This window comes from Fundulus heteroclitus, chromosome 9, assembly GCF_011125445.2.
Source record: "Fundulus heteroclitus isolate FHET01 chromosome 9, MU-UCD_Fhet_4.1, whole genome shotgun sequence".
NCBI lineage: Eukaryota > Metazoa > Chordata > Actinopteri > Cyprinodontiformes > Fundulidae > Fundulus > Fundulus heteroclitus.
This window is the reverse complement of record NC_046369.1, coordinates 19,393,925-19,464,641: the sequence shown is the minus strand read 5'-3', so window position 1 is coordinate 19,464,641 and position 70,717 is coordinate 19,393,925. Positions and strand designations below refer to the sequence as shown.

General features: G+C 40.8%; 3 protein-coding genes across 7 annotated transcripts; 1 reads left to right on the top strand and 2 right to left on the bottom strand.

The window, feature by feature from the left end:
* Nucleotides 1-33,644: 33,644 nt before the first annotated feature.
* timm44 (translocase of inner mitochondrial membrane 44 homolog (yeast)) lies at nt 33,645-42,033 on the bottom strand. Of its 2 annotated transcripts, none has more exons than XM_012877928.3 (13): nt 41,955-42,033; nt 41,481-41,585; nt 40,548-40,742; nt 40,371-40,451; nt 40,115-40,264; nt 39,782-39,918; nt 39,363-39,448; nt 38,877-38,969; nt 38,500-38,624; nt 38,109-38,159; nt 37,869-37,958; nt 36,457-36,567; nt 33,645-34,465 (listed from the first exon to the last, which is right to left on the bottom strand). In XM_012877928.3, exons 1-13 carry the CDS (start codon nt 41,994-41,996, stop codon nt 34,346-34,348), a joined length of 1,386 nt encoding a protein of 461 aa, XP_012733382.2. In that variant the 5' UTR covers nt 41,997-42,033; the 3' UTR covers nt 33,645-34,345. The 2 variants fall into 2 exon arrangements, with proteins under 2 accessions (XP_012733382.2, XP_012733383.2); XM_012877929.3 differs by having other exon boundaries at nt 40,548-40,727.
* Nucleotides 42,034-42,460: 427 nt separating this feature from the next.
* Nucleotides 42,461-49,228, bottom strand: hnrnpm (heterogeneous nuclear ribonucleoprotein M). Of its 4 annotated transcripts, none has more exons than XM_012877871.3 (16): nt 48,984-49,227; nt 48,121-48,302; nt 46,542-46,594; nt 45,861-45,868; nt 45,670-45,763; nt 45,323-45,559; nt 44,967-45,120; nt 44,832-44,881; nt 44,682-44,739; nt 44,324-44,428; nt 44,199-44,246; nt 44,027-44,092; nt 43,823-43,924; nt 43,144-43,733; nt 43,011-43,062; nt 42,461-42,885 (listed from the first exon to the last, which is right to left on the bottom strand). In XM_012877871.3, the coding sequence occupies exons 1-16, from the start codon at nt 49,067-49,069 to the stop codon at nt 42,722-42,724; spliced, it is 2,049 nt and encodes a 682-aa protein (XP_012733325.2). In that variant the 5' UTR covers nt 49,070-49,227; the 3' UTR covers nt 42,461-42,721. The 4 variants fall into 4 exon arrangements, with proteins under 4 accessions (XP_012733325.2, XP_035997081.1, XP_035997082.1 ...); XM_036141188.1 differs by having other exon boundaries at nt 48,990-49,227; XM_036141189.1 differs by lacking the exon at nt 43,823-43,924 and having other exon boundaries at nt 48,984-49,228.
* Nucleotides 49,229-51,145: 1,917 nt separating this feature from the next.
* Nucleotides 51,146-61,330, top strand: dmap1 (DNA methyltransferase 1 associated protein 1). The gene is made up of 10 exons (XM_012877918.3): nt 51,146-51,596; nt 52,656-52,747; nt 53,790-53,985; nt 54,112-54,270; nt 54,378-54,545; nt 56,006-56,191; nt 56,476-56,547; nt 57,151-57,223; nt 58,319-58,677; nt 60,490-61,330. The coding sequence occupies exons 1-10, from the start codon at nt 51,501-51,503 to the stop codon at nt 60,547-60,549; spliced, it is 1,461 nt and encodes a 486-aa protein (XP_012733372.1). The 5' UTR covers nt 51,146-51,500; the 3' UTR covers nt 60,550-61,330.
* Nucleotides 61,331-70,717: the final 9,387 nt, after the last annotated feature.

Genomic DNA, 70,717 nt, shown 5'->3' with positions numbered 1-70,717 from the left:
CCAAGATATTCAATTTGATCTGAAAGAACAATTCCCAACCTTCACACTTCAAATTTCTGTCTCTAAAGGCAGATCCCAAAATTAAAACTTCTATTTTCATTACTGGGTGTTTGATTCATTTGTCTTAAGATTTAGAAATAAAATTCAGCCCTTTGTTTATCATTTTAAAATGTTTTTCCATTTTGTTTAGGGATACAGACGACTTGACAGCAACTATACAAATTCCTGTCCTAACAATCGGCAATATTCTACACATCTCTGTTTGAAAGAGTTATTGCTTTGCCATTTGAGTGGCACCTGTGTAAATTATGGGAGAGTCATGCACAAGTGGATATATGTGGCTTATCTAATGCACTACAATATTTGACATGTCCAAAACAATAGGTTGCCATCACATACTTTTCCTGTTTTGGTCTTTTCATATTCAACTATTTTGTCTCCATCAAATTATATTCACAAAAAGAATGCCATTTAGGGGAATGTTTGGTTTAATCAGGGGTCCCATAAAGTTCACTGGTTCAGTCACTACCAAAGTAGACGAGAGTAGATCACAATACAAAGATTTCAAACTCTATAAAATTTAATATGATAATTTAGCTCTTTTTTGACAATTCATCATCACAACATATAAAAATACGTCACTACAATAACAAATAAACTAATGCATCATGTTTTAAGTGGATCGAAATCAAAGAGCTAAAGATCAAAGTTTATACGGTAACGGTAGCATAGAATACTGGATACGTTTTTTTTTCATAAGCCATCAAACGCAAAGTAGATAGGGTTATTAAAAAAAGTTAATTTTCCCCCGTGAATTTAGAGAAGAAAAAAAATTATACAATCTAAAGCCAATATCTGGTTTTGTTTTTGCAGTTTGAACAAGTTTTATTTAAAGCCTGTATCAAAATAGTGTGTTTTCTCTGTTGTGCACAAACACAAGCTCTGCAGTAAATTTTATTAAATTCAGTCATAAAAAAAAACCAACTGTGAAACCCACAAAACAAACAGTAATAAAAACATCCATGTGCCTTAGCCTTTATTTTTCTCAGCGGAAAAACGATGCAACCCGAGTATTTTGCTAAAAATAAAATAAAGTAATCACAACTTCCATTAAGCTTTAGGAGCCCAGATCTCCATCAGTTACCGGATACTAAAACTTAATCCCACATAACACACAAATCAATTAGCACTTCCTGCTAAAAATGGGACACCAAAAAAAAAAAAAAAAAAAAAAAAAGTGCAAAACAAGGAACACTGTGATCTAGGCTACACGGCGTCTGGGACAGACTTCAGAATGGTGGGTACATGACGCACCATAATAGCCAAGAAGTACCTTAAACTGCTCAGTAATAATAAGAAGCTGGTGCATTTTTTTATTAAGCACATTTCAGCACCCAAAGTTCTGAAACTGTCTGTTTAACATGAAATATAATTCAAAGAAATTTTTATATTTTTGTGCAGCTGGGGTGGCAGATTTACATTAAACCGACTTTCCTTCTTATGGCTGGAAATCTGTGGTCTATATGGGGAAGTGATGAATGATAATATTCAGCTGATATCTCAGCAGGACAAACTGATCCATGTTTCCTGAAGGTGACTTGATCAGGACTGAGACTGGAAATAAATCTAACCACACAGCCCAAGTAAGTCCTGTTTACACAGAAACAATTGCTTTCTGTAGCCTAATGGCCTGGTTTAACTTTTTTTTTTTTTTTTTTTTTTTTTTGTAGTTTTAAGTAAATCTCGGTAAATATGAATAGTTAAAAAGATAACTGTGGCAGACTTTATCTGATATTTCCGAACGTAGTATGGAGAAAAGTTTCATTTAAACAGTGCTCAGGAGAAATTACTCTTTTTTTCTTTACAAGCAGAGTGATTCTGAGTTTCCATTTGCAGCTCTTGATTTCTATTTTGATCCCCAAAGTAACTACTTTATCCGCTTTGACAGATTGACGGATCAGCTCACAGGACGGCGTGAGCTTTAAATTTGCAAAGTTTGACGCAAATAATGAGATCAACATCCGAACTTTAGAGCTCCGCAGACCCGCATTTTAAATGAACCCGAAGAGGCAGGTTTACGCCTTCAGTGCAGATTTTTTTTCATCCATTTATTTTTGCCTTAATTGTGCAATTCGTTGATTTACTTCAAACGCCGCTTTAAAAGTTGCAGGGTTTTAGTCAGTCGCGTTTCACCGACCTGGTTCTGGAGTCTTGGAAAGAAGGTCCGCTCTGTCCGGACCGCTGCAGCCTCAAACTTTCACATCTGCTCCTGCTTTCTGCTGATGCTGCTGCTGCTGCTGCTCTGCGCCGCCTTTTTACTCCGACAGACAACGCTGAAGGCGGACACGCGCAGAGACTTTAAAGCTCCCCGCCCATCCCTGCTGAGCGCACAGCCAATCACAAAGCTAGACCCTCCTCAATATACGTCCTCATGAGAGTCAGAGTGACGCTCCTATGATTCTGGAGAGACTTTTAAAACGCCAAGGCATCATCTTTGCATCAGAGTAGTTGGGGCCTGAAATCCGCGTGTTCAGCAAAAAATATTCACATTTTGAAGTTTTTTTTTGTGAAGACAAGCTCGTTTACCAGATTTTCTGTCTTTGGAAGCAACTTGTTCCTGCAATTTTTCAATTTTTTATACAGTGTGTCCCACACCTCCTAAACTGTGACAAAATTCAGCTTAGCGGTTCTTAAATATTTAAGATGAGGTGAGGGCCCTACTTTGGGCCAACAAACACCAAATATGGTGAGCATTATCAAATTGCCAGAAGTTAATTTAGAATAAAAAAATTTGTTCCTAATGACATATGTTTGACAGTTTTTACAAGACAGTTTGGAAAATCTTCACAAAAATAAGGGCCTCGGTTTGGACCCCGCCCAGGGCATATTTGTGTTGATTTTGCATACTACACCTGTTGGTGTGTGGGCATTTTCCCCAAGGTAGGGTGTCTGACAAATTCCAAAAAAGTAAAAAACAAAACAACTGAACTTTTTTCCGAAGTTTGAAGACGTTTCGCTTCCAATCCCGGAAGCTTTCTCAATTGAAAAAGTCTGGAGTAGTGTGGTGTTGCAAGCTTTATACTACTGCCCAACAAAGGCCTTGTAATGGTTTAGATAACACGCAAATTCAACAGAAATTTGCTAGTAATGGGAAGTCGTTAAAGTCATTGTACGCTTGCAGATTGAACCGAAACTGCTCCACTCCTCTGCAACAGGGAGTCGTTAGGGTCGTTATTGGCCTGGTTTACAGAAACAATGTTTTGTTTACCCGTGAGGGTGAGGGTTGAGGTGATGATTGGCCGGAATTAACCCTATAGCTATAGAGTTGGTACCTAAGTACTGATGAGGAAGCATACAGGCTTGTTTTCCTACCTCCTTTTCTACTAGCAGCACTATGTGGACAGTGCTTATCATGGCCACTGCTCTTCCACTGAGGTTGAAGAGTCCTTACCCCCCCCCAACAAAAATTCAGTTGCAGCCGGACTTTTAGGATCTGGCACATCACACTCTGCACCAAATACTGCGGCGCTGATATTACCTGTGCGACCATTGTTATAGATTTGGTCATGCGGTGGAGGAAAAGTGAATGCCATCAGAGAGGTGCTGATTTCTGTGCTGGTGTTGTGATTGACTGTTTACAATATGTGTCCTATCAATGTTAAACTGGACAAATTCACTGCTAATATGGCGTCTCTGGTCGTTTATTTCCAAATGACATTACCTTGGCACCCACACAGCATTTCCTGTCTTCATTTTCTGCTCGCACACGTGGAAGGTTATAAACATTACAATTGGATCAGATGTTTGCTGCTTGTTCGGTTTTACAAGCCCAGCTGCTCCAGTATGTCAAAATGCAAAGGAGAACGAGCGCTTGGAGGTCAGCTGTTTTATACCAACTCTCCCTTCCAAAACGGAGGCACAATGCTTTTAAGGAGTCTGACTGGCTGGCATAAGGTTTTAGCTTAGCGGTACACTGCCAACATGCCTCAGGCATGTTTAAAATAACACTGAGTGGTCTATTTGTTTGGGTTTATGTGGATGAAAACCTTTCTAAAACGATCCTGTGCATAGAATAATATGCTTAAATATTATGTGGGGGAGTTGTTCGTTTTTATAAAGACCCGTGTAACCAACTGCCTCCAGAAGTTACCTCATTAATAGAGTCCACCTGTGTGTGATTTCCTTATTATGTAGCCAACGTGGTAGCAGACATTGGAGAAAAGACAGCCCACGAAGAACAAGTAATAAATAAGAGAGATCAGGGTTAAAGTCATGGAGAAATTTAATGCTGGCTTTGTCATGTTTTGAGACTGTAAAGGTGAAAAACCCAACTACAGAAAGAAGGTGGACGCATGGTGAAAAGCTGAATTAGCAAATGGGAGTTTGTAAACGTCCAAAAACGGCAAAAACACAAAGAGAACAAGGCATAAAGCAAAGCAGCAGATTTGGAAGGAATGACAGACGGGAATGATTGGAAAATGATCAAATCTGCCGAGGAGAGACAGACACTGCTTAACTTATAAATGCCGGAAAGGATAACGACTGGTAAGGACTCTTTAGCCAAAGCGAAAGTATGTCAGCATTCGCCATGATGAATGCTGTCTGAATAGTGCAATCAGTAAAGAAGGAGGTAGGAAAAGGAGTCTGTATGCTTCCTATATAGCTCCTTTAACACAGGGAGCTTATGGTGTCCCTTACCGGCGCTAAGGACCTATAAGGAATCCCACAATCCTTTGTGTGACATGAAGTATAAGCACATCCCACCTCACGGAAATTAACAAAAATGTCCAGAGAGAAGACAGTTCACACTTAGTAGTTCTTTTGTGTAAGGCGGTAGGCCCGGATTTGACTCGCATCACCCGTGCGTGTTTCAGTCGCGTGCTGACGTCAGAGTTCAAACCTTTCCCAAATCGGCACCGTAGTCCAGAGCTCCTTTCCTCCCCCACGATAGAGTCCTTACTGTTGACTTCACAACAGGTCAAGGAACAGGAGCTAGTAGTAATAATTAGAACGATTCGGATGCAGCAATGTAAACCAACTGTATGCAGTGCAGCAGGGAGGGAACATAAGCCGGCTGTCCACCTAAACTAGTCCAGGCAGGGAGAGCATTAGTTAGAAAAGCAGCTAAAAAGGCTCATGGTAAGATAGGTAGATGAGCTGCAGATCCACAGCTCAGATGTCTGTAGAGAGACAGCTATTAGCCTTTCAGTTCACAACTATGGTCGATATGGAAGAGTGGGAAGAAGAAAGCTATTGTTGAAAGAAATCAAAAGTAAATCCTTTGCCACAAGCCATGGAGACGGACAACAAAGATGTGAAAAGTCCCAATGCAGATTGTCATAAACAGGCCATTCCCACACACAAAAAAAATGGGTAATGGCACCCTAAGGCAGTGGACATGATTTTATTTGACAGGGACAGAAAAGCTGGTCAGTGTAAAGTGGGATGTGTCTTTTCAACAATTATCTTTCCTGCACTAGACTGACTGTGTTGATTAACTCTCATGCATACATCCCATACCCATGACCTGCGGGTATAGCTTGTTGATGGGGAAAGGTGGTGAGCGTGAGCTAAAAATGGCATAAACAGGATGAAACTCTAACTGTGTGCAGGTGTAAAGCTTTGAAAGTCATTTGAATCAGGACACCCGGTCAGTGTTTGACCACCTCAGATCGACAGTGATAGCTGGCTGATTTTAAGGATGATTTTCTGTTGGAAATACATTTTTTTTTTCAACATATACTGCAAGTCTGTTTGGTGAAAGCCAAGAGAAACGATTAACATCTCAAGCTCAGCTGATCTCCCTCTGTTCCCGGTTTGTGCCTGAAACCTTTCCCCCTCTCTTTCACAGCGGGCTCAAACCAACCAGCCAGCTCCGGTGTCCTCCTACCGTTTCAGTTTCACTTTTCCCACACATGAAAGAATGCCTGGCATCTGTGCAGTCTGCGCCATCTGTGCCATCCCCCCTCTTCGATACTTCCACCCTGTTGTCAATCACCTCCTGCCATTCTCCTTAGCTGGAGTGGGTCGGGGGTTTATGCGCCACTCCGGCTGGAAAACCTACACGTATGGATGTCTAATTTAAGAAACGTCCCTCTGCCACCATATGGGAGAATATCGGATGTTTTTCATAAACATAACATTGTCACTGAATTAAAATCTGAATTTTGGAAAGGAACTGAGATCCTTCCAAAAACCTTGACAACTCCCCTAGTAAGAAAGATGTCCTTTATATACCCACCGCTCTTGCGTGGCGCTGCCAGCGAAATGCAGGAAGGACACGCCAGTGAAGAGTGTCAGGTAAGCTATTCCCAGCTGGTTCAGCTCACCACGGTGGAAACGTCCGGGCCAACATGGAGGAGCGATCAAACCTTCAACAACTCAGCTGAACTATTATCTCCCCTTTTAAGTAAAAAATACATTCCTCTTGGAACAAAATGGCAGCTTTACGTCAGGGGCTAAAGGAATGTCAGCGAGTTTGTGAAAGCGTTCCGCCTGTTCGTGCCCAGTGGAGTGGCTGTGTGGGCGAAAGCGAGTGCATTACGGATGCTGAGGGGGCCATTTTCCCAGGTGAGCTTGTCCAAATGTGTCATGTGTGAGTAGGAGGCTCGGACTGACAGGTCGAATACATGCTGACAGGCGGTCTCCTGGCCGAGAACTGGGAAGGCATTAATGTGTTTGTCGTTATCATTCTCCTGTATGCAGATTTTAATGTGTTTTTGTCCTCCTGTCTGCATATATGAGAGTGTGTGTGTGTGTGTGTGTGTGTGTGTGTGTGTGTGTGTGTGTAGAGGGGTAGGTGGCCACGACCAATCAATAAACCAGGTAATTTGATCTGAGGGTTGCCGTTACTTCGGGCCCTTGGGCGAGCGACACCTCTACTTCCGCAAAGAGCATCGTTGTCCTCCTTCCTTTGAGCTGCACATCATTAATGTTTGGAGCAAATCCAACTCCAACAGGATGCCGATAATCTGTCTGAAGATTTCCTCTGGTTACGAAAGACACTCTTTTATGTTAGTCCAAAATCTTTATCATTACAGTAAACATCAATCACTACGTTGATGAATGAAATTTACTGTTGGGTGACCATTAGGAGGAATAAAATCATTCCAAGTTGTGTGAAAAGTCAAGCGTTTATATTTATGTTTTACTCTACGTAAATCCAAAATCAAAAGGTTGCACCACTCCTAAACATAAATGTAGTTCTCCTTATAAAAATTTTAGTCAAATTACACGCCCTCTTATATTTTTCTTTTCCAAACTCTAAAAGAAGACTTAGCAAGGATTTAAGTTTCAGAATATAAGTTTTTAAGAAATATTTTTAATGTTTTTAATACAAAATATCAGCATTTTTTTTTAGATGCAGGACTGATGAATAATTGATTAGGTAACAAATGTTATAATTGCTCTTTTACGAAGTTTAATTACCTAGATTTGTTTTAGAAGCCTTTTCCCAACAGAGTAGGACATGGAAGGTATTATAAGGGAACAATAAAACAGATACAAACAAGTCTTATTCAACATGTCCCTTGTTTTATAAAGAATAGCGATGGATTTTTGTCCTTTTTTGACTCATCAATTTCATGTGTGGCTTCAAACAGAGTTTGGGATCTCTAATAATGTTAAGGAGTTTTATTTTATTGTCTGCAATTTGAACTCTATTTAAAAACTATTTAGTTTCACAATTCACCTATAGACAACTAAATTGCAAACATTTAGCTTTACTTTGATTTATTGATAACTGGTTTATGTTTATGCATTTGCCAGAAACCTTTACCCAAAGCGACTTAAAAATTCACCAATTTGTCTTAAACCATATTTTTTTCAGTATTGTCAGTGCCTGTTTTTTTGTTTTCATGTCTACTCTTAAACACAATATATTGGTGTTTGCAGCAAAGAATGCAATACTTATCTAATGTTCAACTGAGTATTATAAATTTTTACACAATGAAACTGTGTTTCATCACTTAAACCAGTTTTTTAAGCAGCAAAGAACAATTAAGCAGTGTTCAATGGTTTACATCAGGGATGACCAAACTTTTTGTCAATGGGGCAAAAATGATGCTGTTAAAAGTACCCCTCGCGACCCCAATAGGGATAAGCGTGTTGGAAAATAGTTGGATGGATGGATGTGTAAATCATTCTAGATAAAAACTTAAAATGTTTTTCATAGCTGCTTCATTGAAATATGGCCATTCAGTTTGCAAAATCTGTTGTGCTTGATTGAAAAAATGGAAATGCATTTGGTATATTCTCTGCAATAAGAACAGTCTTTTTTTTTTAAGTTTGCTGAAATTTTGCCAATTTTAATAAATTACTTACTGCACAGCAGCACATGGATCATCACAATAATTTAGTGGGGGAAAAAAGAAAAGTGAACATGGTCTCTCAAAGTCATTAAAAACTGCTGGGAATCAAAGCTCCTTTGTAGCAGTTTGACCTCCAGAGCCTCTTGGGGACCCTGTGTGCTGTCTGTGCCATGCTTGACATGCGTGTGCAGCTGTTCTCCACGGATTTGGCTATATGAGTGCTGTAAATGAAAGCCACTGCTCTGGGCTAAAATTCGCTTAAACCGGAATTTAACCACATATTGCTTTGAAATAAATGTATGAAAATAAATCAATTCATCAAGAATGCTTTATTGGCTAAAACTAACTGCCTTATCAGCACATTTTGCAACGATGCATGGATATGAATTACAATCATGGAAGAGACTGGGCATCTGATTGCCTGCGATGATCAACATGGAATGTCAACGAGTTCTGCAAAGCGCATCCTACATCCTGGGTGGCATGAGGAGGGATGTTTATCTGATTTTGCTAGTATTCACAAAAATGGCCACAACAGTGAGGGTGTGTGAGAAAATACTCAGCATGTGTGCGTCTGTGCGTGTCCTCTGCTGTCAGAGATGCTGAGAGCCGGGCCAGTGTTTCCCTGGTTGTTTCCTTCAGGCTCCACAGGAGGTGATTGGTGGACATGGTTTAATCGTTCCCCTTCAGCTCTTGTTATGGAGCGACATTCATCATACAGCTTCACAACTTCACCCTGGATTGTCCCAGTGCCAGCAACGTGGAGCCAGACACACACACACACACACACACACACACACACACACACACACACGCATAAACACCCTCACCACAAGTCCCTCCTTGCTGATCCACTGTTCATGGACCATTTGATATTCTGTTCTTGTTTAATTACTCTAAAGCATCCGACAAGGTAGTGTCAAGGTTTCTCCCTCTCTCTTACTGCTTGTGTGTGTCAACAGTGCATTGTGCATTTAACTACCAGGAAGGATCCAGTGTGACAGCCTTGAGTAAAAATACCACAGAGTATCACCGTATCAAAAGAAAAATGTATAACATGATTTAATTGCTTTTATTTAAAACAGAAAATCAACCAGTAGTCCTACAGCTGCTAAATTAGAGCATATTAAAATTGTAATAATGTTATCTATAATATTATTTTAGTTTTAATATGATTTTGACATGCAAACTGGCAAACATAAAGAACAAGACCTGCTAAAATATTGTTAGAATATATTAAAGCCCATAAATGACCAAACGATAGGTTCAGAAAGCATCCAGATGTGATGCTTTGGTGATTCCTTCAGGCTTCCTTCAGGATTCCAAGGGGGTGGGGGTGCATTAAAGTTTACAAGTAAGATAAGATGCATTTATTTGTCATTATACATACAAGGCACATACAACGAAATTTCGTAGATCAGATGGAGGGTTAACCTGAGCTGCTGCGACTGAGCACACCACCACTAGCGGCCAACATGACCAGCATGTTTTTAGTGGTAGGGGAAACCGGAGCGCTGGGAGGAAACACGGGGAGAACATGCAAACTCCACACAGAAAGGCCCCCTGCCGAGCCCAGGACTCAAACCCGGCACCTCCTTGCTGTGAGGCAAGAGTGCTAACCACTGTATCACCGTGCCGCGAAAGTGCATATTCTGCAAAATATTATGCCTTTTTGCTGCCTTTACACAGATATACAAAGCTGATTATAGTTGGTTAGTTGGTTCAACTAATAGTGGTTTTAAAACAGGGTAAATTAGTAAGAGTTTTTCATGGGATTCCTTCAGTTTCCACGCTATGATTTCCCATTTCTTTTTCAGCAGTTAAATATTTTCAAACAGCTGAATGTTTTTGTTTTAATTGAGGAACACATGTAGGTTGGGACTTTCTTTCAGCCAGCTTGCAAGGCAATACCCAGCAACAGGTTGGGGAGGAGAAGCGTGTTTCGAAAAGGTGGGGGGAAGTCCCGGCACTTTCTCTCATTAAAAGGGCTTTAACTTGTTAGAACATAAAACAGAAAATGTAACTGGTTCATTCCATCATCCCTTGGGGCTATTTTCCTGATATATTCTTGGAGCTTGGCTGTTTCATCTTCAATAGTGGCTCTGATGCTCACTAGGCCTCTGCCTCCTTCTTTGCGCTTAGTGTACAGACTGTGGATACCACCATGCATGGTGAGTAGCTTTCGCATCTTAATTCCGTGGTCTGAATTTCGTCCTTTGACCAACTTATTACCCCAGCAGGGTATTTGAATACTGGCAAGGCATAGCTGTTGATTGCCCGGACCTTGTTCTTGCCATAGAGCTGACCTCTCTGATTTCTCAGCCTTGTGGCCTTGTCGTGGTTGCCATTTGTTTTTAGTACTCCAAAGTACTTATAGCTCTCTTCAACATCTGCTATTCTCCCTTCTGGGACTACAATCTCCTTTGTGTGGATAACCTTCTCTCTCTTTGTCACCATCCAGCCACATTTCGTCAGCCGGAATGACATTCCGACGTCCCTGCTGTAGATCCTGGCGGTGTGGATCAGTGAGTCAATCTTTCACTCGCTCTTAGCCAACAGCTTTATGTCCTCCATGTACAGGAGGGGGCTGATAGTGGCCCCATTTTTAAGTCAGTATCCAAAGCCAGACTTGCTGATTATTTGGCTGAGGAGGTTCAGGCCTTTGCAGAACAGCAGAGAGGACAGATCATCTCTTTGGTATATTCTACATTGGATCGAGATTTGTGCAATTGGCTTGAAGTTGGCCTCAACAGTGGTTTTCCACAGCCTCATGGAGTTTGCAATGAAGGCTCTCAGAGTGCTGTTGAGCTTGTACAGCTTCAGGCATTCCAGGACCATGTGTGTGGCATTGAATCATAGGCTTTCTTGTATTTAACCCAGGCAGTACACAGGTTTGTTTGTCTGCTTTTGTAGTCAAGGGTGACTGTTCTGCAGCTAGTGTTTGGTTCCTCTGGTGTTTTTTCCTATGCCTTTCTTGGCCTCTGTAATGTGTTCATCCATGTGCGTACTTATCTCAGCCGCTATGATGCCTGACAGGAGCTTCCATGTTGTGGAGAGACAGGTTATTGGCCGGTAGTTAGTAGGGGCCGTCCCCTTCTGGGGGTCTTTCATTATCCGGACTGTTCTGCCCTCTGTCAGCCATTCAGGGCGGGTCCCATTCGTCAGCAGTTGGTTCATTTGTGCCACTAAGCGTTCATGGAGATATTTTATATATATATATATATTATATAATATAATATATATATATAATATATATATATATATAATATATAATATATATATATAATATATATATATATATATATAATAAATATATAATATAATAGTATATCTATATTATTATATATATATATTATATATATATATCTATATATATATATATATATATATATATATATATATATATATATGATATATATCTATATATATATATATATTCTGTTGTTGAAGTTTGAAGCTGTTCTGAAAATTCAAAACAAGACTTTGTGCAGCTTGACTCCTAAAGAGTTGTAAACAAAAAATAATCAGACAGAGTTCCCCTTGAGGCCGCCCATTGCTTTCAATTCATCCCTGAAAGCACACTGGGAAAATTGACTTTTAATGGCCCCATTTCCCTCAAATACTGACCTTGGTTTAAAAAATAAAAAACATTTGGAAGATTACATTCTGTATTTATAAGAGTTTTAATTATGTATAAAGTAACAAACAATCCCTGCATAAAGTAAGAGCGTACACATCTGGTAAAGCTCGTATCCGAGTCCTCAGGCCTGTGTTCCTCCTAAACATGAAGCAAAAATGATTAACGACAGTTTGATGTTAGCACTGAAAATGGAAGCTTTAAACACGCAGATGATTTAGATTGCCAAAATAATCGTGTCCTGTTATGCATGGTGTAATTTTATTTCTCTGGTAACACAAGCACTAGGAGAGTGGGAGTGAAGGACTGAATTAAATTGACGCGAGAGGACACTTAACATAGTCTGATGGGACCAGCTGACTGATGATGCACCCTTTTGAATTTTTCACACATGATTAACTTCAACAGGGGGGATTGATCTGGGCATCACTTCAAGGGACTGGTCATTCCTGTGAATGAATAAAATGAAAAATAAATCTGTTAGCAATACGTGAAGGATAAAGTTTGGCAAGAAGGGCAGCCAGCCAAGTTGCTGCAGCACATCCCCTTCATGTTTCTTATTAGCTTTTTCACATCGCCGTTGATCCCTGGTTTACCAAGCATACACAGACACACTCATAGTTGAGAGTAAATACTGTTTTTAGCAAGGCATTATCGTTGCTTGTGGACCTAACTGCATTTATGTGACAGGACACTTTTCAACATTTATTACATCTATTTTAAAAGCACAAGGAAAGTTTATTGTTTAGCCCCAATAATTAAAACAAACTTTTTCAAAATGACTCATGAGAAAAAAATGACAAAGCTAAAGAGAATTGCATTAAAGACAATATATAAATTGAATGAATAGCAATAAAAATGTAAGCATTACATGAATAAAAACCATAGACAAAAAGGAAACTAACTTTACTGTAATTAACAATAGGATAATCCATGATGGCTCCATTCAACTGGGCAAAGCACGCTGAAAGAAATTCACACATTCATTTGGTTTGGTTTAATTTCTGGTATTGGGCAAATAGACATAATTTTGTTGATCCTAAATGACATTAAACTGGGGAAAGAATTGCCTGATTTATGTCACGTCATGAGAAAAAAAGTAAAACGAGAAAAACGGCAACAACAAAAAAAGAGTATGAAAACACCTTGTTCTCCCCTTCAGTGGAAGCAGCATCCTCTGATATGTGGTATTAAAGGAGAAAATAACACATAGCAGTGGCTTCATCCTGAACTGTGTCATATAAATGAACTTCTGCAGACAAAGAGCTTGAGTATATGATTCCTTTGCAGCAACAAGAACATCTGAACAAACTACATGAACTGGCTCACTGCGCCTCCTTTAAGGGGTTGGAGCTTTAATGCAGCGTTGAAACAGCAAAACAAAATAGATTAATGGACTGAGCTGGACAGGTAGTTAGGGGGGTTTGATACATGATTCTATGTAAAATAAATGAAGTAGTGTAGCTGAGGGCTTTAAGAATTAACAAAATCTAACTGCAATTTTCCTGAGGTTATTTTTAAAGCCCATAATTCATACATGGGTTCTTTATTTCATAAATATACCAGCATGCATCATATCCATGTTCCGCACATTTTCAGAGGTTTTACTTAAGATTTGTAGCCATCTTTCCCAAATAGTCTGTCAAAATTTATCTTTGTGAGTTTTGTTTGTGCTCGAGTCATTTTGGGAGGAAGTCTTGAAGGTTGAACATGACTGTGACCAGGATGAGGAAAGAAATGTGCGTACATGTGGAAGAAAATACTGATCCTGCAAGTTATCACAGCAAAACAACGACTCATTGTTTTATAATGTCATTTTTTTCCGAACCAGGCATCATTCAATAAAAATTTTAACGTACTGATTTTTTCACATAATGATGAAATACATTGGAAGTTGAGGATTGAGCAATCAATGTTTTAATATTGGGTGTGAACCTCAGCTGCCCTGTTAGATTCATTGTTGTTTGATGGACTTCAGATTACAGTTAAAGATTAAATAAATCAATTTTTTTCCCCTTGCATGCACAATATCAAATGCTGGACCCTTTCAATCTCCATTTTGACCTTGTTTCTTCTGTTTATGCTTTGTTTTTTAGCAAACACGGATGGATTGCAAACTTTTTAGAAGATTTCTGCATGACTTTTTTCTAAACCTAAAACATATGTTAGGGATGATACATTGTGTAGATCTGAGATTTCACCTAAATTTTAAGAGATCATGCTTTCATGGGCAAAACAAGTTCACACTGAGAACGGAGGCTGAGAAATTGTGTTTAGCCCAAATTACCACTATGCACAGAAATGACCTGCAAACGCAAAGAAATGCAAATACAAACAAAAATAGATTGTAGATCATACGCAACTATGATGTACATATTTTTAGCACGATTTAAACTTGGTCTTGAGATATAATTTTGCAGGGTACTGGAGGCTTGGCCCCCTGCAGCAAACTGAGATTGCTCAGTTTATCTAGCAGATGTAGAGATTGGCTGTTCAATAATCTCCGCACCTGAATGTGCTTGGTGGAGAACTTCACCGCTGATTTAATTTCCTATCTCCATGGCCACCCAGACCCAATACCTCACAGCCACACAAGCTGCATTTCATCCTGATGATTCTCTGCATTGGTAATATTAATCATTAAGAAAGAAGAGAGGAAGAAAGTGAGCTAACTTGTTCTATTTTGCAAACTAAACTAAACTAAACTAAAGAAAACAGGTAGGTAACCACCGGGTAGTAACTTTTTACTAAATAAACTTATTGTTATGTAGAAATGGTACACTATGCACATCTGTGTGTTAATCATAGAATAAAGCTGAGCCAGGCAACTGCTTAGGGAAAGAAAACTAGATTAAGGTTTAACATTATTTAGCCTAAATTGAATGGTAATATACCAGACTAACGCATAGAAATGAAAAAGAATTGAAACAGTGTGAAATATTTTATATAGTAACGTCAATAAATGAAAATAATTAAAAAATCTAAATCTACCAGGAGTAGAAATAAATTTGCCCTTAACTTTTAATGCTTTGTGTATTTTTTTCTTGTGAAGCCTAAAGGCCTTCTACTCCATATGATTGTTGGTTTTGAAGTGCATCTACGCTGAAAAGCCGGAGATCTCAAAAAGCAATTCCAAAAGAAGCTGTGCTATGAAAAAAAACAATGACAGTTTTAAGTTGTTTTATGAAGTCATAGAGGGAGACGAAAATAGTTTTTAATTCTTGGGTTTGATATAATCTGTATATTTATCAATTTTTCAGTTTTTTTGGCTCCATCATAATTGAGTCTGTGGAAGTAGTCTATTACTGTGGCGGATATAGATTATAGAGATAAATCATTTTCTGATTTAATAAAGAGCAAATGATTTATGTATTAAAACGCAAGAACTGAAAGAGGATGTACTTACTTTTTTATCACGACTGCACTGCGAACATACCTCCGACTTTGGCCCCAGTGCATTGCAGTAAATAAATTAGATTAGTTCTCCCTGACTCTCCACACAAAGGATATTAGACATCGACACAATTTTGATGATAGTTCAAACGTACTTAGGGTGTCCAGGAGAGTGCGTTCACCACAGGGCGAACAGAGCACGTGTTCTGACTGACAGTCATTCAGAGACGGACGGGTCATCGCAGAATCTGAAGGCTGCCTTTGGGAGAACACCTGAGCGGTGTGAAGTGAAGCAAATGCACAGGAACCTCTCTGCTCAGACTACAGGCCACACAAAGACCAGACGTTAAATTGAAGCCCAAAGGGGCTTCATTAAAAATTCAGAACTGCCTCTGCTCTTTTCATCAGTCACTAGAAAAAAAATGGGGATGTAGAGGAGCAAGGAGGTGAGCAGCTTTGGGTTTCTTGTTTTTTTTTCTTGGATTTAATTTCCTCTCTTTTCCATATTTTATCAAAAGCTCTCTCTCCAACTTCCTGAATCTCTACCCTGCTGCCTCCATCTCCTCCTTACCTCCAGTCCTTCGCCTGTTATTTATCATGTGATCTGACTTTAATATGGTTTATGCTGGAATATAAGCCGTTCATCAAACTGGTGGCTGAGCCCCAGACATCGCCATACTGCACTGTTCATGGACCGGTAAGCCTCAGCAGCAGCACAGGTCGGTCGTAGAGCTGCTAATGCCTCTATTTATTCTGCTAAGAAGGGCGGGACATCCGTCACTCTGGACTGAAGCCTGACTATGTGGCACGGCGTTTGGGGAGCCAGAGACTGCTCCTTAGTAAGAATCCTGCGGGCCACCTGATTGGCTTTCTGTGAAAACAGGTTGATGTATGATTGGAATAGACGGAACAAAATTATATCTTGAGGAGAAATTGCAAAAAGGAGAAAAAATATAAAAAATCAGCAGTTTAAGTACACAAACATTACTTTGTCCTTAAATAAATTTTAAAAGCCCAGATGAAGACGATGACAATCAATTCAATTAAATCAGGGCACATCTGTGGCCGTATTTTGAGGCAACACCTCAAACATGTGTTTTCACTTTGTGACATCATGGAAAAATCCAAGAACTCAGGCAAGACACCTGGAAAAGTACGGTGGAGCTCCACAAGTGTGGTTCAACCATGGGTACCATCTCCAGGTGCCATATCTATCCGCTCAAACAATTAAATGCATGTTCTGTCCAAGAGATTAATTTGTTTTGGTTGTATCGACACCAGACCAAAATTAGAATACCTTGTGAAGAAGCTGACTGAAGGGACTAAGAGAGCGCCATTAGCTACAGTGAACTGATTGCTGTGGCTACACGGGCTGAAAGGGAGGAAGAAGCAATTTCTGCAAAAGCCACAAAAATAAACAAACTTCTGAACGTTGAGATAAAATACGATGGTGGCATTTACGGGATTTATTGGAAGAGCATAATGGGGTTTTATTTCCATAAAAATTATTCAAACTTGCTTTGAAAGCTTTGACTGAAGGTGGGAGTTTAGGTTTGTGCAGCTTCTGCTGTCCAACAATAACTTAATGGAAATGTGGGGGGAGAGAGTACACAAGCAAAATAAAATCACTAAAAATATATATTTTTGAATAATTTTAGAAGTGCTCTGTTAGGAGCATATGGTACAATCAGATCTCTGGTGTATGATGGAGCTTGATTATTAAGGGCTTTATATGTGAGAAGGAGAATTTGAAATTATATTCTTGATTTAAAAGGAAAACAGTAAAGGGAAGCTAAAATAGGAGAAGTATAAGCTCTCTTTTTAATTTTGATGAAAGCCAAATGGAAGCCATGATATTTTCCCAAATCTTTAAGGAAGATTTAAATGCCTAAAAATGCTCCACTGCAACACTTCTTCCTAAATCTCAACGCAGCTCTGTCATTACCTCCTGAGATGGATCACAGGCGTAACACGGACAGGTTGACTTCACCTCCCCCTTTGGTTTCAAAAGGAACATTTGTATATTAAGTATTGAAAGTGTGATCAGAAAAGGGCTTTGACAACAAAATAAAATGCTCTGCATATGCAGTATATTTTAGATGTCTATCACATTTACATCCATCACATATATAAACCAACAGTATTGTTGTTTTACTGTTCTCCCTACTATTTCCTTTGTCCAGTGGGCACTTTTACGACCTATTGTAACATCTCTGCAAATCATAGCTTGAACTAAGGGGCGCAAATGGATGTCGGGAAAATCTTAAGCGCACAGCTAAAGTTTGTTTTAGGTCAGTCGGATTCTGTGTAACTGGGGCCAGATGTGGACTAAATGTTGAAACTGAGTCATCCAAACAACATTCATGGTTGTGAGCATTTATTTAACCAGGTTATTGCAGGTTTTTGATTGAAATATATATTTTTTCCTCTAATGAAGATGTTTGGTTTTCACTTGAACTGTACAGAACATGTAATACTGCAGGCTGAGCAAAGGGGTTCGAGCACTTCTGGGATCAACTGTACAGCTGAATAAAGCCTGACAACATTCGTGATATTCTCAGTGTAAACATACAGTGTAAACACACAGCTCAACCTGACATAATCTTTGGCTGCTGAATAACGCCCAAGAAAACATGGGTTTCCTTGTAAGCGAGACGCGCGAGGAAATGGTTCTCATCCCAAAGTGGTGTGACTGTTGATGAGCAATAAGCAGACTGTACGTAGTTCATGCCTCCAGACTGCAGCGACAATGATCATCAAACACCATTCACGCGTTGCTTTTAAATGGCTGCAATTATTCTTTGATGCATGATTAGCCTGTGGCAGATTCTCACGAGAATAGTGCGGTGGATTAAATATGTCAGCCTGACATTGGTGTTATTTGTCAGGGGAGGCCGGGGGGGAGGAGAAAGCTTCAAACTTGGGAACATACAAGTATATTAGTGTGACTTATGTTGTGAAGTCGAGTAGGACGATCATAAAAGTTCAATCAATGGGCTGTGTAATTAAAGTTAATTTCAAAATCCCATTTAAAAAAAAAAAAAGAACGGGCGTGGACTAATTAGCGGCGTTGAACCTCGTCTTATCGCAGGTCATCCATTTCCCAAATCCACACATAAGCGAGCCATAATCCTTAATGAGCAGACTTTTGCTGTTTGGTGATTGCTGTTAATTTATGCAAGTCGGACACGCTGAACAGACCTGACCCACAAACTTAGAATTATCCAAACTTTTGATCGCTTTCTCTCTGTATTAACCTCTGAGCGGGTCAGCTAGGTGCAACTGTAAGATTTCTATCATAGAGACAAAGCAAGACTCAGCATGAGTATGTAACCAGGTAGTAAAGTGATGGTTGGCTAATCCTTTAATCTAAACACCAAAAGAAAAACTGAGCAAAAGCCTGAACCAATTATACTAATGGAAATTATAACTTCAGGAATGCATAAGTACGTACAAAGCACAACCAGGGGTGTAGGAAAACAGGGCTTTGAATTATTAACTGAGAAATCTAATAATTAAATCAGAAATGCAGTGAATTGCAAAGTCTGTATATCCATTCAGCTTTTTCCTATTTTTGACAAGGAACAAGAAAAACCTTTGGTGCATTTTGTTTGTATTTTATGTGATAGACCAACCCGAAGCAGAGCAAGTTGGGAAGTGGTAGGAAAATGTATTTCTAGTATTCAAGATTTCTTACAATTTCAAATTCAAAACGCGTGATGCATACATTTTCATATTCATATTCTGACCGCCATTATTCTGCCTGCAAAAGCAGTTATGAAATGGTTAATGGACTGAATCTCTATAGCGCTTTTCTAGTCATACTGACCACCCAACGCACTTAACACTACAGCCACACTCACGCTCACATTCATACACCGACATGCAGATCAGAAAGCAACTTGGGGTGAAGTGTCTTGCCAAGGGGCACATTGACAGGGGGAAGCTGGAATCAAACCCCCAACCTTGCGATTGCAAGACAACTACTCTACCCAGTGAGTGACAATCGCATCGGGAGACAAAAGGAATGGTACTATAGACCAGATCTTAATCGTTTGAATTTGTGACTTAATATTGGTGCTCACCACCGCTCAACTGCTTGGGAAAAAAATAGGTAAAACTCTTTGGATGTGTAAATATAGAAGAAACATTACCCAGAGGAAGATATACTGAAAAGAATGCAGGAATACACATAACTCAGATATAAGGCAAGGCAAGGCAAGGCAAGGCAAATTTATTTATATAGCACAATTCAGTACAAAGACAATGCAAAGTGCTTTACATGATTAAAATATAGCAAAATAAAACAGAATAAAAGCAAGTAGGAATTAAATATAGATAGAAAATAGAACAAAAAAGTGGTGATTCAGTTAACTATGACAGTTGAAGGCAATTTTAAACAAATGTGTTTTTAATCTTGATTTAAAAGAACTCAGGCTTTCCGCACTTTTACAGTTTTCTGGAAGTTTGTTCCAGATAATTGGAGCATAGGAACTAAATGCTGCTTCTCCATGTTTGGTTCTGGTTCTAGGTATGCAGAGTAGACTGGAGCCAGAAGACCTGTGTGGTCTGGAGGGTTGATACACTGATAACAAGTCTGTGATGTATTTAGGTGCTAAGCCATTTAAGGATTTATAGACTAACAGAAGTATTTTAAAGTCTATTCTCTGAGATACAGGGAGCCAGTGTAAGGACTTTAGAACTGGTGTTATGTGCTCTACTTTCTTAGTCTTAGTGAGGACGCGGGCAGCAGCGTTCTGGATCAGCTGCAGCTGTCTGACCCACTTTTTAGGCAGACCTGTGAAGACACCGTTGCAGTAATCAATTCGACTAAAAATAAACGCATGGATTAGTTTTTCCAGATCCTGCTGAGACATTAGTCCTTTAATCCTGGAAATGTTCTTCAGGTGATAGAAAGCCGACCTTGTAATTGTCTTTAGATGCTTTTGGAGGTTCAGGTCTGAGTCCATCACTACTCCCAGATTTCGGGCCTGATTAGTGGTTTTTAGCTGAAGCGACTGAAGCTGTGTGCTAACTTTTGATCTCTCCTCTATTGGTCCAAAAATTATTACTTCAGTTTTGTTTTTATTCAATTGGAGAAAATTTTGGCACATCCACGTATTGATTTCTTCTAGGCATTTACTCAGTGCCTGAACTGGTTCATAGTCACCTGGTGACATGGTGATGTAGAGCTGTGTGTCGTCTGCATAGTTATAACAGACTACAGCGTATTTTAAACATCTATACTGTACAATTAGTGTTTCTGAATTTAAGTCTCAGATAATTCGATGGTTTTGATCCCTAAATGAGAATTTTAAACGTGTCGCCGTCACCCTTTCCCTGAATTGCCCGATCTTGCCTCCACCCTTCTTCCTCTACAGCCAATAATCTCCTTAACTTTCTGGTTCTTCGGCGCGTATCTCGATGAAGGGATGAAATTAATTATTGTTTATTCAAAACCTCATTCTGCCGCTGTAATTAAGGAAAGAGCAGCGGAAAAGCACCCGATGTGCTGATGCCCTTCCACATGCTTTACTCCCTGCTTCCTTAAACAGGAAGCAGGGAGTAAAGTAAAAGAGCCCTGCCCTTTTACCCAGAGTTAGACTCCCTTTTAGATGTCTGTAAGCGCTGGTAGCTCTGCCCAGCTATCATGTGGCCTCCGACCCTGATCTGATTCAGTCATCTGCAGCTTGAAGTGATGCAATCTGACACTGCCCACTGGCCAATATTAAGGGGATAAAGTAAGAGACATGACTCACAGTGTGGCCTGTATTAAAAATGAGTCACTTTGTTTTGCTGAGCTCTTCTAGGCTTCCCATTACTTGTTGATCTATCCCCTGCCAGCGCGCTCTTTAATTATGATCTACTCTGGCGCTGCCCTCGGAGGTCCAGCACACGGGCTACTCACTCTGACTTCTCAGGAAGCGAGGCTTTTGGGTTGTCCGCACTGTGTAAGTATGACAGTAATGGCCGAGCTTGACGCTTCCCCAGACAACCTTTGAACCTCAACATGTCTCTTTAGAGGAGCAGCCTGTATTTACGGTCACACTTCCCTGCCCTTTTCTCTTTTTCCTGCAGAGACTAATACGGCCACCCGAGCCACTAAATCTTGTGACATCTCCACATTTCTGAGCAGAAACCCCTAAACGCGGCCGGCCGCGGGGGAGGGAGACGAAGCCTGATCAATAGAAACAGCATTTGCAGCCATTGTTTTGCCTCCTCTCAGCAGATTTTCTGTTTCTTCTAAAGAATCTGCTCCCTGCAATTAGAGTGGGCTTGCTGATGATGTCCTGAGTGGACGGAGGATTCGATTTAGAAAGAGGCTGTGAGGAGGAAGGGCTGGGGGGGGTCTGTAGGGAGGTGATAAGAGAGTTGAAACAGTTGAAACAGAAATTGGCTAATGGATGAGATTTTTCAAAATGGAAACTTAAAAAAGTAAAAAAGAAGGATAAAGAGACAAAGTTGAAATATTAAACACAAATATTGTAAGTTACCTAAACAGAACCTTGTAAAAATATAAATTTGGATTAGTAAACAGTGTACATGAAAGGGAATCAGCTAGAAATAGTACTACAGATAATTTTAATTTAAAGGCACTCAACGAAAGCAGCAACATCATTTTCTGTAATGATATTCCTACAATCATGGTCAAATTATTTTAAATAAGAAACAATTAGGAAAAATAAAACATCAACGAACAAGAGCAAGAAGTGGAAATTTTCCATTCCTGTTGAAGACACAAGAGTAAGAAGAGCTGGTTTTCCCAAATCTAAACCAGGGGTGTCCAAACTTTTTAGCTCATGGGCCAAAATTGTCAAATGAAAAGCACTCGATGGCTGAAAATTTAATCCAAAAATAAATATAACTAAGAATTATGTTATAAATCTTTTTTCTACATTATCTACAAAATGTGACCATTTTAAATAAACAAATGCCTCATATTTTCTGTGGGAAAGGCTTGTTTAAATCATTGTAGATCTGAACATCCTCATATTTGCCTCAATATGCTTTATTAAAAGATGGTCATCCAGTTTGCTAATTATATTGGGCTCGATTGAAATTTTTTTTATTCTGTTCAGTCTAGCAATTAAGGACCAGAATTTGGGTTAATATTTCTTTAAAAACACTTGCTTTATTTATTTTAGCTGTTTTAGTTGTGATCAGATGATTTCGAAGGCTGCTTGCATCTGCTCAAAGGCAAGAGCAATAGTGCCAGTGTAAAATGTAAAAGCAGACAAATGGTTGTCTCGTTTATTATCAAAATCAAACATTTTGATAGCAGAAATGTCAGAGAAATGAAAAATTTTGGGCAAATGTTGAACTTTGAGTAAAAAGATAGGAGCCATAAAAGGTGTGAGCTTTGACCAAGGCTTCCCAAAAGACAGACAGACAGTAGCAAAACAGAAAGCAATTTAATCGGCAATAGAATTATTTCTTTTTTGTCAGGGCCATTATTTTTTACAAGAAATAGTTTTGCACCGTAAACTTTGGACTCGACTGTGGCTGATTTGCATGCAGCGGAACATTCAACTATAGGTCACAGAGGAGAGGGAGGACAGAGTGAAGCAAAACTTTCACCACACATCACATCTAATGAAAAGCATACATAATAAAATCCCTCTGCTTGATGACCTTAGGAGACCTGTCCGTGCCTGCGCTGAGTGCCGTCCTGCCTGAGAGCGTTTATCAGCGATACTGCATGCAGGAACACAACGCTGTGTCTGCTGCATCCACTCTGTGAGAGCCATCTACCCACATTTGCGCTGTAATGCTGGTTGTGGGAGTTCTGGCACGTCCACTGCACCCCGCAGGTCCGAGGACGTGCGTGATATTTGGCACCGTTTGAAGCAGATTCTGTGCCGAACATCACAGCACACCCTGTCCGAAATAAACGTACACCATGTTTTCACATTCATTAACGATGCTAACTAAAAAGTGCCGGTCTACCCATCGGTCCAGTTGCTATTTTGCTTTCTGTCTCACTCTCTCACGCTGAATAAAGCTACATCATTTTCACAACATTTGATAACATTGTTTTATCCCAGGGGTCCAGAGCAATATATGAAAACCTAACTTTCGTGAAGGGTCTGTGACCTGATATTAGACCACAAACAGGAGGTAGGATCGCAATAACAAGGGCGGCTTTATTAAAAGATAACCTTTCGCAGGTGAGTTGTAATTCTAACGTGAACCAAAGATACCCAAAGAAAAGCCTTGAAATATCTTCTACTGAACTGATGCAACACAGAATACTCCATACTTACGGCAGGTCAGGCTAAAGAGAAGGAGATTACATTACTACTATTACTATTACAGGTGAGAAGTCTGCGTAGCTAATTACAACGATTTTGTGTAGATGGTCAATGTCTGAATCCTCCTTTGCTTAAGCACCATAATGCACAAACCTCTTCACGGAAATGTTTATGACAGATATTCAATTCAATTCAATTAAATTTTATTCAAATAGCGCCAATTCATGAAACATGTCATCTCGAGGAACTTTACAAAGTCAAATTCAATCATATTATACAGATTGGTCATACATTTCCAATATAAGGGAACCAGTTGATTGCTTCAAACTCCAGACAAGCAGCATTCACTCCTGGGGAACCGTAGAGCCACAGGGAGAGTCGTCTGCATTGTCCATGGCTTTGCAGCAATCCCTCATACTTAGCAAGCATGAAGCGACAGTGGGAAGAAAAACTCCCCATTAACGGGAAGGAAAACTCTCCAGCAGAACCGGGCTCAGTATGAACGTTCATCTGCCTCGACCGACTGGAGGTTACACTAGACAGAGCAGAGACACAACAAGACAGACAAAAAAGCACAGAAGCACACATTGATCCAGTAATCTGATAAGAGTTACAACCCGCTGAACTGCATGTGTGGTTAGAAAACCACAAAAAAATATTGATAATGAGGAAGACACAATGGACGAGATGCAGGGTGCACCTTGGACACGTCACCAGTCTGTCACAGGGGGAAAGAAGTAAATAAAAATTGAACATCCTTATCTTGAATCTAGCAAAAATGAATATGGATCCAATCCAACCTGTCCTTTGCCCAAACGCTGTTGCAGCATCTGCATCTTGACAGCCCGGTGACCTCTCCACTTTACTGAAGCCTGACTGCCTGCGCTGATGTGCACGTCTGCAGCTCCTTCTGCACCCCTGAACCATCTTGTGTGCACAGTGTCCCACAGCAACGGCGGATCTAGGTCAGAGTCACCACCTTGTACATTAACTCCCTAAACCTCATCTGAGGTCTTTTTAAAAAAAAAAAAATCAAACACATGAGAGAACTGTCACAGCACTCACTGCTACTGTGAAGCCAAGAACAATGTCATGTTGCATTAAGTCCACATAAAACAACATCTGACGTTTCTCTTTGTCCTGACACGCGGCGCCGGCATGACTTGCTTACAGCCGTAGACAGCATGTTGCTGCGGGAAGTGTAAATGACCAGGGAGGAAAAAAATTAGGCAAGTACGTCTAACCTGTATAGTTTGGTCTCAGCAGAAAATCTATTAAAACAGATAATTGGATGGAGGGGGGGATTAGAGAGAAGAACAATGCTGGTTAAATCGCCCTAAAGGAGAAATGGTGTCAGGGGAGCTCAAGGACAGCATAGTTAATGGGGCATCAGACAGATGACAGAGAAGGAGGGAAGTGGAGCGGACGCTTGGATGAAAGGACGGCGGGCAGGTGGAAGACGCTTAACGTCTTGGAAGAGTCAAACATCGCAGCACGTACAGTATGAACAGTGAACGTTGGAGAAATGAACATCAAACTCATTACTTTAACTACGGCACCCTGAGCACGCTGCAGAGGGACCCACCCACCGACATCATCATTCACCAGAGTAGTTTCCTTGGATCTAATTTCTTGAACTAATAGAAAGATAAAGAGAAGATATTGCCTTCCTAAATAAAATAAAAAAATGATGTGTCGCCCAGCTAGCTAGTTAGTCCTGCTGTAGCTGCTAATCGAAATGAAAAAGCCTGGATGTCAGCACTCACATATCCAGGCAGTGAGTGTTTGTGACTCGTCTGTCCCAGATGTTTGACTCTTTTGACCCAGCACCACTTCCTCCAGCTTCTCTTTCCTTCAGAGGAAGACTCAGGAAAGCTCCCTTCCCTTGACCTACTGTCCACCAGCAACCGTCAGCAGCGGCTTCATGCTACAACGCCACGACAAGCTCCTTAGTTCTTGTGCATCTGGTGGCTAGCAAAGTATTCCCACCCCTGGAACTGCTTAGCTTATTGTCATGTTGCAGACAAACTTCAATGTATTTCAATAGGACAGACTAACACAAAGCACTAGATTGTTGTGAAGCGGGTAAAACGTTCATTTAAAAAAAAAAGTTTTAATTTCACAGATAAAAATCTTTTATCGGTCATTTAATTTTAGCTACTCTGTTGCCGGTAAATAAAATCCAGTGCCCTAAGAAGTCACTTAAATACTAAATAGTTTCCAGCTATGTGCAATGCATATAGAGAAGAAGAGGAAGAGGAGGAGGAGTGGCAACCATCTTTCAGTCTGATTTATTAATTAGTCCCAGGCCAATTAATAACTACAGTTCTTTTGAACATTTAACCCTCAGTTTCCCTCATCCAAACTGCAAAGCAATAAAACCTCTTCTGTTTGTTGTTTTGTATCGTCCACCAGGCCCTTACACTCAGTTTTTGGATGAGTTGTCAGATTTCTTATCTGATTTGGTGTTAAATACTGATAAGGCTATTATAGTGGGTGATTTTAACATCCATGCTGACACAGAATGTGATAACCTTAGTGTAGCCTTTAAAACTATCCTAGATTCAATTGGTTTTGCTCAAAATGTGCATAAACCGACGCACTCTTGGCTCCATACTTTAGACCTTGTGCTGACATATGGCATTGATTGTGAAGAATTAACAGTATTTCCTCACAACCCTGTTCTATCTGATCATTTTTTAATAACATTTGAGTTTAATCTAACTGAGTTCTCCACCCCCAAAAGAGGGTTCCATTATAGTAGATCTTTATCGGATAATGCTGTATCAAAACTTAAAGAATCTGTCCCCTTTTTAATATCCTCCGTATTGCAGAAATGCCCTGTAGATGGCAGCAATGTTGTTTCTTCCAATTCACAAACAGATGTCTTTGTAAACGGTATGACTTTGTCATTGCGTTCTGCATTAGACAATGTAGCTCCCTTGAAAAAGAAGGTGATTATTCACAGGAAGCTGGCTCCTTGGTTTAATTCAGAGCTGCGTTCCTTGAAGCACAGTGTTAGGAAATTGGAGAGAAAATGGCGCTCTACACACCAAGAGGAATCCTACTTAATCTGGAAGAACAGTTTATTGTTGTATAACAAGACCCTTCGCAGAGTTAGAGCAGCATATTTTTCATCATTAATTGAGGAGAATAAGAACAATTCTAGATTTCTCTTCAGTACAGTTGCCAAACTTACCCAGAGCCACAGCTCTGTTGATCCATCCATTCCCTTAGCTATTAGCAGTAATGATTTTATGGGATTCTTCATAAATAAAATTGATTCCATTAAAAATAAAATAATTGGCATCCTCCCAAACATGATTACCTCATGCTCAGTAAGTGAGGCAGCATTGGAGGAATCCTTAGAACCTGCGCAGTGTCTGAACTGTTTAGAAGCAGTAGAGCTTTCTGAGCTATCTAAAATTTTAGCTTCATCTAAACCTTCTACCTGTATGTTAGACCCAATCCCAACCAAGTTGTTTAAGGAGGTATTCCCTCTGATCAGTGGTCCTATTTTAGACATGATTAATCTATCCTTGGTAAATGGATATGTACCACAGGCTTTTAAAGTAGCTGTTATTAAACCTTTACTTAAGAAACCATCTCTTGATCAAGATGAGTTAGTAAATTACAGACCTATATCTAATCTTCTTTTCTTATCTAAAATTCTTGAGAAAGTAGTTGCTAATCAACTATGTGAACATTTACAAAGTAATGACCTACTTGAGGAGTTTCAGTCAGGCTTCAGAGCTCATCATAGCACTGAAACAGCTCTGGTGAAGGTCACCAATGATATTCTCATGGCCTCAGATAATGGACTTGTGTCTATACTTGTCCTGTTAGATCTCAGTGCTGCATTTGATACAGTTGATCACAATATTCTCCTACAAAGACTTGAGCATACTGTAGGGATTAAGGGGAAAGCATTAGGCTGGTTTAAATCTTATCTGTCGGACAGATTCCAGTTTGTTCATGTTAATAATAAATCTTCCCCAAACTCTAGGGTCACTTGTGGAGTACCACAGGGTTCAGTCCTTGGACCAATTCTATTTACTATACTATACTATACTATATATGCTTCCGATTGGCAAAATTATCAGACAGCATGGGATTAATTTCCACTGTTATGCTGATGACACTCAGCTATATTTATCCATAAATCCTGATGAATCCAATCAGTTACTTCGACTGCAGTCATGTCTTGATGACATCAAAAGCTGGATGACTTTAAATTTCCTGCATTTAAATTCTGACAAGACAGAAGTTGTAATCTTTGGGCCAGAGTCTTCAAAAAATAAAGTTCTTAATCAATCCCTTAATCTGGATGGCATTAACTTGGCCTCTGGTAATAAAGTTAAAAATCTTGGTGTTGTTTTCGACCAAGACATGTCATTTAAATCCCATATTAAACAGGTTTCCAGAGTTTCCTTTTTTCACCTCCGGAATATCGCCAAAATTAGAAACATTCTGTCCAGGAGTGATGCTGAAAAACTGGTCCATGCATTTGTTACTTCAAGGCTGGACTATTGTAATTCTTTACTATCAGGAAGTCCACAAAATGCAGTTCGAAGTCTTCAGCTTCCCTTCATTGGCTTCCTGTTAAATCAAGAATAGAATTTAAAATTCTCCTTCTAACGTATAAAGCCCTTAATAATCAAGCTCCATCATATATCAGAGCTCTGATTACCCCGTATGTTCCTAACAGAGCACTTCGCTCTCAGACTGCAGGTCTGCTGGTGGTTCCTAGAGTCTCTAAAAGTAGAATGGGAGGCAGATCCTTTAGCTATCAGGCTCCTCTCCTGTGGAACCAACTCCCAGTTTTGGTCCGTGAGGCAGACACCCTGTCTACTTTTAAGACAAATGTTAAAACTTTCCTTTTTGACAAGGCTTATAGTTAGAGTGGCTCATACCCTGAGCTATCTCTATAGTTGTGCTGTGATAGGCCTAGGCTGCTGGAGGACATCAGGGTCTAATTTTCTCACTCTACTGATTTCTACTGTTCTTCAGTCTACTGTTCTCCAGTTTTGCATTGTATTACATTGAAATGACTGTCGTCATTTCAGCTTTTAACTTTTTGCTCTCTCTCTTTTTCTTCATAGTAGGTACACCTGGTCTGGCGTTCTGTTAACTGTGACATCATCCAGAGAAGACGGCTCACCCGCTACTACCATCTAATGTAGAACAGATTACTAGATCAATGTGTGCTTCTGTGCTTTTTTGTTTCTCTTGTTGTGTTTCTGCTCTGTCTTCTGTAACCCCAGTCGGTCGAGGCAGATGACCGTTCATACTGAGCCCGGTTCTGCCGGAGGTTTTTCCTTCCCGTTAATGGGTGGTTTTTCTTCCCACTGTCGCTTCATGCTTGCTCAGTATGAGGGATTGCAGCAAAGCCATGTACAATGCAGATGACTCTTCCTGTGGCTCTACGCTTCCCCAGGAGTGAATGCTGCTTGTCGGGACTTTGATGCAATCAACTGGTTTCCTTATATAGGACATTTTTGACCAATCTGTATAATCTGACCCAATCTGTATAATATGATTGAACTTGACTTTGTAAAGTGCCTTGAGATGACATGTTTCATGATTTGGCGCCATATAAATAAAATTGAATTGAATTGAATTGAATATATCTGAATGTATATACAGCTATTCCCCTAAGGTTTGTTAGAAAATATTAGTGAACAAATGGCATCATGGGGACCCAGGAACACAACAGAAAGGTCAGGCAGTGGTGAGGTTGAAGCAGGATTAGGTGATGAAATAAAGTATATCCCAACATGTTATACATCACTTTTCAATCTGTCCCAAACATGAATAAAATGCCACCAACAGATGGGCATCCAGCTGAACTGAGAGCGTTTATCAGGGAAGCAGGCAAGAGGCCCAGGGTAACCGTGGTGGAGGTGCAGACATTTCCAGCTCAGGTTGACGGGACAACTATTAGTCATGCAGTCCATAGATGTGCTTTTGATGGAGGAGTGGTAAGAAGGAGGCCTTAAGAAGTTCTATTTGCAGTTTACAACGAGTTTTGTAAAAGCAAGAGCACGCATGAAGACAAAACAAGTGTCGTGGTCAAATGGGACCAACATTGATTTGCTGGCCTAATTGGAAAAACACAATATGCTATGTACAGTCCTGCTCACCATTATTGGCACCCCTTCCTGTTTTGCATAACTGACTGAATATCTTCAGAAATAAATGGAAATGTTGAAAACTTATATCAGCAGGATCTTTCAATTTGAGGTCCAAAGTAATTTAAGAAAGACAATGGCCATTTCAACACAAATATTTTAATTCCAAAGGACAAAACAGAAAACCAGCATGTGCACTAATATTGACACCCCTCCCTAATATTTGGTTGCACAGCCTTTGACAGCAATGACAGCCCCCAAACGTTTCTTATATTCATCTATAAGCTTCTTTTCTTTAGCAATGGGGTCTTCCTTGGCCTCCGCCCATAAAGCCCCACTTTCTTTAGTGTGCGGCGTATGGTACTTGCTGAAACAATCACACCAGACTGCTCCAAGTTGTTCTTTAGGTCTTTAGATGTGTGACGTGGTGTTTTTTCCACCATTCGCACCAATTGTCGAAGACTCCTGTCATCTATTTTTCTCTTCCCCCCACGTCCAGGGAGGTTCTTGACAGTTCCATGCCTGGAAACCTTCTTCATAGCATGACGCACCGTTGAAACAGGGATACCAAGGTCTTTGGAGATGGCTTTATACCCTTTGGAGTTCTTGTGCTTACAAATAATAGCATTTCTGGTGTCCTCAGACAGCTCCTTTGTCTTTACGATTGTCACATGCGAAAATGGACTAACAGGTGCCTTTTAAAGCACCAACATGATCATTCATTCGTTAATTCATGTCACATGTGTGGAGGCAGTTCATCACAAGTGATCTTCATTTGTGATTTGCAACAGGCGAGCCAAATTGGGTTTTGATACTGATTTGCAGCAAAGGGTGCCAATACCATTGACATGGTAAACATTATGTTTTTCTTTGTTTTCCTCATAATGATTATCTTTTTAACTGTTTTTTATCATTTGCTGTTTTGCATCAAGCACAAGCTATCAGCAGTAAAATGTTGTTTCACTTGATGAATTTCCTTCAGGAAATATTCCATTATATGTACTTAAACTACAGGGGTGCCAATAATGGTGAGCAGGACTGTAGATTAATATTGCAGGAATAAACGAGAGCACGCATCAGGGATGCACCATGAGCGATGAGCGCTTCAGCTGGAAGCTGCAGCCTCAGCACAGCCCTGCAAGAGTCAGAATTCATCATCCAGGACAGCGTTGGAAACATGGAGGTGCTGGGCTACATGTGCAAACGCAGGTACGCAGCCATTTGTTTATAAAGCACCCATCACCTTCGCCCTCAAGGCGCTCGATCAATTCTTCAGTCCAGAAAAAACCCACACACGTCCAAGTTAATGATTAAACGTCAGTCTAGGTGTCGAGGTGTCATGTCTTGTGAATGAAAACATACAAATTTACCAAAACAGATTCATTAGGAAAACTGCAATCATACACGTTTTAGTTTATTTGATCTTTTACTAACAATCAAAAATATCCATGAACATCTTATATTTGAAGAACTGGCATGATTCTTGATGGATTTTAGAGCTGGTGAAAAGCCTGAAAAATAATGCAATTAGTCGGTTTTACCTCTGATCCCGGTAGTATCTCCAGTTCTCTGACAACTACAAGACCCAGAAGAAGTCCAGTTATCCTCTGCTCGAGTGATACGGACAACCAAGTCCTGAATGGCCGAGAAGGGTACACTACATATTACAGCCTGCATAAAACGTGCAAACCGATGTACAGCGCCTTGAAAATATACGCCTGGAGCTAGTCCACATTACAACTGCACATTAGGATTTAATGTTAGACCATAAAAGAGCCACAGAATTGTGAAGTAATACGGAAAGAATTTATGGTTTTTAACATCTTCATTCAGCCCCCCAGAGTTCATATTTCCTGAAAAGCTTTCGCTGCAGTCAGCGCCACGAGTCTCCTGGATTATGTCTCCAACAGTTTCGCTCATCTAGAGACATCTTCACCATTCTTCTTTCCAAAATTAGCTCCAGCTCAGCCAGAGTGAACGCTCAGCGTATCAGAAGTACTTCCAAGTCTTGGTACAGATTCTCAGTTTGATTAAAGACTGGATTTGGACCGGGACGTGCAATGATCTCAACCATCTCCTTGCACAAAAGTATTCACCCCCATAGGCTTTTCTTTATTCTGTAACATCCCAATCTGTAATTTAAATGTATTCGCTGTGATGGATCTGCACAAAAGTCTATGGTTAGTGAAGTGAAATGACACACACACACACACACACACACACACACACACACACACATATATATATATATATATATATATATATATATATATATATATATATATATATATATATATATAATGAAAGATGGATGGTGCTAAATACAGGGATATCATGGAGCAGAACCTGTCAGTCTGCCTGGGGTTTGAGACTAAGATGGAGGTTCACCTTCCAACAGGACGATGACCCCAAGCATACTGCTAAAGCAACATTTGAGTGGTTTACTGGGAAACATTTGAATGTGTTGGAATGACCTAATCAAAGTCCAGACCTCAATACAATTGGAAATTTGTGTTTAGACTTTAGGATCGCTGTTCACAAGCAAAACCCATTTAACAGGAAGGAGCTGGAGCAATTTAGCCATAAAGAATGGGTAAAATCGCAGTGCAAGATGCGGCGAGCTCATAGAGACTGCTCCAGAGACTCGTAGCTGGAAATGCTGCAAAAGTTGCCGTTATATGGGGATCATCATCCTGCTGGAATGTAATCTTTCGCCTCAGTCATACGTATTTTAAAGACGGAAACAGGTTTGATATAAAGACAGCTTTGATTTGAACTCCGGCCCATTTCTCTCTCCCTGCAGAGGAAATTAATCTATACACCATGATGCTATCACAACGTTTCAACCTGATCTTCAGTTAATCAGCTGCTACCCCGATTAATGTTCTGCCTGCCGGTCTAGGTGAACATAGATTTGCACTCTTACCAGTCTATCTCTACCTGAAATGGACTGAACAGTGCTCCATGAAAGGGTCAAAGCCTGACATTGTGTTTCATAAACTAACCCTGCTTTATCTCATCTATGATCTGTCAGCTGTTATCCCCTTGGACTTCACAATTTATATATATATATATATATATATATATATATATATATATATAATAAAATGAAAAAAATGCATAATTTCCCCCCACTTCACAAGCATGCACCACTTCATCTTGCTCTATCACTCAAGTTGAAAAAATATATTTAAATTTGCAGATTAGAAATAAAAGGAAAAAGGAAAACTTTTGTTTGCAAGGCACTGTTGTGTAAAGCAAAAACTATAAAAACTCTGTTTTTGGACAAAAAAGGTCATATGAGAAACGTGTGAGGACTATCTGACCTTTCTAATGAATGAATAATAAAGGCCTTTTCTCTTTTTCAGAAACATTTTTTTTCAGACATGCAAAGAGAAAAGGCTGAGGCTACCATTTTTAGTCCTATGGCCTTTTTCATATCCATGAAAGCAGCGTTGAACTTCTAATTATTCAGGGAGCCATATGGCTCTGGTAGATACAGCATCCATGCGGAGCTCTAAACTAAACACATGTACACTTCTAACCTTTAGAAGCACTGAAGGTTGAAGAATATGCTGCCAGTAAACACTGAAAGGAACGGCAGGATGGAACAATTTATTGTTGTTGATGATGAGGTCCTAAGTTGACAGTAAGCTGGGGACTTGTCAAACCAAAAATGCATAAATATTGACCCCCACCCACTACAAGAACATTATCATGGTAAAGCTGCTGCAGGTGGGGGGGTGAGGGGGGGGGGGGGGGGGGGGGGGGGTGGCATACACCTCAGTGCCCAAAGCCAGCACGTTTTAAAGTAAAGGAATCATGCTCTGGTCTACCCCTCCCAGATGATTAAATTTTATTTTATTTTTTTATAAATCTTTTTTCCAAAAGAAAAACACAATTTAAATGTTCAACCAGCTCCAATGAAAATGTTTGTCTGTTCTAGGGAAAGAAAACTTGTTTAATTTTATTTTTCATAATAAATATAGACTCGCTGACAGTGGAACAATTATATAGCATGATTACCACAGAAGAGTAATGATGAGGACAGCTGAGCTCTGATTGGCTCTGACAACATATGACAACAAATCTGAGGGAGAGAAAACCATGACGGACCGATTACAGAGGAACCAGCTTTAAAGAAATTAAGCCAAACCGACATAATTCGGGCAACAAAATACCTACATTTCCATAGTGTTTTGTCAGGCATAATAAAACTGATAAATCTTAATAAATTTATAATGCCTGGGAGGAAAGGAATGTGAGCTATGTCCACGCTGCAGAAAATGACTTCAGGTGAATGTTTTTGGCTGCCTGCTGCCCTCTAGTGTGAGCCAGAGGAACGACCACAAACAACTCAGGCCTTCAAGGAAAAAAAATAAAAAATAAAAAAAAAAATCGGTTTATCCCAAAGAAATTACAATAAAACAAAAATGACAGTGAGGCACCTACAGCGGTTAGCAACACTATTCCACAGTGTTTGTAAGGTGAAACAAGCCCACGCCATATCTGCTGATCCCTACAAGTCTTCTCCTCCCTCTCATCTTTCCCGGCAGCTTCTGGGCCTGGTCAGGTACGGCGTTCGCTCCCTGGGTTTGTGCGTTTTGTGCATTTTAAAGAGTCCTAGAGGATCTGCTCAGTGCTGGAAGCAGAGATGTCCAGTAGTCTCCAGGCGGCATATGGGTTTAGCTCTTCCTGGTCTCGACACAGAGCCCACACGTACATCATCCTGAGCACTTTATCCTAAAACAAAAAGGAACATATTTACGCAAGTTTACAAAAGAATAGCAAATGCAGCGAAATGTAAACCGCTCATACGCCGATACATCTTGTTTGTCGCATTGATGTGTGGAGACTTGACCCCTCGGGGTTTACAGTATTTCTCATTCATTTTAAAATATGCAACGCTAAATTAACTGCGCAGGTGTTTTTACAGTGGTCCGCCTACAAATATGGAGCCTGCAAAAATAATAAAAAATACAAACAAGAAACAAAGACAGGACGGAAAAAAGGACAGAACACTGCAAAAACGGATCTAAAAATAAGTAAAATGTTCTTAAAGTTAGTGTATTTGTCCTTGATTTGAGCAGGTAAATAAGATTATTTGCCAATGGAATGAGTATTTTCACCCCTAAAATAAGATAATTAGACATCCTGCACTTGATATAAGATGATGGAGATGAGTTGTTCCTATTTTAAGTGCAAAAATCTTGTTCCATTGGCAAATCATCTTATTTACCTGCTCAAACTAAGGACAAATACACAAATTTTAAGAACATTTTACTTATTTTAAGTTGTGATTTTGCAGTGAATGAAATATTTTCCCACCCTCTTATTTGCTTTTCCCTTACTTATTTAGATCTAGAGGATGCATACATTTCTATATATTTGCCAGACAGCATAGAACCCTTTCACCCACAGAAAATCTGCCCATCTCACGTCTGTGGCAATCTCAGGGCTTTTCTATAAAATCTGCTCACAGTGAAATTCTTGTTAAGCTTCCGGTTTCCCACGAGTTACATCAAGACCTTGTGCTGGGAGAAATACGATTAGTCCACGCGGGGCATCAGGTGGCCTTTTAATTTAAGACATAAAACTGAATAGTTCATCCACCTTTAATCTTCTTGGAGTGCTGTTGTACTCAGACAACTGGGCAGGTGCCAGCTACATGTTATAGTGATCGCTTTGGCATTTATGACGGGCCGGAGGTTCCTTGAGGGAGTAACATGGCAGATTTACAGCTCATAAAAGAATCTGGATCTTTTTTTCCTAGGCCTATAAAGGCCTTTACTGAACACCTAAATGGGATTTCATTGTCGCACTGAATACTGCAGATAAATTAGCTGCAAATCATTTTAGCGACACACAGTTGTGGAGAACGTCCTGGGCCAACACCTACGTTCTTAATCTGTGCAGTGATGGAGTTTTTACAACCCTTGTTTGTGCCAAGGACAACCTATTTTCATGCCGTTCCCATGTAATGTGTACACATATTAAACGTCACAGCTCTCTCTTGACCTCCAAACGCTGCGATTATAGCCGGAGACGCAGCGCCACTTCCACAGCCGTCAAACATTTTGAAGAGGAGGAGATCAGACTAACAGGCTGGGCTTTTGTTTCAGGGCTGAAGGGTTTTATTCTTCATTGTATCCACGTTGAGAGTTTGGAACGGGTTTATGACTTACTGAATTGTTTGGCTTATTCTGAAAAGGTTGTTTACTTTTTGTCTCGCAGCTGTTGCCGTATTGCATGGCAAGTTTATTTATAAAGCACATTTCAGTAACAAGATGATTCAAAGTGCTGTTGCAGCTTCTCTTTTTTTCATTGGCCGTCGGCGACGCGGGTTTGCGGTTGGGTCGGTAATCAAATCACGCAACCCGACTGAGTCCAGAAGCACCTTAAAAAAATTCTGACGTTCTTGACTGAGTGTGACTGAGATCGGGTCGGTTCATCTCAAACACTTGCAGACTCTAGATTTTAGTGCCGACCAACTAGTGCAGACTGACACAGACTTTCCCCAACTGTCTTGAGTTTAGAGGGTGAAATTGTGCAGAAAATCATGTAGTGTATCCCCAGCTTGAGACTAACAACTAAAATCCATCTTTTGATTTCTATCACAGCAGAAAAACGTGCGGCTTTTCAGCCATATTCTTCGACGAATGGGTGATCTTCGATCATATGGCAGTTATAAGACACAACAATGGTGAGGGTTTCTGTTTGGTGGTTTCACCTACAGGGTCCCCCTCCACCACTTCTCCCTTGGTGTTCCGAATCACCATGACCAGCTGAGCCTGGAAAGTTATGATCAGCACCGGACCCTGCTCCATCATCTTCCCCATGGCCAGCTGGAGGAGGACAGGAGAAAAGGAAAAACATGAAACAACAACAAAATATATATTACAGAAAAAGTTAAACAATAATCCATATCAATAACCAGAACCCAAGCTTGTGTTTTTAGACCTTCTTAACAGAACCCGAGAGGCCTTCACAGGGAGAAGAAAGCTACGACCAGCTCAACACACACACACACATCAGAGTATTTTATGGATATTGTAAGAAATACAAAAAAGATTCACGATGAAAAGTAATAGTCTGGCTTTAAATGTGGAACCTGCTGAAGTTAAAGACTGGAAAGAAGGAAAGAAAGGTAGAAGGAAAAATAAGAAGGATGTGCAAACTGAACTAAGAATATAGAAAGAAAGAGAAGAAAGGAAGGAATCAAGGAAGAAAAGGACGTGAGAAAAGGAGGCGTAAAGAGGAAGGGCAAACAGAAGGAAACGGGAGAAAGAAAAACAAATGTAGAAGGAAGAAAGGAAGCAACATTTATACATAGATAGAATAGGGCGTAGAAAGATAAACATTTTTCTTTACCCTCATTGTCTTTTTACTCAGGCCTGGAAAATACTGAGAATTAGTTCCATAATTTTTCAGGCTGTGCAGGAAGCTGTTTAACACACAATGTCCCTTCCTAACCTCTCGGTTTGTTAATTAAGTGTTACATATTTGCGTCTGCCCCTCCCCTCCTATAGAGACTGTTTATTAGGCCAAATCTGAAAGCAAATCCTAAATGTGCAGTCAAACAAAATGAAAATAAAAACAGCAAATGGCTTCCTTACACCGACTGGGTTTTCAAAGCAAGTACTGATCAAACTCGGCAATCTTAATTTCTTCAAGTAGCACAAAGACGTGTAGACAGACCGAATCTATTACTGTGGATTATTATATGGTACGGGAGTTTCACGGTACTGGAAGATAAAGCCTGAGGTTTTATGACAGCTGCTGGATCTGTTAACACTTCAACAGAAAACAATATGTGCTCTAATCTGGATTTTTCTGAATATTTATGTCTCGGTCTTTCTGCAACCTGCAGCCGAGCCTGTGGTGGGAAAACATCATCAAATGTTCTCTCTGTCTCTGTAAAGGGAATAAACACTTCCTGCAGCATATTATAACAATATGTGGTATCCTCTGACACCTGCAGCTAAAATTAAATCGCCGCTCGCTGAGTTGAATCACAGAATATTCAAAAGAGCAAATTGTGGACCTATGGATTACAGGTGGATCTGAAACCCCCCGCTATGTTTCACTGTACGGATCGCCTGGGACTGAATGCTGATCTAGAGGAATCGGGTCTAAAAGAACTTACGTCTATATTGTCTATGTCCAGAATCTTGGAGTGGAACTGAAGTCCCATGGCTTTGGCTTGGTGAATTGGATGTGCTAGCTGGCTGTATGTCTGTAAACCAAGGGAGGAAAAAAAGATGATAAACTACATCCCTAAAACACATTTTTAAAAGAATCGCACATCCTCTGGTGATGTGATTAAGAGCTATGGACAGTATTCTATGATGGTCTTTGGTAACTGCCCCAGGACTGATGCCCTTACCGCTTCATAACACCAGTCCTTCAGTATCTCTAGCTCCCCTCTGATCATCGCCTGTACAACAATAAAAAAAAAAAAAACATGTTTAGACATATGTGAGGGAGAAAAATCTTATCTTAGTTCCTACAGATTGTTTATTTTTTATCAGTGCTGCTCCTTACTCTAATTTCCAGATATTGCAGTCAAGTTGTGTTCCACTTATAAAGTATAAATGCAAATTTCACCAGCTTTAACCATGGAACGTGCAAAGATGACGGGGAGGATAGATGGATGATTATATGCTTCAAATTCCAAAATCAGATTTAAACCCACAAAAATCAAACCTCCTGACAGAAAACCCACACTGAGTTTATAGACCAAAGCTGTGCTGTCGTGTCGTCGTCCCCCAACACACCTCCAGAATATTTGGGATGATATCTCGTTCACATTGCTTCAGGAAAGAATCTTTGTCAAAGGAAGGATCCGCTTTCAAGATCTCTGTTAAAACCTCCGACATCTCTGTCTTCGAAAACAAACCACCTAAACAGAAAATGCACAGGAAATAGGATGCGTTAAAATAAAAACAAAAAAGCAGGTTTTAACGGTTCATCTCAAAGAAGAAAAATACAAGTCATACAACGCCAAAGGCGACCTCTATAGAGACTAAACCGGGAAAAAACTAATTGGTAATAAAAGAGACAGGGAAGCAATAATAAGAATTACTATGAAGCATTATATTCTCATTAGATCGCTGGGTCTGATCACTGCATATCTGAACCATCGGCCTCGTACCTATGATGTCGGTCATCTTGTCCGTGACAGCACGGGAAGCTCTGATGAGGACGTTGTCGCTCTCGTCGTACTTCATCTTCATCTCAAAGAACCCTTTAGACAACAAAGTTTGATGGATTGTGAGTTCAACACAAAGGGACACGGACAGTAAAAAAAAAAAAGAAATCATGGCCCTTTAACTTTAAACGCAGCAGATTTATATCCAGAACTCTTCCATTAAGTTCAACCATAGAAATAAACTTCCATTGGTGTCATTGTGAGACAAAATGAAGACTGCCAGAATCAAGTTCTTTTTGTAACACTTCAAGGCATCATATGAACCCAGATATAAAGAGAAACTTAATATTAGAAACTCTTATATATATTACTTGTCCGAATAATATTCATTGCATACCAGAAAACGGATTATGTTCAAGCATGTCCCAAGAGCACCAATCTGAACACAATAAAAAATTATATGAGATATTTAAGGTGAACACTCCTTACTATTAAAGACTACATTGTTGTCCTTGAAGTCTTTCCATTGCTGGTACCATTTAGAGTCTTTGTGCAGCACCACGCCCATAGCTTCCCTAAAGGAGACAGAAATGAACGCTTAGAGCCGTCTTTGGACATTATTACCTGTTATAAATCAGCATGGAAAAGAAAATCCCCGGATCAAATAAATGACAAACGGTAAACTATAGGTTACATCTTCAGGAGACGCCACAAGAGATCAACAAGCTTTACTCTGATAAAACATCTTAGAAAGGTGGACATAGATCTTTATTTTGGTGTGTAAGCCATTTGCACTCTGTGCATTTTCATCGCACGGCTCAAAGCAAAACGAGTGGAAGAACCCATTTCTAACATGGGGGGGGGCTCATCCCGCTCAGTGCCGGAGGACTCGGTGGGCACTCACGTACTCGTTGGCTTCGAAAACTTTTCCTTCATCCCCGGCGCCCTTGGAGGAGAACTCTGTCCTCTTCCGGAGCCTGGCCGGAGGCTTGTATGGGCCCGTCTGGCCCAGGTCACCGATCTCCTTCTTCACACTCTCCACGCTCTAAAGCACATTCATAAGCGGCTGATGAGAAACAACACTTGGAAGACTCTGTTTTGGAGATTCCCGAGTCTCAGTGTAACACAAATCCTGTTATTTATTGTAAGTATGGGAAAATGGAGAGAGAGAGAAGAGAGGATGGTAGAATGACCTACGGTCAGGATGCAATAAAGCTAAATATCCCTCTGTCAGTGCATACCTGAGATATCGCTCTGAACGCACCCGTCTTCCCCAGCATCTCTCCACTCTTGGAGACGCTCTCTGCAGATGTCTTTGCTGTTTTGGCAGCTTCCTCCATCCCCTCTTTGATTTTCTTACCAATCTCTGTACGACTGACCTCCTCCAGCCCCTGCCCAGCCACACAAATGAAGCACGCATGTTTGAGGACAGTCTGCATCAACTCAGATCTTTTAAAAACAGAGGCTCCAACGAGCTTAGAAGCATTTCCCATTCACCTCTTTAACCGTCTCAGAAATGGTACCCAATTTCTTCTTCAGAACCTCGGAGGTTTTCGCCGTTTCTGACTCGATGGTTTTCTAGAAAGAGGAAGGCGAGCAGATTAATAGTCAAAAGACACTAGAGGCCAAGGAGCAACAGAGCGTGAGTGACCTCGTTCGGACGGAGATACTAACATATTTCCTCCGAGCTTGCTTCAGCGCGTCGGACTCTTCAAGTTTTTTGGCCTCTTCCCGAAACTTCTTGAGGTTTTCTTTCATTTCTTTGTTTTTGTTCAGCTCCTGCTTGATGTTATCCAAAAACTCCCCCAGGAAACCTTTTCTCCCTCCGCCCTTCTCCCCCGACATACACCGCACCTGAAGAAGAGGAGGCTGAGGCACAGCAAAATGAGAATAATTTCATTTCAGATCTAAAGTAGATCTAAGGGAATTAAGAAAAAAACAACAAAAAGAGACAAAACACATAACATATTTCACAATAACGGCCAATAAACATGCCTTAGAGAAAGTATTCATGGCGCTTAAAGTTTTTCACAAAAATCTAAGTATTTTTCTGGGATTTTATGAGCTAAATCAACAAAAAGTAGTAGATAACTGAGAAGTGAGGGGCGAGAAAAGCTTTCAATCTGTGCTACACATAAAAATCCAAGAACTGCGGCTGGCAAATTCTCCCGCCGAGTAGAAACTTCATAAAACCACCTAAACCTACAATTAGAGCTGTGTTACGAATTTAAGCTGAAACTTTGACTAGGAACGTCACTGTGACTCCATTTTCATGTCTTACCTTTCATAAGCCTGACATTTCTGTTTAAATATATTTTTATTACACCGATCTTACATAATGATCTGGTTTTCAGAAACTTAACCTGAGGTTTTCTTTATTTGCTAGCCCCAATCATCAAAATTAAAGGAAATAAAGCACAGTAATAATTCATCCCACTGCATTAACTAAATCTGTAGCATAAGAGCTTCACTTTCTGAAATGAGTAAGAAAGGATATTTAACTACTCGTCAACATTTTGGAGCTGTACTTGTACATACGTTTGTGAGACACTGTTAGCATTAATAATATAGGCTGCTCGTTGCAGATATGGCGTGAGGTGCTGGTACCTGTGGAGATCTTGAGGGGAGCCCACATATCCTGTAAACATTGGTTCTGTTCGGGAGCAGCAGGTGAGAAGAAGGGAAGGCAACCAAGCCTCTTCTTACACATATCTGAACAGACACACAAACTTCAGCAGACTGCCAACTTTAAAGAGTTCGCACTGCCAACGGAACTCCGAATATGAAGAATGGTACTTCTTGAAAAGCATATTAATAGAACAATATGTAAAACCCGGAGCAACAGTATGGGGATACTTTTTATTTTCTTTAATTAAATATAGCTCCAAGTCCTAATGATATTCAGAAATCCCGTCGGCTAGAGCTAACGCTGCTAGCTCCTGCTACACTAACCGGCTCGGTTAAATCAAACCACGTCAATAGCCGACTGTATAAATGGAACTATTAAAACATAATGTTCCCCCTTTTCTGCCACTTTATGTTGTTTAAACCTGGAGTATTAACAACGTCCCGAGAACTCACCTGATAACACTGACATAAGGGGGCCGCCATCTTGAATACCATGCATGTAACTTTCCGGCACGGACATTCTACGTCATCAAAGATGGGACCGCCTTCAGATTTTGAATGAACTTCATGACACAATTTTTTATATATTTATCAGTGACGTGCGGTCAGGGAGGCAGTGCCTCACTAGCCATCATGGAAAGAAAGAAAATATATAATCAAAGTTTATATATATATAAATATATTTATTTATATATATATATAAATATATTTATTTATATATATATAAATATATTTATTTATATATATATAATTTTACTACGAATTTGATTAAGTGATTAGGTGCTACACAGGTGACATGAATGTAGAACTATATTAAATAGTTTAACCATTTGCTGAGGAAGTACGTTCTGCCAACATGTCTATTTTGTTGTTTTATTATCTGTACAGTGTCAAAACAATAAGCCCCCCCCCCCCCCCTTGCCTTTTAGCTAGGTTATTAAAACAAAACAGAGCCAAAACATTTTATACATCTTGAGATTTATTTAGCAAAACACCTTATAGGACAAAGATCAGGACAGGTGATGCGAGAGAAAATAAAAGAGAACAAACAAAAACATTGTTTGGTCACTAAAAAGTAGAACACATCTACTGTTACAATCGGCTAACTAAAATTGCTAACTTAAAAAAACAACTTCTACAGATATCTACTAAACCATGTATAATTGAGGGACCAATCTCTCTATCAAGAATGTGTGAGACATAACGAACGAAGATTTGAATTATGCGTTCCTATCGATCCTAACGTCAATCTCTCTTCCACTCAGACGATAGCCGTTCATGGTCCTGCAGGCGCGCTCAGCGGTTTCAGGGTTGTCAAAACGCACCACGCCACAGCCCTTGGATTTCCCGTTTTCCATCTTGATGTCGGCATACTGGACCATTCCTGGGGGGAGACAAAGTAGAACGCGGGTTGTTCATTAAAAGGAAAAAAAACAAGGCTTTGATCAGAAATGTAGTTGTACAAAACCTGTAATTTTAAATTTTTCTTCTGAAACAATATAATCTTACCACATGTATTAAAGGTGTCCTTCAGCATCTTCCAGGTGAAATCAAAAGGCAGCTGAAAAACAAAACCCAGTCTAAGTTTAAACCGCAGACACCTAAATGCTCTCTAGATCAAACCTCGGTTGTGCAAACTTACATTTCTGACAAAGATCTGGCATCCCTTTCTCATGTTGCCTCCTCCGCCCACGGGCCCTCCGGCTCCAGCTCCCCCGAAGGAATTCCCGCCGAACCCGCGGTCCATATCGCCAGCGCGATCAAACTGACCGCCGACCCCTCCGGATCCCATCCGGTCCATGCCGGAGCCCATCCGGTCAAGCCCCCCGGAGGAGAAACGCTCGAGCCCTCCGGCGGACCCCATGCGGTCAAAGCTGCTTCCCATTCTATCGAGCCCGGCGTTGCCCATGCGATCCATGCCCATGGAGGAGCCAAAGTCCATGCTGCTTCCCATGCGATCCAGACTCGACGGGCCGAGGCGGTCGAACCCTCCGGGGCCGAGGCGGTCCATGCTCGACGACATGCGGTCCAGGCCTGGTCCGAGCCTGTCCATGCCCGGCCCCAGGCGGTCCATCCCAGAGCCCATGCGGTCAAAGCCGGTGCCCATCCTGTCCAGGTCGGAGACGCGGTCAATCCTGTCCATGCCCATCCGGTCCATTCCCCCCATGCGATCCAAGCTGCCCCCTAGGCGGTCCATTCCGGAGTTCATGCGGTCCATGCCGAGGGAGTTTCCTGCAGAAATCAAACACAGCGCGGTATGATCACCCGGAGCTCAGAAAACGGCTTTCAGGGGGCTTTGGAACAATCCAGTGAGTACTAACCCATTCCTCTTTCAAAGGAGTCTCCCAAATTATTGCGAGACATTCCCATTTCATTTCGCCCAAAATCCCTGTCAAAAGCACCACCAATCCCACGGTCCATCTCTGACAATGCAAGAGATGAAACTATTAGAAACGTCCAGCGAGACGTGAGGGGGGTGCCACGCCTGCTCTGGAGTGTTCAGCGAGTCTCCCACCCGTACTCACCGTTCATCCGTCCCATTCCTGAAGACCCGAAACGGTCCATGTTCATCCCGCCAAAGTTCTCCATCCCTGAAAAGGTTGAGGAAACACTGATGCTAAATCTGCTGCTCATGGAAAAGAGTAAAGAAGTTAATCTCACGACGGTTCAAGTTACTGGTGCAGATTTAGAACCTACCTCCTCCCATGCGATTGCCCACATTGCCAAAGCCCATACCGTCCATTCCTGACGGGGGAGAAAAGTGTAAGTGTAAGTTTCGCTTGCCTCATGTAAAAAAGGTAAAGAAAACCAGAGCTGGTTACCTCCGGGGCCCATGTTCCCCATCCCGCCACCTCCTCTGTTGAGCATGGTCGCATCGATAGGCTGACCGCCGGGTCCCAGGCCCAGACCAATACCACTCAGGCCACCTGGTTTCAGGGTTAAAACGGTAAAGCTTGAACATCCTGGCAGCAAAAAGGGGCTTTTTCATAGAACTAGATGCCATAGAAACATTTAACTCTCAGTAATACCATGTATGAACCCTGCGAGGGAAAGCACTCGAACATTGGATACAGGAGGCTTTTTTATTTAACTGCTGGTGTGATTTAGACCACAATAATTCAAGAATTATCTGGTATATTCAAATCGTCAGCCTGAAACAGATGTTTAAAGTGCACTTACGGGGAAGAGCGGACCCTCTGTCCGGTTGGCCGAAGTCTTTAGGGAGGGATTTCTCATCCTGCAGCCAAGACACAACAAACTGATTTAAAAACGATGCTCAGCTTTGCAGCGGAGGGTGATTGTTAAGCGAGGCTGAGCGATACAACATACCAGCTTGACATGCATGGTCCTGTTGAACAAGAGCTGGCCGTTGAACATAGCTGTCAGAGAATTAAGGAAATGACACAAGCGAGGCCAGGAGCCAATGAACGGGAAGAATTACGTGCGTTATACGATGAAGGATACAGACAGCTTGGACTGCTTCGATGGGCATTTCAAACGTCACCGTGCCCATGCCTCTGCTTTTCCCATCCCTGTCCTCCAGAATGTCAGACCGCACCACAACCCCGGCCATGCCGAACACCTCTTTCAGCTTCTTCCATCCCACTTTGTAATCCAGCTGCAACGACAATTCATGGCGGCGGTTAGAAAATTGCTTCGTATGCTGCTGAAGTTCTCAAAAGAAAATAAAGAAACCCACTGAAATTTTTTTTTAGATTTAGGCTTACTTTAATCAAGTTTGTCTTTCCAAACATTTGCCTTATTTAATGCATTTCATTTCTCAAAATTGGCCCTTTGTGTTAAATACCAACAGGACTCACGTTTGCCACAAAAACGGTGCTTCCAATCCTGCCGCTCTGGAGCCCGTGAATGATCTCATTGGGGATGTTGGGGTTGTTCAACAGGCTGGGAGGAATGTTGACCATGGGAGCTCCCGGTCCCGGTCGATCCATGCCCCCCATCCCACCCATTCCTCCCATCCCGCCATGGCCTCCGGGGTGAGCTCCGCCTTGCTGAGACTTGCTAATCTCTCTCTGAGCAATGATGCCATCAGGATCCTAAGAAAAGAAAAAAAAACACACACACACCATCCAAGCCGTTTAGAGTGTGGCTCTAGAGAACGACACGTCCAGAATGTGTCTTTCCCTTTTGTCCCCCTGCAGCCTACCTCCTTCACTTTAAGAGGCCGTCCGTTAAGGTTGTGCTTGTTGACCGTTTCCACCGCTCTCTTCATAAGTTCTTCCGTCCTGAACTCAACAACGCTAAAAGGAAACATTTCAAATGAGCAGTGCTGCATGCTACTTCCTCTTATCAACTTATATGCACAGGTGACTGTGAAAGTAACTGGAGTGTACTTACGCACAACCCTTTTGATTGAAGTCGTCAGAACAGGCAATACACAGCAAAAAAACAAATAAATCAAATTAGAAATTATGTTTTTTTGTTGTTGAAAATAACATGTAAAAATACAGAAACGACATGCACAAGGAAACATGAAACACAGAGCTTATAGTCTTTGGCAAACGCTACGTAAATTAGATTGACAATTTTCCCCGACCAGTCAGTGAAAGCAGGTATAGTGAAAAACCTGGTTCTCTTCTCAAAGCCTCCAAAAGGAAGAAACTCCACAGTACGATAGGTTTCCACACCATTATCTTTACAAAAAAGGTATCTGTTCCAATAAAGCGGTTTGATGAATTACGATTAACAAAACCATCTAACAGCTTTGTAGCGACATCCTGCCGAGTAAACCCCTTACGATCATAAGGAGCAAAACCAGCAACCAAAAAGGGAAATTGTCAGCTAATGCACTCCGCAGGATTGAATACAAGTAATGCTGTTTTAAAGGAATCAACCCTTCAGGGTGGCCCAGACAACACCACCTAAAAACACGCCTCCAGCACGTTACCGTCTCAAGAACTCCACCGGGTTTCTATTTCTGAACAATTCCCAGCAGTATGGCTAAAGAAACCAAGGCTGACAAACACACGTTTGTCTAGGTTTAAATCATGAATTTTGATTGGATGTATTTGCACTTACCCTCGATTTGCCTTCTGCGTCCATTAAGTGTTCCACGTACGTTACCTCACCCACTACAAATCAGATTCCAGAGACGACACACACCAAGGGGAGAGAAGCCGAGAGAACAATGGGGGTTTAGAGCAGAAACAAGGAGGCAGGCCGACGACACTGAGCTCCGACTGCTAGTCTTGAGCTGTCCCCCAGCACCTCAGCAGCACAATATGGTACAGGTCTACAAAAATCAAGCTTCCATCTTTAGAAAAAAAACATACGTGTGATAAGACTTCTTAGTCTGTCCTTGTGAGAATTCTCCAGAAAACAACAATAGATTGAGGAAACCAAGTGTTGGAATGACCAGCTGCCCTTCTGATTTGACTGAGACAGTGAAGACCACCATCGCCTTGTCGTTTGCTGACCGTGCAATTTCAAGATCCCCGGCCTATTTCGGGGCAAACCTAGTGGCGCTGTGTCAAATGTTGCCGCTTTGCCTCTCGCGCTGAAGCATCAGAGCCTTCCCATCAGCTGAGCCTAAACAGAGATCTACAACTGCAGAAATACCCTGGCTCTTAATGACGACAAATTCTTGGAGGGGGGGGAAAGGATTCTTCTTTAACTTCAAGCCTGTTCCAGTAGCCCAAAAAACACAGAAGAGGGGAACTAAAATTTATAAAAATACCCATTTTCAAATCAATGGCGACCACTGCCAATGTTCCGGGTCACGTGTCTGTTCACCAAAAGGGACGTCGGTGACCAAGCCTCTCGAAACAAGGACAGTACAAAAAGAAGCTGCTTTGTTTTGTAGACCTGTACCCCACAGACATCCCCAGCCCAAGAGCTGTGTGCGGCACAACATGGAGATCAGCTGAGAAAGCACTTGCTTGTCAAGGTCACACCTAAAAAAAGAGAATGCAATTTAACTCAACAGTTGACAGAAAACGAACACTTGCGCCACCGTGCTCCAAAAACGACGGTTCTCTCTAAGACATTCTTTAACGTAACAGTTCATTGCATGGCTAATGACACATGTGATCGATGCCGGTACCCCGTAACCATTCAACTCTTCATGCAGATAAAAGCTAACTTAAGTCTTAGCAGACTTCAGAAATCGCTGCACAGGGCCTACTTATGATTGGACAGGTTTCCAACATTTGACAGAATTGCAACGTATACAGGTAGGTTTCATACTCCAGCTCACAAAGCTGTTCCTTGTTTCAATACATCTTCTTGTGTCCGTTTTTTTTTTCTTCCCCCTGTCACTTATTAAGATTAAACCCCATTAGGCAATTCAAGATCCCAATCCATGGGATTTTCCTATTAGTCAACTTGCTTTGACAAGTCCAACCTCCACAATCAACTCAAAAGGTTACAAAGGGCCTCGGTGACGCTTCCACGGTCACTTCAGGTGCAAAGCACTTGTCCAAGTTTGCAACAACTCCTTAGTTTGTGGCGATGTTCCCAATGACTCCCAAACATCGGAAGTACCGCTCTGAAAAGGGGCACTGAGACGCCGCCGTGCGGTCAAACAAATTTGACCCTGGAATCCAGATCCCTAGGAAGACGGGGACATATTCAAGTGTATTGCCCAGAAGCGCCTTACCTTTCTCTTTCATCAGGTCTTTGAGGGCCTGCCATTTCACATCGTAGGGGATGTTGCTGACAAACACTCGGTATCGTTTGTTGACGTTGCCATAGGGCTCAAAGCGACCCCCTCCGCCTCTCTTGGGGGGTCTCTCCTTCCTGCTTGAACTGGACTCGTTCTTGGGTTTCCCATTAACTTCCCTGAAGCAAAAACAATAAAATACACAAATAAACAAATCAATGTAAACAACAGTTCAGCTTAAAAGCTATTTTTCAGCAACACTTGCAGCAGAAAAAACAAAAAAATATATTTAAATTCAACTATTAGTTTTATTAATGTAAAATTAAAGTTTTAAGCAAATAACCATCAGAGGCCACTACTAAAAGAAAAACGCGTACTTCATTGTTAAAATAACTTGAGGCTGCGAGTTTTTCTAGTCTGCGCTTAAACCACATGGCAAGGCCCCTAAGCGTAAGCCTAGCACAATAACGAAATGGGACAAATAAAACAATTATAGTCTGGAGCAAAAAAAAAAAAAAAGGGAAATGTCTTCTAACTCCCCTAAATGTGAAACTAACACGTTTAACGTGATCAAGCATCTGCGCTAACTACAAGCCGAATTAACCCTGTGATTTAGATGGCGCCAGCAAGTAGACGGGTCCCAGCCTCAGGCCCCTTTTTGCGATTTAAATCAGACAACAAAAATATAGACATATTCACCTCGTCGGTTTATAAATAAAAAAAAAATAACATGGTTAAAATTGAGCTAACGCAATCCGTATTCTTCGGCTGAACAATATAAATATAAGCATTTATAACAAAACGTTAGGCCCGGTGACCTAGCTAGCTAGCACAAAGAAAACGTCGATGAATGGACTCACTCCTGCTGCTGCTGCTGCTGTTGTTGCTGCTGCTGCTGCTGCTCGGTAGCTGTCTCGGCGTTATTGTCACCCTGCTCGCTCGACATTTTGTTGCGCTGGTGAAGATTCAGACAAACCTAAATTTGCTACAGCAAACCAAGAAGGCTGGTATGACCAGATCGGCTGACTGAATTAGCACTGGATGCCTTTGGCGCTCACGAAAATGGCGGAGCAGAAACTGGGAGTCCGGGACCAAACGACTGTGATCTACAACTGCTTCCGGTACTAGTCCGTGACTGGGGATTTCAAAATAAAAGCACCGCCCCATTTTAACCACAGCCCTCAAGTATCACTCAATTTGCGTCTGCAGCGCTTCTTGAACCTGTCTTGATCTTTGCTGTGGCGAGATAATAAATCACGAAATGTAAATTTTAGTCGTGAATTTTTGTATTTGCTTACTTAGGTTTAAATGAAAGTGATAGTGTCTTTAATGTATTCAAAAAGGCCCATTTAGTATAAAAATTTAATCAAATTACAACTTGTAATTAAAACTGTTTTAAGACAACCCATGATGGGTATTTTTTCGGCCACATAGGTTAAAATTATTTTGTAACAAATCTATGTGTGCTAATTTACATTAACGAAATTATCTGGTGGGGAAAATACCCTATAAGCTCACCTGCCTACAAAAGAGAGACAAAATTTATTATTTACGGCAGATGTCAAACATGTTGCATGTAACTACATTTGAAAAAAAAAAAGGATTTATGTATTTAACCAAATAATACATAAGACTCGAGAATTGTGGTCTATAAGCTTTTTGATTAAAAATTATCAGTTTCTCTTCAAACATATTCTTTTTGACAGAGCTGTATATGAGTTTTACAACTGATTAAAACACCTTTCAGCCTTTTTTCAGGTATCTAAAAGCTATGTTTGGACCAAATTTCTCGAGTCTTAAGATGTTAAGAGGCAATGATGCTTACATCCATGAAAACAACCTCATAATCTGAGTTGGTCACATCAGATAGTCGCTCATTCTGAGCCTGGTTCTGCTGCAGGATTCTTCCAGTTTTTTTGCACTGTCTGTCGCCACATGCTCACTCAAGACAGAGGGTTGCAAGTCAGTGACTTCAAGCAATCGCCTGGGTTTCACATTGTAAACATTATGAGCTGAATAAAACAAACTGGAAGTTTGGAAATTGGAATTGCATCTGTCAGTCACATTGGGTTGTTCTGGAATGATTTGAGTGAAAGTTTCTTTGTGGCTCAACATGAACTGGACACATCTTGTAAACTGAAGAGATTAAAATAATCACCAGGACTCAACAAAGATAATGAGCGTTACCTTTAGATTTTTTTTTTTTTTTGCTTGAAAATCATTAAAGGCAACTGGTTGGAGACTTGAAAGAAATATCTCCAGTCAAATTTTACAATGCAATGTCAAGACAAAGACTAAAATTGAAAAGGAGTAGCTTTAAGTCATAAAATGGCATGTCTAATGAATATTTATATAACATAGAACAATCGTTAACATGAGAAATTTCTTTGTCAGGTTGCAGTAGACTCTGCTTGTTTCAGCGGGTGTTCAAAGTTTTTATTTGCAGTTGTCAAGGGCAGCTGCGATTCAAGACAGATTTGGCCCATCAGCACAGGTGATTGATGTAGATAGAGAAATGATATTTATAATTAGGTGAAAAGTTTTAGATATCATTGAAAATCTTCTCACAAATGAAATGCAAGCCTAAAATGTTACCATTTCAATTCAAAAAGTAAATCTGTAGACTTTGGTGCTTTGAAGTAAGTTATGATAAGACGTTGGCAAAGTAAGCCAGGGTTTTCAAAGAAGGTCTGAGCCAAATCTTGTTCATATTGCTAGGAGTAGACAATTGTAAATTTCATTTATTTATTTAAATTTTTGGCCCTGGAGTACTATAGACATGACAATTTCTGGCTCTTGTCCCAAAATGTTTGGACACCCCTGACAAATGTTAAGTTGTCCACCCTAGAGAGCTCACCAAAATAAAATAACCCTCATCTACATATAAATTAAGTTATATATAAATACCTAAAAACAAACCAATGACATTTTTTTTACTTTAAAAAGTACAGCAACTGTTCATTAAACTTGAGTTAAGCAAACTAGGTCCCACATTACTCTTTTCCTCCGCACCACTAGGTGGCGACGGTCAGTTGCCATCTGCGTAGTCCGGACGGCATGATCGGTGTCGGTGTTTAGCTAGCTGCCGCTCTCAATCTTTGTGTTTGTTGTTTTCTAAACAGTCTACGCGTGTTTTACGAGGGGACGTTGTAACAACAGTGAAAGATAACACACGGTGGTTCCATGTATTTGCTGTATTGTATGGTAAAAAAAAGCTTGAGAAATGACCGGGGGTGCGTTAGCTTTTAGCTTTGTTGGCATCTGTTGTGCTGCAACGCTCCGGGAATGAATGAGCGCCTGTAAGTTAGGGAGCCGTAATTCTGTTTTGACGGGTTGTCAGAAGCGTTTAGAAACAACACAAGAAACTTGGCATAAATATGGCCACCGGTGCTGATGTTCGGGATATCCTGGAGCTTGGCGGAACGGACAACGATGGTCCCATCAGTAAGAAAGATCTCATCAACTCGGATAAGGTGAGGCAGAGCCGGTTAACTCCTGATTTGTCGGAGTAAATGCATATTTTAGTAAATTAGAATAGCATTTGAAAACCGATAATCTAGTTTCCCATAAAGTTAGGCTATTGTATAAAACCAATAACACATTTTATTACACAAACGTGTTATGTTCATGATAAAGAAGACCAGCAGGAAGTTACTGACGCTCTCCATTAGGCAAGGAAGCCACAGAACCGTCACTTGTACAAGAAGCTGCCAACTCACACATACCTGTATCCAACGATATTAATGGAAAGTTGAGTGGAAGGAAAAAGTGTGATAGCAAAAGGGATTGACAGTATGGAAAACGGCCGCCTTGATAGGATTGTGAAGCAACGCCTATTCAAGGGTTAGGCTGAAATTCACTTCATTGCTTCAAGAGCCTCCTCACACACACACACACACACACACACACACACACACACACACACACACACAGACACAGACACACATTCCCTGGACTTAGGCTACAACTGCTGCATTGCCTGTGTTAAGGCACTCCTGAGTGGAGACATCAGAAACTTTATACCTGGTCTAGACAGCTGGACTTTTGTGAAGTGTCTTGCCCAAGGACACAACGACTAAGATGGATGGAGTGGGGTTCCACACTGGCAACCCGCCACTTACTGGATGAACTCTACATCTTGATTTTACTAAATAGTTTTTGAATACATTTTTTCAGTAGACCAAAATTTTTTTTTTTATTCGTCTTATGTCCTAATCCATATACCTGAGGAGCAGAATTTTTTGTCTTTTACTAGCTAGTAAATAATAATCATCAAAATAAACAAAATGAAATGCTTAGAGAGAAAAAAACGTGTAACTGTGTGTATTCTGTTAAATGGTGAAAAAAATAGTTTTTAAATGATGGTTGTTGACCTGAATTTACATGACACATAGCTGATTTTATCCTTTGTGCTAAATTAATTAAGTGTTGTTGTTCATAATTATAAACTGGTGTCATGTATTTAACAATTTACAGTTCATGTCTATCTTAACAAAATGTGTTTTTTTTTTTCTTCCCATCCCTCACTGCAGAAAAAATCCAAGAAAGCGACCGAGACGCTAACCTTCAAGAGACCAGAGGGAATGCACAGAGAGGTTTATGCTCTGCTTTATTCGGATAAGAAGTATGCATCTCTTCCATTAAAAAAATGTGTTTACTGATTCTTTTGTTTAAATGGTCTCTTTAACTGACATTACACTCCAGCAAAACGTTTTGTTGTTGTAGAAAGAGGATAATAAACATGTTAATAGTTTTCCTTGGAACTTATTCGCAGCCTTTTTCAGGAAAGCTGCTTTCTAGTTGCTTGTGAAATGTTATATAGTCGCTCAAATTTCTCTTTGCTTTTCTTCAGACTAGCGGTTGTTATATTTATCCACCTCAGCACGCTTACAGGCTGAACAGTGCTGGGCAGATGTTTACATACTCCCATCATGGGCATGAATAGCAGAATGGAAAGTTGAGTGGAAGGATAAAGTAGGGCATCATCTTAGCAGGATGCACTTAAGCTTTTTTTTTTCATTGTGAAATGATTCTACCACAATTCACTTCAGAACAAGGTTTTTGAAACAAGTATGAAATGTACATTTCTGGTGAGGTCTCTCTAAGCTGCACAGATTCTAAATAGACATGTAGGCTCAAATATATACATACACTTCCCCCCCCACACACACACAAAATGTTCCTTAGGAAGTTGGTTAGAAATAAAACAGTTTTTCTGCCATCCTTAAGGATCTGGCATAATCCTGGCTGCATATTCGGCCACAAACGGTAGAGCGCTTTTAAACTTTGTTGGTTTCCTGCCACAAAGCCTCCTTTTAAGAAACGTACATAAATCGTATGTAGGAGGAGGTCTGGGCTGTTGTAGACGCTGGTTTGCGGGGAGTCGTTGTCCAATCTGCAACACCCAGTTGAATCATGACATTGATTTGGATCTTCTGCTATTCTTACACAAAATAAAGAACGGTTCAAAACATATTTTATAGCTCCAAGTTAATAAAACGTTCTGGCCACTGATGGGTGTGTGTCTGGTCCAGACTGTGTTTTACTATTTCTAGCTGGGATAATAAAGGATTACTCTGTCTTTAAAAGCACCATAAAGACCTTAATTTGTGGTTATTACAGATTTTGCTGTAAAGGTTTTTTTTCCCCCCCTTGTTTATCCACAGAGATGCACCCCCCCTGTTGCCTAGCGATACCACTCAGGGTTACAGGACGGTCAAAGCCAAGCTGGGCTGTAAAAAGGTTCGCCCCTGGAAGTGGATGCCTTTCACCAATCCAGCTCGCAAAGACGGGGCCATATTCCACCACTGGAGACGGATGGCCGAGGAGGGAAAGGACTACCCTTTTGCCCGTTTTAACAAGGTCTGCCTGACCCGAACGTCTGACCCGGACATACAGGACACTCACATTTTTCAAGTATCGTCACACCTGGTCGTTTTTGTATTTTAATTTTTAATAGTCTTTCTGTTGTCCTGTTCGCATGTCCAGACGGTGCAAGTGCCAGTGTATTCAGAGCAAGAGTATCAAATGCATCTTCACGACGACGGCTGGACCAAAGGAGAGACAGACCACCTGTTTGACCTGTGCAAGCGCTTCGACCTGCGCTTCGTGGTCATCCACGATCGCTATGACTACCAGCAATACAGAGTAAAGGCCCACACCTTCCATCCCAGAACCGGTGTTCACCGTTTGCGGTAAAAACCCTAAAGCTGAGACGTGCGTTTGGAATCTTTTTTTTTTTTGTGCATTTTCAGAAACGCTCCATAGAGGACCTGAAAGAACGATATTATAATATTTGTGGTAAGCTGACCAAGGTGCGTGCAGCGTCGGGGACTGAGCCCAAGATCTACATCTTTGATGCTGGCCATGAAAGGCGCCGCAAGGAGCAACTGGAGAAGCTCTTTAATCGCACACCCGAGCAAGTTAGTAACCCTTTTATACCATAAATGTTCCTACAATCTGAGGAAATGTGCTAAATCCAAGCCAGTTATTTCTTCAGTTACAGCTCAATAAGTTGCAGCACTGTTAATTAATTTCGGTAATTGGAAGGTTGTGTATCTAGAGTTTATTTCTTGTCGGCTGTCATCCGGTGTTTAAAACAGCATGGACGTTTTTTTAATGTGGACAACATCTGTGCGTTTACCTCTGGTTTTCACATTTAATTATTATTTTTTGTCCAGTTTCTTTGCTTCTTCTCCGCGGTCTCCATTTCACGCATTAAAAACAATCAGCTGACACATTTTTAGTCCACATTAACATTAATAAGGCGCTTTGCTTTGACCATTTCTGGTTGAATCTGCCATGTAGAGGGCAGAGCATGAGGCGGAACCTGCTAAGTAAACGTTCAGGTACAGCCGGGACCTGTAAAGGAAAATGGCTGCCGGCGTGCGCGGTTTAATAAATCAGAAATTTTTTCTGCCGTACGCCGTTTTTTTGTTTTTGGCCATACGCACGTTTTAAGTATGGATTCTCCGCAAAGTTTTAGAAATGAGACCCCTGGTATTAGCAGGTTGTTTCTGATTTGGGGCGTACAGAGCGCTGCATGTAAGTCGGCATTGTTTTAGCCTGGTCTAAGCTAGGGTTGAGGCAGTGCGCTGTACTCTCCACGACACGCAGCCCAGTGCAACGTAGCTTCGCTCTGCATCAAGCAACACGCAGACAGTATTGAAGCTGTGTTGAGGTCTGCCGCTTCCTATGGGAAATCAGCCTTACTGCAACAATGCAACGTGGCATGCAGGCAATCAGCAAGTAGGTGCTAAGGACTCCAGACCCTGCATTTTACTTTTATCTGAATAGAGGACTATTGTCTACTGAACAATTCAGCCTGTTTTCTGCTTAGCCTGGATATATCTGTGTGTGGTGGCTCTTGAATCACAGAATTCACCTGCAAACCACACCACGGGAATCTCTCCCCAATCAGGTCATTGCTGTTATCAATACATCCTTCTCTATCACCCTTTTCTGTCTTTTTGGCACCAGTGGTCTTTATTTGACAGCAAACCAACAGGAAATAGTTAGTTATAGTCTGCCGGACCGTGGTATTGTGGGCCATAACCCACACCACCACGTAACATATTTATATTGTTAGCTTCATGTAATATTCCATTTTCCTGAGAAACAATGTTTTTTTTTTTTTTTTTTTTATGAGCTGTAACCCATAATCAACTGAAATATTAAAAAAAAACACTTGATCCATATCACTCTGTGTGTGAACAATCTATAAAATAAATAACAAGTTTATCTTTTTCAATAAAATTGGAGAAAAAGATCAACAATTTAACGATTTTTCAAGTTACGATGTAGCTTTACCGCCTAGTGACGATGGGTTTTTTTTGGGACCCTTTCGATGAGGAAAAATGCCCATCTCTTATTTGCCCTGTAGGTGGCAGAAGAGGAGTATCTTATCCAGGAGCTGAGGAAGATTGAGAATAGGAAGAAGGAGCGCGAGAAGAAAGCCCAGGACCTGCAGAAGCTCATCAAAGCAGCCGACACGACGACGGAGCTGAGGCGAGCTGAAAAGAGAGTCTCCAAGAAGAAGCTCCCCCAAAAAAGAGATACGGAAAAACCAGTAAGCAACACAACTGCACAAAAGGTTGGGGAAAAACAGCCCTCAGATAGTTAATAATCTTAAAATATAAACATGTTTTTAATCTTTTTATATCCTGCTGTTTTAGCAGGTATGACTGAAATATCATCTCAAAATTCCGCCTTTTTTCCAGTTATTAGCTATCAGACTCACACATTACTCTGATTTGTTGGGGCAGATTTATTTGACTTTGTTCAATATCAATCCAACATCCGCAAAAAAACAAATACAACGTGTTTATATTAGTGATGATTTTTTTTCTCCAGGCGGTTCCAGAGACGGCCGGCATCAAGTTTCCTGACTTCAAGTCGTCAGGCGTCACTCTGCGCAGTCAGAGGGTGAGTGCTGCTTCTTCTGGCCGGATAACGTCACTAGCTGTCCACTGAAAACCTCACCTGTGCTTTAAATCCCACCTGGGAGTCTCATACTTCAAACTGTACTAGTCAGGAATAATCATACACCGTTCTATAAGGGGGGAAAAAAAGTATTTAAGGTGATGAAAAACCTTGTAGGAAAAGCGACTTGCTTTCGCCATCAGAAGCACCGTGGCTTGATGCTCCATTTGATGTATGTAGGTAACGGGAGTTTCAAACTTATCTCTTATTATCACTTTGATGATTAAATCTGTTACCGAGCAGCTAATATCTGTAAAAGCAGCAAGAGGAGCCTTATTCATCATGAAGACTGATGAGGAGCTTCTGGTCTCAATGGGAAATGCATTAGCAGAGCTGAGGAAGTGGGGAGCCCCTCTAGCTACTCAGTCAGACGCAGTTCACTGGATAAAGACATTTTGATCTGACCCGCTGAAGTGCATTTCATACGAATTAAAAGCCCCGAGGTGGGGCCGTTTATCCTAATATTGTCTGTACCTTAAATCACAGCTCTGCGCTCTCTCTCTCTCTCTCTTCTCTCTCTCTTCTCTGTGTTTGCATGTCATTCAGATGAAACTGCCAAGCTCTGTTGGCCAGAAGAAGATCAAGGCCATTGAGCAGATCCTGGCAGAGCAAGGAGTGGGTGAGTATGAATAAATATTAGCAATCAGCTAACAGAGTTAAGAGTTTTACATGTTCAGCAGCCCTCTGCGATAAATGGGAGTTTGAGTAGAGCAGCAAAAGTGGCAACTTCAGTAGATTACCGAGGTTCCTATGCAGCTTAGACAAGTATGGAGTTTGATTCCAGTATTTTCCAGGTCTCAATGAGTTTGGAAAAATAACATTTGAGTATGGAAAAGTATTTCTACTTCCAGATCTCATTTGATATGTTTCCTTCCTTCCTTCCTTCCTTCCTTCCTTCCTTCCTTCCTTCCTTCCTTCCTTCCTTCCTTCCTTCCTTCCTTTATGCGTTCCTTCCTTCCTTCCTTGATTTCGTCCTTCCTTTCTTCCCTCCCTTCCTTTATCCGTTCCTTTCTTCCCTCCCTCCCTTCCTTTATCCCTTCCTTCCTTCCTTCCTTCCTTCCTTGATTTCGTCCTTCCTTTCTTCCCTCCCTTCCTTTATCCGTTCCTTTCTTCCCTCCCTCCCTTCCTTTATCCCTCCCTTCCTTCCTTCCTTCCTTCCTTCCTTTATCCATTCCTTCCTTTCTTCCCTCCCTCCCTTCCTTTCTTCCCTCCCTTCCTTTATTTCCTTCCTTCCTTCCTTTATCCATTCCTTCCTTTCTTCCCTCCCTCCCTTCCTTTATTTCCTTCCTTCCCTCCCTTCCTTTATTTCCTTCCTTCCTTCCTTTCTTCCTTATCTGTTCCTTTCTTCCCTCCTTCCTTCCTTTATCCGTTCCTTCCTTCCTTCCTTCCTTCCTTGATTTCGTCCTTCCTTTCTTCCCTCCCTTATCCATTCTTTCCTTCCTTCCTTCCTTCCTTTTTTTTTGCCCTTAGTCTGTGATGATCACTTTGAGAAAAAGTATGTTTATAAGTACAGGACCTTGCAACAGTACTGTTATGGCGTTCATTCCTCTGTAGTTTTCTTCTTGCCGCTCTTTTGTTAGATGATGGTTTATCTAACAGCAGCCTGAGTATGCTGCATGCCGCAGCAACCTTTCAGCTGTGAATACTTTTTCAAAGTTTTTCAAGCTTCTGACCTTTTCTTAATCTTTTCTCTGCCTCGTTTCTTTGGATCTAGATCTGAACCCGATGCCCACAGAGGAGATTGTGCAGATGTTCAATGAACTTCGTAGTGACCTCGTGCTCCTGTACGAGCTGAAGCAGGCCCACAGTAACTGTGAATATGAGCAACAGATGCTACGTCATCGTTATGAAGCCCTGCTTAAAGCTGGCAGTGGGGCTGGAAGTGGTGGAACCACGGGAGGAGGCGGAGGGATTGCTGGAGTCCCACAGGGGGGGGATCTCGGTGCCTTGAACATTACTGCATCATCCACTCCAGGCGCAGAAGCACAGTCATGGCCCAGCATAGATGATATCAAGGTGGAAGCCAAGGAGCAGATCATTGATGTTGTTGGAGCGCCACTTACTCCCAACTCGGTAAGTATGGACTAGGGCTGAACAATTTAGCAAAATAATCTAATTGCGATTTTTTTTTTTTTTTAATATTGCAATTTTAATGCAATTTTTTATTTCTTTTTTCCAGTTTAATTTATCACCTCTTTTCAAACATATACAAACAACAAATCAATCTGTTTCCTCGCCGTGCGGATTAGTTGCTAAAAGACCCACAGCATCTAAACTCGGAGCAGAAATTATCGCGTTCTGCCTACAATATATTTCAACCAAAATTGCAATTTTGACTTTTCTCTGCATTAACCACAAGCAACAAAAAGTTTCTCTAAAAAAAGATGTTTGTAAAGAATGACTATTTAAAACAAGAACTTTTAATGTTTCTATTAATCAGAATATTATTCAAGAGAACAGCTTTTAGTTGATTGTGACATCAATCCTTGTTGAACATAAAGTGTAACCAGTCAATGTATTAAACTGATTGACCAGAACTTAATGCTATGTATGATTATACAAACTCTACAACAAGTAATAAAGTTAGATTATCTCACTGCTGCAACTGTCTTCCCTTCCATGTGGAGGCAAACCCACTTTAAACATTTTACCGACACCTAATGGACGTGTCTAATTCCCTAATTGTTACATAGCCAGATATTGCAGACCTCTGCGATTTGGAAATTGCGTTTTTTTTAAATATATATATTTATTGAAAATGCGATTAATTGTTCAGCCCTGTATGGACCGCTCCGAACATTTCTGAACCATTGCAAAACACTTGAGTGAAGACGCCTACAGTGGGGTTCTTTGAGTTGTTTCATCAATGCTAAAATTATAGCTTTGCCAAAAATTACTTGGAATCATAGAAAAAACTTAATGAAACATGGATGAATATTGATTTTACTGGTACTTTTTTTTTTTTTTTTTTTTTTACACTCATAAAAAACCTGTAAAATTAGCTAATATTCATGTGGATATTTTTTCTGTGTGGAAAAAGTCGAGAAGAACAGAACCTTGGCACCAAAACACGTTTCTGCAGGTTTTAGATAATTATGTGTAGCAAAGATTCAGTTGTGGGTTGATTAGGGGAATAAGCAGTTCAGGTTGGCAATGACAATCACATGGATTCATGATTTCAGATAAAGAGAAATGAAAAAATGATCATTGTCAGAGTGTACCATTCTACCCACCGTTGCAGAATAACCAGTCTGAAGTCCGAAGCTGTTTAGCATTAAACTATTGAAAATATTCAGTATTTAGCATTTTGTTTTTATGCCAATAAGTTTTTTCCAAGTTTCCAAGGATAAAAATGGAGAAAAAAAGTGGAAAAACAAAATAGAAAATAGGAAAATATTTTTAAAATCAATTGTTAAGCCATTTTCTAAATTGTCTGTCCCTCCACCCATCAAATCATTTATTCTCCATCTGGTCAGCTACCATACTTTTGCTGACCGTCCCTCAGTTTGTACATCCTATATATCTTATCTTATCTTACACCCAACTACAGTATTCATTTGTCTCTTTGGTCATCTATCCCTCATTTGTTTTTTGCTGCTTTTACATTTCAAGCCTAGCCATTTTTGAACTATCTTACCTAAATTCACATTAAACTCTTTTATTTTTACTTTACAATGAGTAAAAACAGGCCTGAGAACCCGGAAGTTGAGTTTGTAATTTACTCATTAGAAATGGTTTTGAACCATGTGATGAATACGTGTTTGCTCTGGTGTTTAGAGGTCATCTTAGTAGGCTAAACATGGTTAATCGCTCAGAAGAAAGTGAACTCTGACATTGTCTAATGTGATTTTTTTTTTTTTCCCCTCCCTCCGTATCCCATTGTAGCGCAAGCGGAGAGAATCTGCTTCCAGCTCATCTTCGATAAAAAAGGCCAAGAAGCCCTGATGAGAGACGGAGCTCATACTGTCTGGAGGACAAACGACCGGGTTACTTATCCTGATGACAGTGGAGTGCCCAGGAGTCTCATGGCCAGACAAGATGGACACAACCAAGGCGGTCACCATATTACTGTCCATTTACGTAGACACACCACCGACTCCACACACACACACACACACACACACACACACACACAACCTCTCCACCTACTAACGAGACCTCTGCAAACCCTCCCCGGCTGGCCGTGACAAAGGCAATGACTGAGTGACATTTCATTCCATTACTGCTCGTGTCCCTACCTCCACCACCGGTTGGCCCAGAGATGAGGCAAGAGCAACTGTAAATTGCAAGGCTGAACTAATCGGGACAGGGTGAAGAAGGTGGGAATGACTGGGTAATTGAAATGAATTGGAATGAAAGACCAGAGGCGAGGGAGTGGGTGGACCTGGAAGCGCCATGCTCATTGGAGTCATCTGAGAGCTTTTTTTTCTTTTTTTTCCTTTTTTTTTGTAGTCTAATAATGCAATGTGTTTACTGGAAGTGTGTTTTAGCGTTAAGCTTGTAGAGCCGGCTCCTTTCAGAACTGGTGTGTGTTTGGTCCTCTCTTGGAGACTACTTTCATCTGCTTGTTTTTATGTTGTTTTCTGACTACCTTGAAAATCCTTTTAAAAAAAAATAAATATCAGTTGTATTTAGTTTTGTTTTTTCTAACTGCTTCTAGTTGTTTCTTTCCAGACGGTGTCGACTCGGAGGGTAATGAGCGTTGAATACAGATTTGTTCGGAAAATTGTAGGATCCTGACATTCTTACCTTACCTGTCATCTAAGTTAAGTGACATCTAATGACTTCATTAATATGATAATTAAGCAGAGGCAGTGAAACTTCATTAGGTTTCCCCTTCTTATAATATTGCTAATTGCTTGTCAATTATGGTGTTTAGCCTACTTAGGCATTAATTTCTATGCAAATTTTGAATATGTTTGCCAGAAGAAAGAAGCTTTCTGATTTGGGGATCCTATGAGTTCAGCAGGCCTTACCAGAAGAAAAGAAATCTTACCTATTAGATTTTTTTTTCATGGTGAAACAACCACAAACCTCAATGTAATTCATTGGGATTTAATGCAATGCACCAGTGGTGCATAAATGTGACGTGAAAGGAAAATCATACATGGTTTTTAACATTTTTACCAATAAAAATGTCAAAAGTGTGACATGTCTTCGTATTCGGCATTGCTCTGATACGCCTAACTAGAATCCAGAGAAGACAGAGTTTGAAAAATACACTCAGTATAAATACAGCTGTTCTATGAAGGCCTAAGATTTGCTAGACACCAACAAGCAGCATCACAAAGACCAAGGAGCAGATCAGACACGAGAAGTCTATGCCGGATTAGATTATAGAACAATATCTCAAAATTTAACATCCCACTGAGAACTGTTTAATCCCTAATAATAATAGTTATATATATATATATATATATATATATATATATATATATATATATATATATATATATATATATCTCAAAAAATAATTGGAACACTTAACACTATAACTCCAGCTAAATCATACTTCTGTGAAATCAAACTGTCCTCTTAAGAAGCAACACTGATTGGCATTCAATTTCAGCTGCTGTTGTGCAGATCCGAATGGACAGCAGGTGGAAACTAGAAGCAATTAGCAAGACCGCACCATTAAAATAAAGAAGAGGTTCTGCAGGCGGTGACCACTTCTCAGTTCCTCTGCTTTCTGGCTGATGTTTTGGTCAATTTTGAATGCTGGTGGTGCTTTCACTCTAGTGGTAGCATGAGACTAGAGTCTACAACCCACACAAGTGGCTCAGGTAGTGCAGCTCATCCAGGATGGCGCAACAGCGTGAGCTGTGGCATAAAGGTTTGCTGTGTCCCTCAGCGCAGTGTCCTGAGCATGGAGGCGCTACCAGGAGACGTGGAGGAGACCGTAGGAGGGCAATAACCCTGCAGCATTATCACTACTTCTGCCTTTGGTGCAAGGAGGAACAGGAGGAGCACTGCCAAAGCCCTGCAAAATGACCTCCTGCAGACCACAAATGTGCATGTGTCTGCTCAAACGATCAGAAACAGACTGCATGAGGGTGGTATGAGAGCCCGACGTCCACAGATGGGGGTTATGCTTACAGCCTGAGGCTATGCAGGATGTTCTGCCAGTTGCCAAGGTTGGCAAATTCGTCACAGAAATGTTTTGCTTCCTCAAAGGGAGGGCAACAGAAAACATTGGAGAACCACTGGACTAGAGGAGCTGCTGAGATTGACAGCTCAGGTGAGCTAATCCGTCAACAAGACAACTTTTAGTCCTGCACCCCTAATGAAGAGCAACAAACATAATGAAGAGCAATAAACATAATGCTAATTTAGCTCCAAGCCATGCCAGGATCTTAAAGTATATTCACACATTAGAATGGCCAAAACAGCATGTTGCATCTTAAAGACTTGAAACTAGCAATTCAGAAATTCTGTCAAGGTAAAAAAAAAAAAAAGTTTTATCTAGCAGGCAGTGACAGACCTCAGAAGACCTGCAGCTTTGACTGCAGGAAAAGATGGTTGTTTAAGGAACTAACTCACGGGGGCTGAATACATTGGCACGCCACACCTTTCAGATTCTAAATAACATTGAAAAATATTGATGTCTGGATCTGGGCTTGCAAGGCTCTTTATATACTTATAGAACTGGCAAATTTAAGTGAAATACACATTTAAATAAAATGTGATTGCTTTTAATTATAATAATAAAATAAGAAAAATCTATAAAATTTTGTAAAGCATTTGTAGAAATAGCACTGAGTAAACCATTTTTTATGCAAAGGGGCTTTCATAGTTTTATCTTTTAGATTAATAAAAGGTATAACAATGTTGTAGTCGGCTTAGTTAAGATTCTCATTTACTGGTTTCAGTTTTTCTCCTATATTTTCTTGCAGAGAGCTTTTGGCTTATAGAGATTCTCCAGATGTCTTACAAGCTCAGCTTTTCTCAGATCTGGCAATAAAATATAAAAGATTTTAAGAAAGTGGAATCAGATGAAATGAGCTTCACCGTGCATATCTGGAGCTAACTTATTCATCAAGTTATTGCATTTACAGTGTGAACAATATTGTATGATTTTTCTATCCTTTAAAGATTTTTGCAGCTGCTAAAATGAATCTTTTACTTTTGTGCCTTGAGTAATAACATCTTTTTTGTTTTTTACTTCAGAGTAGCTGAGAACTGGACGCTACTGTTTTGAGTGTTGCTGGGATCTTTAGTGGAAAATTTAGTGGCTTTAATGGTTTACCTTATTAAAGTTTTGTAGTTTGTCTTTCCTTCCAATTCAAAACGCTTTCCTCTTGAAATTAGCAATGCTGTAATCAACCTGTTTTGGTTCTACAGCTTCTGTGAGCACTGCCACGGTTAGAGTAGGGAGCTCATCCACAATCTGAAGGCCGTTTGATTGAGACAGAGAGAGAAAAAGAGTGAGAGGAGGCAAGTAAACATGGCTAAAATGGATTCCCCGTGTCTATATTTCATGTTGAAAATTGGCTCATAAATCCAGTGGCTTGATCTATGGAACTCGTCGTTGGCTGAAAAAACCTCCGTAAATGTGTAATTTCTCCCTTGACAGAACACAGCCGAAAGGCTATCTTTCTTTTGCCTCCTCCTCCTCGCCTTGCTCAGCCCTTCTTCTCTGTCTTTCATTCTCGCTCCCTCTCTCTCCCTCTCTCTCCCCAGCAGCCGGCTGTTGGATTAATGCTCTTCCCCCTCCTCTCCTTTCATGCTCCTGTGATATCTTCTTTTCATCACTGCCCATCCATTTATTAAAACTGGGGGTTCTCTGCTGTACCTCTCAATATATAAAGCCATCTCAGGTTACAAGGCTGATGTAAGATGGAGATATACAATCAACTTATTAAAAAAAAAAATACTATACCGAACAGAAACTAGGCAGGTAGAGACCCCCAGTAGCCCGAGTCTAGCTCGCTCTGCCATGAGCTCCATCCAGGCTCTGATGTGAAAAGCATGAGGCAGAACACCACAGGAGGATAATGTAACTGAGATGGGATCTCTCTATCAAAGCCAGGCCGAGGCTTTAATCACGGCCTAAGAGGTGTGCTGGCTTTTTATCATAATTGAACTGCAGCCAGGCTAATCGCTGGCATATATCACTGTCGGCCGGCCGCTCGGCTACACCGGCAAGCGAAACTGGCAGCGGGGATTGAAAACACAGTTAGGGGAAAAGATGTGGATAAGAGAGATGTGATGGAAGCAGGGGTCTCCAAAGCGTGGTGCCACTGGCCCAAGGGCTGCTTTAAGTACTTTCAGAATAATTTTATTTTGTGCCACAGTTGTGATGTGGGGAAGGAGAAGTCCCTGTACAAAGTTAAGCGGAATCACCGTAACGGTGAATAAGAACAAGTTCTGGTGGCTGTTTGCATGTTCCATGTTCTACTTACCTCTGAAACTGGTTATTGGATCAGGAAATTACATCAACAAATTTCCTATTCTAGGTATGAAAATCGCTGGGATTCACTAATTGGTTTTCTCAGAAACCAGGCTAATTTCTGTTACCAGTTCAGGGTAATAATGAATTTCTCTTTATTTTGTCCTTTCAAACAGCCGCATATTCCCAGTGGAAGGTTGTATATATTGCAGTGTGCAATATTTAATGAGATAAAAATGTTCAAAAGTGCAAACAAACTCTTTACAGCAACTGTATCTCAGTTTTATTTGCAAGGAAGCCATGTTGGATTTTGATCTTGGTTGGTTGGAAACCAGCAACTTTCCCACTTGAAATTCCAACAATAGTGAACCTTTCTATTAATTTTACAACTTGAAACTTGGGAATATTAACCCCTGAGCAAACATGAAATGCATAAATAAATCACTTTTAGCCTGTTGGTGAACTTGGAGCATTCTACTTCCAGTTTTGATGCAGCCAAGGTGCCTCTTGATGCATATTTGACACATACCCAGGATTATTTTGGAAGTGCTCAGGACAGCTGGGTTGAATTTACAGGATGAGGCTGCATTTGAAACACAGTGATGATGGACCAGTTTAGATCATAATTTAGTCACAAAGGCCCTTTTTTATCAACACCAGCATGAATAAACACCTCTACGTAGCCGAGACTGGAAAATGTGTTTACTATAATGCCCAACGATGCCTAAAATAATTTCCCTCTGGGATTAATAAAGTATTTCTGATTCTGAATCTGAATCTCGCTAATTTGCATCATAATTTATATCTATTTCAGGTGCTTTATTAAAATTGATTCAAACAACCTCTACTTAATTTAACATCTTCCTAAAAAGCAAAACACACAACTAATTTGTTTTACAAATATATCTGAATATGTTCAGCCAGTATTGGATCTTTCAATCAAGCACGCTGTGGACATTAATTAGTGCATATATTTTTTTCTTCTTTGTTTTTATGGCATAATACAACAAACAGACGAAGCCCAAGACCATTTGTACCACTGTTATAAAATGTATGTCAGTGCTTGGACAACCTTGTATTTACGACTGTGGTATTGGTTAGAATTGAGAGCGCCACTGAAACAGAGCACAGATCACAAACATCAGAGGTTCTGTGACGTATGTGAGGTATCTGTGGCTACGATCAGATTGATACTGAATCCCCCCTTTGGTAAAGTCACTGATTCCTGCGCAGCAAAGAGACAGGAACTGTGCTCTAGCATTTTACTCCAACACTCATGGCATAAAAATGTCCAAACCAGACTCTGGCCCTCACGCTCCTCTCTCATCTTCACATCTCTTCGACTTTCACCTCCTCCTGTATTTGGGTCACCTTGAGGGAACAAACTTTTAATCATCGTACCACATCAAATTCACCTTGTGCCCTCTGGGACGCTGAGCTGCAACAATTAGAAGGGGAGTTTGGGGAGATAAAGTACCCACAGGGCTGGACAGTAGATGTCATTTTCACTAGATGTTTTTTGCTGGTGGGGGGGAGAGGCCTACAACAACAAAACCGCAATCACTTGTGCTAAGCAGTGCTTACAGCTAGGAATTAACCCCTCTGTCCACTCTCCACGTTCAAGCCCCAGGGAGGAGGAGGAGAGTGGACTGGAGTAGAGCAGCCAGGTGGACTAAATCTGGACTTCCTTTTTTTTTTTTCCAGGGCCGTTGCTCTTTGGAACATCTGCAGGCAGATGCTGTTGCCTTTTAAGATGTCCTACCTTGAAATGACTGATCTGGGCGCAGAGTGATAGACATGCAATTTTACAACGAGGAGAAATCCAATTTACAAGTCGGAGGTTGTGATCCGCTGTTGTTCTGATCAAATATTTACACCAAAGCGGACATTTTGTTGGACTTTTTCTAACCTTGGGCTATAGGTCTGTTACTTTAAGTAACTAAAGATTAATTTAACAAAGGCAAAATTTTAAATTAGGTCCATTTCTGATGTTTGATTTGATCACTTTTCATTAAAATTTTAAAAAATACAAAATGGCCAAAACATTGTTTTAGTTGTTTGCAACATTTCTGTTGGCAAAACCCCCAGCTTTCTAACAACGCTTACAGCAAAGCAATACAGGTCCAGGTATTTTACACGCAAATATGTATTTCTATACATATTTTTATATATGTGCATGTTTTTTGGGCTTTTATGTAACTGACACATGTACAAATAGAATAGAATAGGATCAACTCCATTAAATTTGGAAAATTAAAACACACCAAGAAAAACAGAACCCTCCCCAGTTACTGGCAGCTTTGGTAAAAGTCTTAAAACAATTTCAATTTTATTGTGTTGGTTCAGAGTGTGCAGAAAACGTTCAACTTTTAAGCTGAGCACATTTTTCATTGTAGACAAAAAAAAAAAAAAAAAAAAAAAAATTTCTGTACTAAAAAAACTGTTTTAATGAAATAAGTGGTGTTTCAGTTGTTGCTCCTTGTTAAGTTGGTCACGCTGTCTTTTAATTTGCAATCAGTGACTTCCTGTTTGATTAAGACTAATGTATGACGTGAAACACAAGCGTGTATGCCAACAACTGACAAGTCAGAGAAAGACACACTGTCCAGAAATGTCACCTGAAAACACTGCAGGGAAGATGTGTTACATATGTAACCTGAAATATCCCTCAATCCACCTTAGCTGGAAAGAAAAAAGCTCACATGTTCAGAACCAAAGTATGTGGAACAGGTTGTAATACAAATATTTCCAACAATAAAACATGTATGAGTTAAACTATATTTAAGATTTTAGGTATTTCTGACCCATTGTATGATGTATGGAAATTATTGAAATATTTGTTTACTTTGCATGCACAGGATTTGGAACATTTATAGTTAAGCCCAAAACTATTAAAACTCCTGGGAGATTGTTATCTTTTAATGATACAGCGCAGTTTTTCTAAATAGAAGTAATATTATTAATATCCGCATCCTGGATTGGCCCAACTTGAATCTGGTAGAGAATTTGAGGACGGAGCAAAAGATTAGGGTGATGGCAAGGAGACCTTCCAACGTCAAAGGTTTGAAACTCATCAACAAAGATGAACCATATAAATACCTGCGTAAAACAGCTGATTGGCAATTATAAAAAAGAGTTTGATTGCTGTAATGGCAATAAAGTTTGGCATGCCATGGTTAATTGAAATGTAACAATAGATATATTCTATTTGGGTTATTTTAAATCTAAATCTTCTGGGAATATGAATAGTTTTGAAGCTCAACTGTAAATGTATCAAAAAAAGCTAAAACTGGAAAAAAAAAATCTTTAAAGGGGACAATTACCTTTTCACTGAACAGAATTTTAGTTTTTATCCAATTGTGTGCACTGTGTTGTTGACTTCACAGCACCCAATTAACAACTTTCACACATCTATATATTTTATATTCCTCATTATGGTGCACAGAATAGATAGCAGTGGACCCAGCAGTGCCAGGGAACTGCAGTGCATTCACGACGGGGCAATGATTGCAGGTCTACATATCTAAAAGGCCAGGGCGGAGGGGTCGAGCTCCCCTCTGTTCTCTTGTTGGTGCTCTGAAACAAATCAGTTTGATTTGATTTGTCACAGAGAGATAGAGAATCTCTGAACAATGTGCGACAAGGGCTTCTCCGCCAGAGCGGTGCAATGAATGTCTTTTTCTCTCTTTAACTGCACAAGTTCAGTTCCAACAGAGAAGACGGGAGTGGCGGCGGCGGCGGCGAGGAGGAGAGGGGAGGGGGAATCCAATTTACCATGTGGATCCACAGCTGTCACTGTGAGGGAATTAAACATTAGCCATAACTCACAGCGGGTGCTGAGCAGGTCAGCGGATGGCAGGGAGGGAAGCATCACTCCTGGGTGCAATAAGAAAGGATTTTAACCTATGACTCCTGCAATAATGCTGCTAGTAAAGCATCCTTCTCACCAAACAGCATTCCCCCCACCCCCCTCCCTTCCCACCCCTGTGCTAGTTAACAATCGGCGAACAAGTTGAAGACTTCACATTTTTGTCTGCTTTACAAACCAGGAGGAAATGCATAAACTGTCAGCATAAACACAATGTTTTCCAAGCCGCTGAGCCCTGAATAAGTTCCTGTGATACTCCGAGAAAGGGGGGTGAGGGTTGAAGGGTGGCGGTGTTTGGCGGAGATGCTGTAGCAGCAAGCCGTCCTGGTGTCATCACCCACACAGGCTGACTACTTGCCTGGCTGGCCCGCCACCACCAGAGCCTCAATTACCTGACTGACGTTTCATTAGCGCCTGCAGCTGATCCCGTGGCTGAGAGGCAGCGGGGCGCGGAGGAGCATGGAGGAGGCTTCCACGCATTACATTCCCCTGCGCTGTCAGTGTCACAGCCTCCGAGTGCAGCCACACGGCCCACTCATTACTTTGCCGTCATTTAGTTCATGCTCTTATTAAGTTGGACTGTGTATACTAAAATAGAGCTGCATGGCTGGGTTTTATCTGGTGACACCGGCTTAGAGATGACATTCGCGAACCTGGCCCCCCCCCCGGATTGGGGGGCGTCGGAGGCCGTCGGTGCACGCACGAGACAAATCAATCTCGCGCGGCGAGCTGATCAGAAGTTTATTTGCTTATCGTGCACACGTTCGGCACCCGAATTTGTGCGGCTGCGCTCCCTGAGCCGATACCTGGGTTGGCGCGCGGCCTCTTCATCCTCGAGGGTGAGCAGAGGCCGTGTCAGAGATGATCCAAGGCGAAGCTGAAGGGGGGGGGGGGGGCTTAGCGAGACCCGCGGCCTGAGCCTCTTCCGCACAGCCCACGCTTGGCTGGCCTCTCCTTCCCATTTGTCATCCTGGGCCACTAAAACCACCGGAGAGATTAGGGCAGTGCAGAGGGACTGAAGGAGTAGCAGGGAATAAGAGGATCAGTTAAGCTATAAACACAGACAAGTTTGTGTCTCTCACCCACTCGGGGGCACAGTGACAGTTTGTAATGGCTGTCAAAAGTTCGCTCCGAGCAGTACATCTTTCTTTAAAGATTGTCACAGCGCCTGATCGTGCCAAAAAAAAAAAAAAAACCCCGTCCAGGAGTCACGGCAGCTTTTATCCGGCTTGATCAGATGCTGTATGAAAAGTGGGCAGAGCAAGTTTTAACCACATGGACCCATGTTGACCCAAGCTAATGAACCATGGCCCGGCGAGGCAGAGGAAATACAAAGGTTTGCCTATAATTACAAATCTGTGGCACAGACCATTAGTCAAATCCGGAGAGCTTCTTCATTTCCATATTTTTGAATATTGTACTTAATTATGCAAAGGGGACAGTGAGGTAGATGAGAAGTTTTAAGAAGGCCTCATAAAGTCCTTATTAAGAGCAGAGGGGATTAATGACAGCTAATATGAGGGCAATCAAACATTTAATGCAAAGGCCCTCCTGCAGGCAAACACTATTTAAATGAGTCAATTAGACATTCATTATCTTGGAGCCTATAAGTGGGGTGAGATCTGCATAAATGTTGGCACAGAGCATTGCTGCCTTCTTTAAAAAAAAAATAAAAATGTAACAAATGAAATATTAAAAAAGTTAACAAGTGTGACACAGAAAATGCACAAATATTGATAGCTAGAGGGCTGGTTACGTGTTGCCGTCAAATCAGAGGAGAATGCGCGATTTTCATCGGAGATTGTCTCATAAATCATAATTATTGAGTTAGGGTGATCTCTCCTCCCAATTAAGCA

Bases quoted from the DNA above. Each gene is read 5' to 3' on its own strand.
- hnrnpm (XM_012877871.3), bottom strand. From the start codon at position 49,069: ATGTCGAGCGAGCAGGGTGACAATAACGCCGAGACAGCTACCGAGCAG. The intron at 44,247-44,323 runs GTAACCAGCTCT...CTCCCCCGTCAG, and splicing joins GGGGAACATGGGCCCCGGAG to GAATGGACGGTATGGGCTTT. The intron at 42,886-43,010 runs GTAAGATTATAT...GTCTCCCCCCAG, and splicing joins GGACACCTTTAATACATGTG to GAATGGTCCAGTATGCCGAC.
- dmap1 (XM_012877918.3), top strand. From the start codon at position 51,501: ATGGCCACCGGTGCTGATGTTCGGGATATCCTGGAGCTTGGCGGAACG. The intron at 51,597-52,655 runs GTGAGGCAGAGC...CCCTCACTGCAG, and splicing joins ATCTCATCAACTCGGATAAG to AAAAAATCCAAGAAAGCGAC. The intron at 54,546-56,005 runs GTTAGTAACCCT...TTTGCCCTGTAG, and splicing joins TTAATCGCACACCCGAGCAA to GTGGCAGAAGAGGAGTATCT.
- timm44 (XM_012877928.3), bottom strand. From the start codon at position 41,996: ATGGTATTCAAGATGGCGGCCCCCTTATGTCAGTGTTATCAG. The intron at 41,586-41,954 runs GTGAGTTCTCGG...GTGTCTGTTCAG, and splicing joins CCTTATGTCAGTGTTATCAG to ATATGTGTAAGAAGAGGCTT. The intron at 38,625-38,876 runs GTACGAGGCCGA...TTTTCTGTTTAG, and splicing joins CAAGATGACCGACATCATAG to GTGGTTTGTTTTCGAAGACA.